This window comes from Triturus cristatus, chromosome 4_1 (assembly GCF_964204655.1).
Source record: "Triturus cristatus chromosome 4_1, aTriCri1.1, whole genome shotgun sequence".
NCBI lineage: Eukaryota > Metazoa > Chordata > Amphibia > Caudata > Salamandridae > Triturus > Triturus cristatus.
This window is the reverse complement of record NC_140585.1, coordinates 1174544640-1174616728: the sequence shown is the minus strand read 5'-3', so window position 1 is coordinate 1174616728 and position 72089 is coordinate 1174544640. Positions and strand designations below refer to the sequence as shown.

General features: G+C 44.3%; 1 protein-coding gene across 1 annotated transcript; it reads left to right on the top strand.

Moving 5' to 3' along the window:
* The first annotated feature begins 18066 nt into the window (after nucleotides 1-18066).
* LOC146856288 (keratin, type I cytoskeletal 19-like) lies at nucleotides 18067-60908 on the top strand. The gene is made up of 9 exons (XM_085650718.1): nucleotides 18067-18577; nucleotides 29826-29908; nucleotides 38949-39105; nucleotides 40099-40260; nucleotides 41959-42084; nucleotides 43978-44198; nucleotides 44441-44487; nucleotides 50555-50577; nucleotides 60670-60908. The coding sequence occupies exons 1-9, from the start codon at nucleotides 18143-18145 to the stop codon at nucleotides 60673-60675; spliced, it is 1260 nt and encodes a 419-aa protein (XP_085506844.1). The 5' UTR covers nucleotides 18067-18142; the 3' UTR covers nucleotides 60676-60908.
* The last annotated feature ends 11181 nt before the right edge of the window (nucleotides 60909-72089 follow it).

Below are 72089 nucleotides of genomic sequence, written 5' to 3'. Positions count from 1 at the left end.
GGAACGCTCTGGTGGACTTTAATGGTCAAGGTCTCTAAAAATTCATAAAAATAAGCTCTATTTTTATAAATTGTTGTAGTGTCTTCTTATTTGTGTGTGATTTTCATATTTTGTTGTTTGGTGCTGTTAAATGCTTTACACTAAGATCCTTTGCTAAGCCTTACTGCTTGTGGCCAAAGCTACCCAGGGTTGAGCTTAAGGCTGAATAAACAATACTGACTAGACCTAAGATGGTGTCTCGTCTCTGAGTGTATTCCACGATCAGGCCCCAGACCCTCACGTTTTCCTACTTTGTATGTGTGCTGTACAGTGCTGCACACATGCAAAGTCAGTAAAGAAATGTGTTTCTCCTTATAATGGCAGCTTGAAAGTGGTGTTATTGTTTGGAAAATGCTGTATACTTTGTTAGTAGATATGAATTAGCATCAAAAAGCATGGGTGAGTACGGGAAGGCCCATGTACCACCCCTCCAGCCCCTGAGACCATTTACTACAGAGGACATTAGAGACTAATTTTGTCAGTCATTTTAGTGATTTAGCTCATTTTTGAGAAGCAATGTTTTGAATCCATCCTCCCATGCAAGTGGCAGCGAGTACTCCTGAGTACAAAATGCACATCACAACGAGGCAGCATAAGATGATATTTTCTGAGTGTAAGCTGCATTCCCTTGTTGGGGAGGTGGTGAAGGAGGGATACGTCATTGAATTGTCAAAACCAAGAAAAAAAGAGCCTGCCAGAATTTGATAAACTATTACTGACCAGGTGAAAGTGGTCTTGAAATCCAGGTATGCTTGAGATTGTAAAAGAATGACCTTGTGTCCCAGTGTCATGGGTAGTGCTTGGCATTATACACTGGATGTGAACTAAATGATAAATAACAAAGCGGAGTACGTGAAGCATATAGAATGATATGTGGCCTAGAGGTGTGAGGTCAAATGCTGAAAGGAGAATAGACAAGTGAGTTAGCTGTTGTGTGTCCCAATCCCTTGTGAAAAGCAGGCAGTAGGAGCTGTAGGGCACTTTGCTATTTCGATGACCTTGTGTATGATGTCATGTGTAACCAGTGTTAATACATCCTAGTGCTTCTCACCACAGTGAGGCCTATGTGCATACACAACAATGTTAATATTTTAGCAGCCCCATACTACTGCTCGACGCTGATTAACATCTCTAGTCTCAGAAGACAGCACTCAAAAGGGTGGCCATGATCAGCAGCGTTCATCCACCCACGTCTTGCCACCCAATTGAACAGTCTAGAGGGTGGTGCATGATGCTTGAACCATCTTCTCAAACACCCAGGGGCTTTTTCAGTTCCCTCTACCCCATGCACCCCTCTTGTTGCTGCAGTGACTTGCACCTTCAGTGCCCCCACTTCTGCTGCATAGACCACCACCCTGAGCTCCCCTGCAGTTTTCCCATTGTCACTGTTCCCCATCCCCTGCTGTTGCCAAACTGGTGGCCTCTGTCACTGTCACAAACTTTGTGGGTTTAAGTGCCTTAGCCATTATAACTGGCCACTCTTTTGAGGCAGCTGGGATGGATATGAACGTTAAGCATTTCGTCCATCATTTATTCCTTTCGCTTCTCTCGCCCTGAGGGGGACGGGTATGCCCAGACGTGGGTCCCGTGCTCACTGCACCAATGGATTCAAGCTAGCCTGGTCCAGGGAGGATCTGGCTTGGCAGTTCAGGCTGGACTGTTCCCTAGAGGAACAGGGTTAAAACTGATTTGCATATGGCTGGTCCAAACTGTGGTGGTGTGGTGAGCAAAAGAACAATGGATGAAACCCATATCTTTGTGACTGGGGGTGAACGTTTGCATTTTTCAGCATTCCGTCCATCATTTGTTCCTTTGGATATGGCCGTTAGCCAGGAGATAAGCCTGTAGATCAACATGCCTCTGCTCCTGGAGTCACCAGCTGAATTTGAAGCTTGTCGCCTGGACTTGGAGACTGATTAGAAATAGGGAACTTTGCCTGGTGCTAAAAGTCATGCACTCTATGGGAAGCCTGGCCAGGGACTTGAAAGCATTTTAGAAGGAGGGAAGGTTGGAAGTTCTTTGAGGCAGTGCATTACGGCCTACAAGAGTCCTCGTGTGTCTGCAAAGGCCATTTCAGTACTCCTTGAGAGCCAGGATTCCTTCTGGGAACCAGGAGGCAAGCTCTGTCCTCCACCCTAGGACACAGCAGACGTGGACTCAAAAGCAAACCTCAGCAGCATGTTTCCAAAATGGAGGCTGACTTAACCAACAGACATGTGTGATGAGTATGACAGCAGCCATCGGCCACCCAAACCAGCAAGTGGTGCAGGAACAAATGGCCATGTGGGACCTCATACAGTAACCTGCCTAAAGGCAGCTGACTATAAAATTGTAGCAATGAAAAGGAGCTAGTAGCTTCTTTATTCAGGAAGATTAAGAATCCAGCTACAAAGTATCAAGACCCACAACAGAGTATCCTAGTCAGGCTGAAGGCAAAGCAAATAATGGCAGAGCATAAAAGGATTCTAGAAGATAGGATGACAGGAGGAGAGATAGAAAGAGTCAAAGGACAAAGTATAGAAATAGAAGAGAGTAAAAGAAGAAGAACATTACAAAAATCTTCACACCAGGCACACACACGCATTCCAAAGAGGCTCGAGATACAGATGGTTCCTGGGAACCAATTGCCTGCTCAGGACTGCGACCAAAACACAACCGCCGCGCCCACTCCACATTCCCACATCTCCCAGCAGGTCTCACCTACCAAGTGATGCAGGAGGTCTGCCAGTGCTGCATGCTTATTAGAGGCAGACCAGACCACTGCCAGAAAAAACTGACGTGTGACACTTATGCCTTATATCGGCACTTAGGAGCGTAAAGCAGGGATGGAAGGTGGGGTTGGGCAGTTAGGGATACTTTGTGTGTAGTGTTTTTTGTTGGTGTTGGATTTGTTGGGGATGAGAGAGGATAGGACAGTGTTTCCAGGGGACAGGGACTGTTGGGGTTCAGGGGCAAGGCAGGCGAGGACAGCTAATGAAGGGGTTCTTCCCTAAAATTATTTGAAACTGATGTTTGGTATGAAGTACACTTTACTGTACACGTGTAATAACTCCTTCTGATGCCAGCAGCATTGGCATCCGTGTGCTTTTGACTCTGTGCCACTTGTGCCTTCTCCACATCACTACTTGAGCCCTCATTGGCCTCCTCACCGTCACCGGCACAGGTGCGCATCACCTAACTGCGATATTACACTAAAGAAGTGTGGTGTTACCGAATATTATCTGGTGGCTATTTCAAGGTGCCAGATGTGCACTGAGGCATCGAAATCCCCCCTTCAGAAGCCACAATGCAGACATTATATTACGCTTCCAGGTGTGTGCTTGGCTGCAGATGTGTTCTGATAGTGCTGCTGGTTCCTGGTCCATGTTCACTGAGAGTGGGAAGAAAGGTAAGTTACCACAATAACACATGCAAAGGTTGCTGTCACATTGATGTATCCGATGGGACCTATCTAATGTCATGTTCCACATGACATATCCAAGGTTATATTTTCTCGACACTTTGATTACAAGTTAGCTGGATTTTGGATACCGGGTGGGCACAAATAACGTAGCTAGACATATCCCATCACCTAAATCCAGCTGTTATGATTTAATCGGTCTGGAACTTGGACTGTTTCACTGGGGCAACATCCACGTGTCGATCTCCATTCCGCCAGGGGTAACACGCCTTTTCCCTCCACACATTTAACACCCACAGAGAGACTGGAGAATAGCAGAGACGACTCGGGCCAGACACACACATTTCTGTATATTATTTGACAAGCAATAGCCTTTTTCATTAGGATAAAAAAACTGAAGTGGCCAGCCATAATCAGGGCCGTAGTAGAAAACCCTCTGAAAGTTAATCTAAAGTTCCATCAATAAATATGTGCAGACGCCATACAAAGCTTTTGAAGTTCAACACTGCAACAAAGGCCTTATTGTTTTTGGAGAACCCGTCCTGACCAGCCCTGCTGTGGAGCATGTGTAACAGGCTCGATAAACATTGCATCTGTGGACAGGGCCTGCTCTGCGCCTTGTGTACCAGGCACCTCTGAAGTGGGCATTTAAGATAAGAAGATAAGGTGATTTCTGTGTAAGGATTCAGTTAACAAGATGACCACAACTAGAATTCAAAATATAAAATCTGGACTGGATGAGGTACACGATCCTCCCGGGTGCCCACCATAAGGAACCGGTGGCACCCGGTGGCAATGTTGTTTCTGCCAGTATTAGAGATTGGACACTTTAGGAACGGGAGGAGCAGAGGCACATATGGACAGGCCATGCAGCGTTGCGGGTAAGGTATTCCCCTTTACGAACATTAAAAAAGCAGCTCTGACCTTCCTGCCACAAAGCGCCATGTGAACTATTTGCAGTTTTTTAAGTAAGCATACGCGTATGTAGGGCCTGATTGCGGCTTTTGGCGGAGCTATGGCGCTGCTGTGAAAACCCCGTGCCATGGATCCGCCAAAAATCGCCGCCGCCCAGCCACCAGATTACTACTTTTCAGCGGTCTGGCAGGTGGCCGCATGGTGGCTCCCCCTGGGGTGCCCTTTCAAAGGCGGCAGTGCCTTTGAAAAAGGCACTGCAATGGGAACGCCTCACAAGGTTCCTGCACGGCAAGGACCGAAAGTCCATGCCATGCAGGAACCAATGTACATGCACACAGGGAAGCACATATTATGCCCCCCTGTCTGCATCCATATGCGGTGTAGGTGTTTTAATGGCGAAGGAACTGCCATGAAAACCCTGGCAGAGAGGAAACTCGTAATATGCTTGGAGGGACCACGGCAGTCCTGCCAAACAAATTGCGGCATCTGATCACCATTCCAACACCAGGGAATGGCGGTTCCCTGGCAGAGCCAGCGGTCCCAAGGTGGTCCAACTGCCCTTGTCATAATCTGGCAGTCGGATTGCCACACCACTACAAGTCTGCTGGTCCTCGGGCAGCCAGACTCGTAATAGGGCCCTTAGTGTCTGGTGAAGCCGGGAGTGCTGCTTCGCCTATCCCAGCACCGGGAAGAAACTTGAGAGCTCTGTTCTTGAAGCCTTTAGGAGGGGTGGAGGTCTCCTCAGCTACAGAATGCTGATTGTGGCGATGAAGGCTGACTTCCAAATGCTGTGCTAATCTCATTGTGCGCATGTACTTTCCTTGGTAGTATTACTGTTCACTAAATGGTCCATTCGCAAACCACATTTGTAGTACATTTGCTAGGATTACAATAGCACTACTTGTGTACTTCAAAAGGATTTTCACTACCCTATTCATAGGCGTAAATGCCTACGCCTCCCCTATCTTTTCTGTGCAGAGGTCTCCGCCTGACCTACGTTTTTAATAATAAGTGCAGGATGTATGGGAAGAGTGGCTGGAAAATACGTAATACTTACAACTGAATGGGAAGAGATTAGGAGTGTTATGGAGGGGTTAAGGGATGGACATACACCCACCCACAAAAGAGTAAGCACATTCCTATTAACAAACTGTGTTTCTAAAATTACTACAGCCACAAAGGACCCAAAACAATAGTAAATGTACTCCAGCCCGGACCTGGAGTAAGTCCAGCACCACATAGGCCCATTCACAGGTATTCCAACACCCTCCCATAGAAAATAGTGGAGGCAGACACTCATGGGAAATGATGTTAGGTGCAGGGTATGTGGAGGATCAAATTAGGTTAGGCCAATTGGTGCTGCAGTGTTCCAAATTGTGTAACCGACATGCTTCACTAAGAGGACATAACAGAGGATTGTTTAGCCTGCGATCATGGTCAGAAGATCCAGTGGACCTCTTGTATTAGGTCTGTCCTGAATCATTGGACAGGTGTTCCTTGTTCAGTAAGCCTCAGGAAATTTGGAGTTAAGTTAAATCATGTGTAAAGCAGACCTATATAGATGCAAAGTTCAGGGGCAGAAGCATGAAGCAGTTGAAAGCCAATCCAACAAGGAATATAGAGCGAACAAGCCAACTCCTGCAATGGAACTGTGTCTAAACCTGGTAACCACCTCCTGGGAATGATCGATCCTTACCAAGTTTAAAATGGGCTCTATCCGCTGGCAATCAAGCTTCCCATTGAACCAATTTAAATCAGGATCAATCTATGTGTTAAAATTTCGTCGCAAAGCTTGATTCATTTTATATTTTTGTGAGTTTTAAAGATTGTTTGGAAAAATGTTTTAAAGTTCGATTTTCAAGAACAGCTTTAAAAGATGTAAATCTGCCTAATCTTTCTTCACATGATCTCATGGCCTGCTGTGTGTAACCGGGTTTTTCATTTTCTAAAATCAGCAATTGACTATCTTTAGTTGCAAATGTTCTAATCAACGGTTGTCTAATGGGCTGACTCAGTTTTTATAAATCTTAAAATTTTTAATCTTGAGTTTGATTAGTTTTTTCTGCTGTAGCCGTAATATTCGATAATATTTAATGTTTTATGTTTTTTATGTACTTTTACGATTATTAACTAATTACCAGATACTGTTTTTGATTGATGGATTGATGTTAAATTTAATAAAAAAAATGTAAATAAAATATATATAAATTTAATTTGAAGTAAAAAGGTATATCTAAATAAAGTATTTATTAAAAATATTTTAATACCCTTGTTAGATTGAAAAAAATGTAAATTAAGTTTATTAAACACAATTAATTAAACTACATGTTATTCATAGCTTTCAGCAGTTACTGTGACATAGTAAATAAACATTGTATTTTAGATGGGAATTTTTTTTGATTAAATATTTTTTTTAAAAATCAATTTAATTTATTATAGTTGAATTACTTAAATATTTATTTGTAAATTAATAGTACTGCAGCAGTTTTGAAAATGTTGTTCTACATTTAAAATTAATATTTAACATGAAATCAATTTTCTAAATATTTGTATGGTTTAATTGACTTCTTGTTTACTTTTCCGCATAGTTTCCACAGGGAAACTCGTCTGACTGTGGAGATGTACACCTAAGTGTGACATTTTCACTTTTTATCAAATTTTCATTCCTAAGTAGTGACTATCCAGAAGTAGCAAATGTACTACAAATTGTACAGGTGTCATGTGTAATCTTACCTTTGTGAATAGACCCCTGGATGTAGGTATGAATTTGAGAGATGAGTAGTGGCAAGAATTGTCTTTAAAGGCAGGTGTGGCTGGTACAGGTAAGCGTAGTGGGGCGGGAGCAGGGGGGAAGTCAACATACGATGGAATAGGGAAAATAAAACCATTTACATTGCGCTCGTCACCTCGCCAACTCAGCCCTGCGACGAGTGCAAGATAAGTGGGTTTATTTTTTTTAATTTTCCCTAGCCCGTCGTATGTTGACTTGCCTGCCCTGAAACCGGTCCCAGGATGCTTGTTTCCGGTCCAGGGAAGACATGGCTGGTAGTTCGGGCTGGACTGTTCCCATGAGGAGCAGGGCCAAGACTGATTTAAATATAGCTGAGTCTGAACTGGGGTGGTAAAGTGAGCTAAAGAATGATGATGGATCCAACCCAGATCTGTGACTGGGGGTGAGTGTTTGAAAAGTTTCAGCACCTAGTCCATCATCTCCTTGTGTTTGCGACTTCCCTGCCCTGCTATCATCCCACCCTACCGTCGCACTGCTCTTACCTGTACCGGACGTGCCTGTTCAAAGGTTTCCTCACACCACACCCCTAGACGGTATCTCTTTGTTCTCTGCCAGTTGCAGTAGAGCAGTAGATGAATGGAAGTGTTAAAGATATATGGAATCAGTTGTGGTCCTCAATATTTTGATCGAGTTCAGCCCTGGGGCTGGGCTTGCACAGCACCTGGAGCGCACATTCAAAACATGAGTTTTTCACGTGAGTGCTTACCTAGAACACCGGCTGTGGCTGGGTTGGTCAAAATTACAATGGCCTTCTAGGTAACAACTCTTTTCTCAGTATGTGCAAACCCTCCAAAGGATAGCACAAACTACAGAACTCCGAGTGACAACAGCAGGACGTTCGGGATGCTGATGTGGAATATCAACTAAGTGAGAATGGTGTCAGATCTCACATCTTCATTAACTCATCCGCCTAAACAGTCCTCTTAGTGAATTAAGAAATTCAGCACCTGCCAAATGCCACTCAAGTCTCAACTGTACATGTTCTGTGGGCAATGAAAGCTTGCACTAGTCTACCCTGCTGAATCAGTCTGCAGGGAATAGAAGATGGCATTTTCTGCCTACTGTAAGAGATGGGAGCTTGCTTTCCCACTGAAATGCTGTACATATTCACTAGGAAGCATTTCCTCCTGTCCCTCCTTGCCTTCCTTCGTCACAAATAAGGCCCCGCCTCCCCCTAGACCTACCCCCCATAAAAACCCCGCCTGTCCCTACCGCCATCTGTTCTTTTTTTGTCTTCCTAGGTGAGACTTACCTTGGGTTTTCCTCCCTGTGGCGGTGCCGGGGAGTCTTCAATCTGGTTCTCTGTGAAGGCGAGGCCCTCGGCAGCATTCTCTTGGCGATGCTTCCTCCCCTCATTCTCCTCACGGTCAAGGGGCTGAGCCATTGCTCAGGAAGCTAGGATGGTGTATGGCAGTCCTCCTGCAGCTGGGGCTGTGTTTCCGGGTCAGGGTTGCATGGCAGCCACTATGCCCGTATCTGCACACGTCATGGAGACCTGGTAGGACAGGTTTGTGCCCGGGTTTTTATTTCTGTTTGGTAAATGGTGTTTTTTTCTGGATTGGTGATATTTCCATGGAGGTTTTCTATCGGTTGATGGCAGGAATAGTTCTCGGCCATATAGTCTGTTGCTGGGGGGTGGGTTCTCCATTACTCAACAAACATGGGTCACAAGAGGTTATTCAGAGGAGCAACCTGATGTCATCTTCTTCCTCCTCTTCTTCTGATGGGTCTCCGGTTCCCCATAAGTGCCCTAGAAGCCAGGGCCTTGCAGGGGGTGACGTGCCTCTCAAGTCTAAAGAGGAGGTGCAAGGCATGATTGAGGCTGCTGTGGCTAGAGCTCTGCAGGCTCGTCCAGTGCCTTCTGGCCTGTCTAGGCCTCGTACATTTTATCCTGTGGGCCATTTATCCCCATCAGATTGTGAGGGTCCTTCGACCTCCTCTGGCAGAAAGTATGTCTCCAGGAAGGAGATGCGGGACGTTCTGGCTCATGTACGGGACAATTTGGGGCTCCCTCCGTTACAGCCAGGTGAGGACAGTGGGACTCTTTTTCCTCAGTACACTAAGCCCTCTCGGTTGGGCATGCCTTTTCAGGGCCTGGTGAAAGAGTTGGTGTTAAGGGAATGGCGTGAGGTGGACAAATTACAGGTCCCTTGCTTCCTCCAGAAACTTTACTTGTTGGAGGGGGTGGAGCCCTAGCCACACAATGTGAAGTTGGACTCTATCCTGGCCACGCTGATTGACAAAACAGCTATTCAACCTGAGGATTGTACCCCGACTGATGCTACAGATAAGAAGGTGGACTCTGGCCTTAAGAAGGCGTTTGCAGCCGAAAACTTAGCAGTGAGGGCTAGCCTTTCCTCTGCTTATTCTGCACAGTCATTGGTGCAGGATTTCGAGAAATTGTCGGTGGCCATTAAAGACGGCTCAGAATGCTCTGACCTTCTGGCTGCAATGGAGCCGTAGGCTAAGCTAATTACTGACATTTCCTCTGACGGTATTAAGGGGTCTGCTATGTCCACTGGGGCCTTGGTGGCGGCGAGACGTTTCCTACGGCTATGACACTGGAAGGCTGATTCAGGGGAAAAGACGGCTTTGTTGAAATAACCATTTGATGGCCAGGCTCTTTTTGGGAATCAGTTGCCAGCCATGATCTCTAAAGCTTTCAAAGATAGAAAGCATACCTTGCCTTATAAAGGGAATTCGGTTTCATCTGGTAAGCCTTGGAACAGGGCCTCTCAGTCATCCCCGAAGCATGAGTCTTGTCAGTCTTTCCGGAGAAGATTTCAGCCCTGTTTTTCTCCCAAACATGCTGCCTCCACGTCTAAGGGCTCTGCCAAGAAGGGTTCCTGACAACTACTGACTGGACAATTCACTGCTGGTAGGAGACTGGCTCAGGCATTTTCTTCTGAGGTGGCAACAGGACGTTTCGGATTGCTGGGTCCTGAGCACTGTGAATCATGGTTACGTAATAGACTTTTGGCAGGTTCCTCCAGATACAGGGTGATTCCTGTGCCTATCTCCGGTCCGTGCAGAGTGGATCTGCTGGAAGGGGTGTGCACTTTGCTTGCCAAAAAGGCCATCTGCTGGGTTCCAGTCGCAGACATCAGCACTGGGGCCTATTCCATTCTGTTCCTGGTGCAGAAGGTGTCCGGCAGTTTTCGACACGTTCTGGATCTCAAATGGGTCAACTCCTGGGCTCGTACTGTTCACTTCCGTATGTTGACCCTTCAGGCTATTATTTCTCTGGTTCAGCCGGGCGAGTTTTTGGTCTCCTTGGATCTAGAGGATGCCTATCTCCATGTCCCTGTTGCCGCCTCTTCTCAGAGGAAGACGCCCATTTTCAATTTTGTGTTCTTCCCTTTGTCCTCAAGTCCTCTCCCAGGGTCTTCACAAAGCTCTTGGCTCCTCTCATGGCTCTCCTTCATGCGGAAGTGATATTCATTTATCCTTATTTGGATGACCTCTTACTGCATGCAGCAGAAGAGTCTCTTTTGCTCGCTCAGGTCGGGATGGCCTTGGAGGTGAACTGGGGGAAATCTTCTTTGACCCCCTCCCAAGACCTGGTGTTCATCGGAGCTCATTTTCAGACTCTGGTCGGCCATGTTACTCTGTCCGTCCGGCTCCTGATCTCTCTTCAGCCACATGTTCTGGCCTTGTTGTCCCTAGTGGCTCCTCTGGCAGTGGAACGACTGAGGGTGCAGGGGCATTTGGCTTCTGTGGTGCTTCTGGTTCCCTGGGCTCATTTTCATCTTCTTCGCCTGGCCTACTGGATCATGTTGAATCGGTCTCTGGGGCCTCAGAGCCTGTTGTCTCCACTTCCTATGACTGTACAGATCCAGGAGGAGCTCTCCTGGTGGCCCGCTGACGTCATCTTCTGGCCAGGATTTCCTTGTCTACTCTGGCTCCGCTTTTGGTGACTTCGGATGCCAGCCAGTCCGGGTGGGGTGCATGGCTGGGGTCGGAACAAGTTCAGGGGTGCTGGTCCCTGCAGGACTCTGAGAGGTCTTTGAACTGGAGGCAGTTGCGGGCGATTTGGCTGGCCCTGGTTCACTTTCAGGACTCTCTCAGGGGTCATTGGGTGTTGGTTCAGACGGACAATCTGGTGGTGAAGTCCTATGTCAAGAGACAGGGGGGAACCAGGTCCAGGTCCTTGAACTTGAAAGCCAGCGACATATTCTGTGAGCATCGATCTGGGTGCTGAGTCTGCCTGCTCTCTACATTCGGAGGGTGGAAAATGTGTGGGACGATTGCTTGAGCAGGGACATTCCCTCATTGAAGGATTTCTCCCTCATTTCCAGTTTGTTTGACTGGTTGGTGGGTCGGTAGGGTCTCCCTGTGGTGGACCTGTTTGCAGACCCAGCAAATGCCAAGGTGGGCCTGTTTTGTTCTGGCGGGTGTCCCATGGCTCTGGGAGTTGCTAGCTTGACCTCTCCTTGACCTCGGGTTCTTCTGTATGCCTTCCCTTCTTTTCCGCTGCTCCGGGCCTTTCTGGTTTGGGTCCGGAGGGACCATGCTCAGGTGGTGGTGATTGCGCCCCGTTGGCCTCGGGCAAATTGGTTTACTCTCCTGGCCCGGTTATGCTGCGACCAGGATTGTGTCCTTCCTGTGGTTCCGTCTCCTTTGATGTTTTCTGCCCTTCCCCCGAGCACCTTGAAGAAGTTACATTGACGGCCTGGCGGTTGAGCAGCAGGGCTTAGCGTTTTTTGGGGGCTCCTGACCATTGGGATGTTACTTTGCAAGCTTCTCATAGGTCCTCCACTATTCTATCCTATGCTAGACATTGGAGGGCCTTTTCGGCCTGGTGTGCTGATACGGCGGTTGATTCCACGGTGGCTGTCCTCTTTCTGGTGATGCAGTTCCTACATGATGGGGCTCATCTGGGGTTGTCAGTAGCTTCTCTGCGGGTGCAGTGGGCAGCCATTTGGGCTTTTCGGGGCTCCTGGGGTAATTTAAGGAATGACGGGGATCTAATGCCTCATTTTTTAGAGGGGCTGTGAAATTTGTTTCCTTGCCCTTTTTCGGTCTTTTCCTTCTTGGAATTTGCAGCTGGTGGTGGATCTTCTGTCAGGTCCTCACTTTGAGCCCCTTGAGGGTCTTGAGTTAAAACTCCTGACTTTTAAAACTCGTTTTCTGGTGGCCATTACTTCAGCGGGGCGCTTGGGTGAATTGGGGGCTTTGTCCTGTAAGTATCCTTTCTGCAAGATCTTTTTCAGACAGGGCGGTTTTGTCCTGATCCTTCCTCGGCTGCAGAATCTCGTTTGCACTGGATGTGCAGCGTGCATTACTGTGGTACCTGCAGGTGGTGGACTCCTTCTGGAAGGGGCACACTTTATTTGTTAACTCTGGTCCTGCTAATAAGGGTGTTAAACCTTCCAATGCTACGCTGAGTCGTTGGATTCGGTCCACGGTCTTGATGGCTTACAAGCTTAAAGGGGTGGATCCTCCTGTGGGGGTTCAGGGGCGTTCTACTCTCAGTATGGCTGCTATGGTCACTGAGTTGCAGGGTACTTCTGTGGTGGAGATCTGTAGGGCTGCAAACTGGTCTTCCCCTTCTACGTTTTACCATCACTATCGGATTGTTGGTCTGGAACGTTTGGATAATGTTCCAGGCCACAGGGTCTTGTCCTCTCTGAGGGTCAAGGGATGTTGATCTGCTGTGGTTGGGGCACATTATTAATTTGTGTTCTTCATCACTCAGTTGTCCATATGTGTTTTCTTCTGCTTGCTAAGTCCTCATTTGTGTCGAAGGAAGGCGAGGGAGGGACCGGAGGTAATGCGTCCATTACTATTGATAAAATAATTACTCCAAGTCCTACTCCCTCACCTTCCTTCTAGAACCCTCCCGGTGCGGTACATCTGAGTGCTAGCTCTGCTTGTTCACGTACATGTGGAGGTGGGGTGGGAGAGTTTTTATGGGCTGGGGGTAGGTGTAGTGGGAGGTGGGGCCTCCTTTGTGATGAAGGAAGGCGAGGGATTAGGACTAGGAGTAATGCCATTATCAATAGTAATAGCAACACTTGTGCTGCTGCTGCCAGATTTGTATGTATCCTACACTGGGGAAATATTACACTGCTGTTACCCTAGCTGTACCTGCTCTCTGAACAAGGGAAGTTTGAACTGTGTTTACCCATGATGTACCTGTTCTATAAAGAAGGGGTGATTCCACTGCTGCAGCCTCAGTTTATGAAAAAAACCCAATGCATTTACATAACACATTCTCTGAACCAAGGACAATTTCAGAATACTTCAGGTGAGATACCAACACCTCTAGTCCTCAGTAAGGTGTCGAACCTGTATGGGGATTATGCAAATGCCGAAAAATGTTGATAGAAAAAAGAAGCAGGGTCAATTTTGAAACCGTCTTGTTTTTAATCATAAGGCAGAGGGACACTAGTAAAAACATTTTTAGCTCATGTACACACCATTTTAATATCTGTCGGAGAGTTTAGCAATGGGAGAACAAAAATGTTGGCAGGAGGAATGTAACCCCATCCTACCTAAGGAAAATAAAACTAGGACCGCTTGCACACACTCAATGTACTACTCTCAGATGCTCCTCAGTGCTAGAAGTGGCATCCGGTGATGAAGTATACCTTATCATCCAGTGAGAGTACTACATGATTGTATGGTAAATCCAAAAGAGGTGTCACTGTTTCTTTCAGGAGTTTTATACTTGTATTAATGACTATGGAGTTCGTATTACACCCTTTTAATTCCTTCCGCTCAGTCTTTAGTGTGTTAGTTACCTGTACATTTAAGAACATCTTGTGTTGTTCTCTTGCTACTGACACCTGCCCTTTACTTCTTTGTAATAGGCAGTGCTGTGCTGCTGCAGTCCATGCTGTGAAGTTGGGTATAAAACTTTCCACTACACAAATGACAACATGATTTGCATTACCAAAGTTTGTTTTAATGTATAATATGAAAGACAGGGTTACCCTCCCAAAATATGTGAGCAGAGTTTACTTTTGGTTTTAAGTGTAAAAAAAGCTTCTTTTTTTAATGGACTGAACGATTTATAGAACACATGATACATGTAGCTCCGTGTCACATACAACACCTTTGGCCAGTTCCGGAATTGTAGCCAGCAACACTTTGCATGTTGATTTTTCAAGTCTTTTGGGAGAAAGATCAAAGCAAAGCTAAAAGCGCCACAAAGCAATATGCTGTGGGATGAAGAGCCCAGAATGGTGATGGTATCACATCTGGTTGCACCTCTTGGTACACTAATGAAATGCAAAGTAACATTTTGTTCCTCGCTTTCTCCCCCTTTTTCTTGTAAACAGCCCAGCCCACTGGGTGAGAGAACAGAGATTCCTTTGAAACGCCAACGTGAACATCTCACTGCTAAGAGGCTACATTACCACTCCTTCGAAAAACCAACCAGTGCCTAAAAAGAGGTCATATACTGAACACTGTGGGTAGGAGCTGGACGTGTCTGAAGAGGCACAGAGAAAGAAAAAACAATATGCTTGCACCCCTCTTCTTGAGCCCACATTTGTCCTGGGGGTTGGTGTGATTTAGGTGGATCACCTGCACCCCCCTGTGATGTGCCCCCGCATGAACAGGTGCAGCAGGTGCTGCAGTGGTGGCCACCACAAAACTCCAGTGGGGGCAAGGTGGGTAGGGTGGGGGAGTAAGGACGATATAATAAATACCTGTCCTGCCGCTGAAGCTTCGATGCTCCTCTTCTCTCCTGATAGTGTCCCAGCAGTCCCTGGGACACCAGCATAGGCTCCTCACCCAATCCAGACACTGCTCTCATAGCATAGGAGCAGCACTAGGATTGGTCTGAGTGGCCTCATTTGCCGCTCAGACAGTGCCTTAGTGCCATAAGCATTTTTCCGAACCCGTTGTCCAACATAGCCAGTTTGGAGAAACCTAATTGCGCATGTTTTGCCGACCTAAGACAGTCGGCCAAACCAAGGTGCTTTTTACAGTGCACACTACCCCCTCCTCCCTCATGCCCCGCCCGGCCTCACCCAAGACTCCCTGGTACAGTCAGTCAGCAGGAAAAAAATTATATAATATTGTTAAATATAATTTTATTATCCGCTGAATAACTCAGTGGGGAGACACTCTTCCGCTATTACAGAGGAGACGCCCCCTGCTCTTGCTCCCTATGAGGACAGTCAGTGGATGAAATGGTTAAAAGATGGCTACAGGGGTGCAAGGATAATTGAGTAAATGAATTGATGGATGGATGAAAAAGTAACTGAATGGTGAAAGGATGGATGAATGAATGGAGGGAAGAGTGAAAGGAACTCTTATAGGTAGGGTCGGGCTTTGCTTCCATGGTGTCTACCACTGTACCACTCAGGTTGTATGACGTTATAACGCATTCCGTTGCAATGCATGCCTTTACCATGCATGAGTTACAACACGAATGCCATCACTACGCATATCCTTTACCACAAAAATGCCTTTAACACGCATACTTTTACAACGATTTTCGTTGTTAAACTATGCATGTTAATGGCATTTTCATGTTAAAGGATATCTCCGATCCCTACAAATTAACCCTGAAAATGTACCCTTAAACCTTACCCCTGCGCGACACCACCCCCTCATTCCCCCTTACCTCTCCACTCCAAGCACTTCCGATTTGCATTTTACGTCGTTAAGAGGAAGCGGAAGTGTCTTTCCGTTTCCTCTAAAGACGCAATTGCCTCCACATCTTTTTTCTTCTTTAACTGAAAATGACGGAAACCCAACAAGCCCCCTTTTATAAACCCACGCTTTTTTTTGGGGGGGGGGGGGAACCCCCAAGCCACCCCTTTTTTTTTTTACCTTTATCACACATGCCTTTACTACGTATCTCGCAGTAAAGGTATGCGTGGTAAAGGCTATTCGTGGTGATAAATATATAAACCTCGGCACTCTAGTTCAATTATTATATCAATTCATATAGTTATTTAGCACAAATCAATTCATAGTACCAGCAGGACATCAGTTCAGTTCTTGCTGTATCAATTTAATATGAATATATCACAGAATCTTAAATCACAAATTTAAAATTTAAAACACAGTAGCAGTGTGGTTGGGAATAGACAGCTTGGTGTGACAATCCTCCTTTTAAGCGATGAACCGGCAGCCGACACGTGTTTCCTTTCTTAGAAACTTTTTCAAGGCTTCAGTCTTGTTATATGGGCGACATACAGTATTTATGTAGAAATGTCCAAGTCTTTAGTGTGAAAATCTTCTTTTATCTAAGTGTGTTCTAGTTCTCTGTTAGAATAGAAGACCGCGTCACATGTTATTCGCATTAAGTCCACTGGTTATTTACTAGTTTTAGTCGTCACATGGTCTTGAGCTATGATATGTCCCTGTTGTATTTGAAACTGCCTCGCGGCGCAGTCTTTCCGAGTTTTGACATGCAGCGTTGTTAAACTATGCATGTTAATGGCATTTTCATGTTAAAGGATATCTCCGATCCCTACAAATGAACCCTAAAAATGTACCCTTAAAACTTATCCCTGCGTGACACCACCCCCTCATCTCTCCACTCTAAGCACTTCCGATTTGCATTTTACGTCGTTAAGAGGAAGTGGAAGTGTCTTTCCGTTTCCTCTAACGACGCCGATTGCCTCCACAACTTTTTTCTTCTTTTACTGAAAACGACGGAAACCCCCCAAGCCCCCTTTTTTAAACCCATGCATTTTTTTGGGGGGGGACCCCCTCAAGCCCCCCCTTTTTTTAAATCTTTATCACACATGCCTTTACTACGTATCTCATAGTAAAGGTATGCGTGGTAAAGGCTATTTGTGGGGACCACGCAGGTGTTGTAATGCATGCGTGGTTATGGGTATGCGTGGAAATGGCCGCGTTGTCGTGGCCGTTTCCCTACCAGTCACAGATGGGATGTTATCTTGTTCTGACTATTCACTTAGTCAGTAGAATTCCCAACCCCAAAGCCAGCAGAGCCAGGCTCTACCCCCTCCCTTCATTAACCCATTCACCCACCCCATCGCTCCATGCCCGCCTGCATCTCTCATCTCCACTGTGCTTCGCCTCACCACACTCTACCCTGCTGTATCTTTCATGACTCCCCGGGCCCCCATCAGGCACTGGTTTATACAGTTCACTTTTACAAACCTTCCACGCTCCCACCTCCCCACGCTGAGCGCTACGATCTTCCTGTTGCCCTTTCAAAATAACCACCCCTCAGTTTGACGTCAGCTCCTTTTTATTCCTCTCTACTGCCACTTTAGGGTCATCTCATGCTTTCCTTTTTTTTCCTTAGCAGTTTTATATAGCACTAACTCCACTCGAAGGTATTGGAGCGCTTTACATGAGGGAAAGGAACATTACACAAGGTCATGTTCCTTTTTATAGGCACGTCGAGGTGAAACGATTTGCTCCAGATCACAGGAAGTTGTGCTGACGCCGTGATTCGAACCTGGTTCACCCTTTCTTTCTACCTTTCCGTCCACATGTTGTCTGCCTCTCTTCCTCCCTACCCCTTACCACCTCTTCTCTTCCATTCCTTCGCTTCTTCTCTGATCAACCCCCCCCTTCCTGATTGACTTCGTTTCTTCCCTCGTCTTTCATCACCACCTGTGTCCTTTATCTGCTAATTGTTTTTGTATACTTGTTTTCTTTCTTTCTTATTCTTTACGTGCCCTTCTTTCTCTCAAACCCGCCTACCCTTTTCGTTCTCCGCTCCCTTTCTGCTTCTTCTCTCTTATTGCCCCTTCCCTCACCCCTTGACCTTGTCTTCACCTCGCGTGTACCTTCTGCGAGAGGCTCAGGCTGCACCCACGCATTCCTAGGAGCTGGCACACAAAGGTTTTCATCTGTACTATAACTTGCGTTGCTGACCCCGCCCATGTCCGTGACCAGCCAATGGGCTGGCGGCAGAGGAGGGGCCTGCTGCTAATAAATAGAGGCTGTCAGAAAAGTTGAGTACACTCCTGCTACCTCCTAAAACCACTACCTGCTGGCTAAAGTCCCAGAACGGTTCTAGGTTACACTCCCTTTGCTGAGCTAGACTTAAAATGTCCATCAAACGTACCACAGCTTTTACTAGCTCCAGTGCAGCAGGATCTGGTGGTGGGTCCCTGGGTATCCTGGGGAGAGACAGCACCTTGGGCTGGGACCACCAACGTCAAGCGGGTGCAGGCTCTGGGTTCAGAGGGGGATTCTCAAATGGAGTCGGAGATGGCTACGGAGGAGGGTTCACCTATGGTGGTGGATCCCACCATGGGGACCTCGGCAGCGGGTCTGGGAGATCCGGCCTGGTGGTCAACGAGAAACTGACCATGCAGGACCTGAATGACCGCCTGGCCTCGTACCTGAACAAGGTGAAGACGCTGGAGGAGACAAACCGAGCTCTAGAGGTGAAGATCCTCGAATACCATGGGGGGCCAGGCACGGTGAACGAGCGCAACTGGAAGGCCTATGAGGACATCATCGAACCCTTGAGAGAGAAGGTAAGACACATGCCTGGTGAATGAGGATAACCAATACCCGCCATATTTTCAAGAAGTCTAAATCCGTCTCATATTAGAATTGTACATTTTAACCAGGGACACTGGAATAATGCGATTTTGCGGCTGAGGCTTTTTTGGCAAAATTTTAGATTTGCCGCATTTGCCACATAATTGATAATTTGCTGTATAATCTGCAGATTTCAACAAAAAAATGTTTCTAGCGCAAACAGTTCAAAGGGTACTAAAATTAAAGCGACACATGTTGCTGTGCCGTGGAGGGCCCTTTGCAAAGGTTAACTGGCCACATTTCTGTTGCTTATTGCTATATTTGGGTGTTAAACTGGTAATAATGAGATGCAGTCAATGCCCATACAGTATTAACAAGGGTAGAAACGACAAAATAATGAAGTAGTACTAACACAAAATGTGCAGAATTATGCCACATAATTTGCCTTTTCCTGCCACACAATTTGGCCATCCACTGCAGCATAATTCCAGTGACCCTGATCTTAACCATCCCTATACAGTAAGATACATGTACACCTGTGAGCCCCCTGCACCCCTCAATCAATGCATATTTTCAGTATACTGCAGCTAAACTATCCTCATCACTTCTGACGACAGGTATTTCACTCCAGCACTGGATTGCTGAGATGAGTTCATTCCTCCATACATGTATATTTGGCTTCCCTTACACCCTGGAACACATGGACTGAGCCTGTCCATATACACCCTAACCCATGCATAAGATCAGGTTTTTGTATATAGCCCCCCTTTCATCCTATCATCCATGCACATGACCAGCTCTGTACGCTGAGCTCTTCCTACAAATCCAGATTTGTCAACTATATTAGAATTATGCAGACCAGTTCCCTATGCACCTGAGCCTATGGATCATGCCACCCCTGTACTCCAGGACTCTCGGTAGACATCAGAATCCATGCACATTATCCTGTACTTTGAGCTCTCGATAGTCTACGAATTAATGTGCTACATCACATTTCTACAGCATAAGTTGACCCCGCACCCCTGAATCTATGCGTAATATCATCATGCTACAGCAGAGCTCTACCTGACCCCGCATATGATACCAGCACTCCATAGACGAGCTCTGTCTGAACCTCTTAACCCATGTATTATACCAGCACCCACAGAATAAACTCACCTTGCACCCTTAAATCCAAGATTCACATCAGCACTTTACAGCTGAGCTTTCCCTATACAATCACCCTACTGCTCAGCTCTCCTTGCACCCCAGAATATATGTATCATATCAGCCCTGAATCCATTTATTATACCAGCACTCTACAGACGAGTTCTCCTTACACCCAGAACGTATGCATTATACCAGCAGTTTACATATGATCCCTCCCTATGCCCAAACTACATGTATTATACCAGCACTCTGCATATGACCCCTCTCTGGCCCCAAACTACATGTATTATGCCAGCACTCTACATATGAGCCCTCCCTTTGCCAAAACGACATGCATTATACCAGCACTGTGCATATGACCCCTCCCTGCCCCCCAAATACATGTATTATATAGCAGCACTCTACATATGAACCCTCCCTTTACCCAAAATACATGTATTATACCAGCACTCTGCATACGACCCCTCCCTGTACCCAAAATACATGTATTATACCAGCACTCTGCATACGACCCCTCCCTGTACCAGAAATACATGTATTATACCAGCACTCTACATGTGAGCTCTCCTTTTTCCAACATACATGTATTATACCAGCACTCTACATATGACCCCTCCCTTTACCCAAAATACATGTATTATACCAGCACTCTGCATACGACCCCTCCCTGTACCCAAAGTACATGTATTATACCAGCACTCCTCATATGACCCCTCCCTATACCCAAATTACAGGCATCATATCAGCACTCTAAACGTGACCCCTCCCTATACCCAAATACATGTATTATACCAGCACTCTACATACGACCTCCCCCTAAACCCAAAATACATGTGTTATACCAGCACTCTACATATGACCTCCCACTAAACCCAAAATACATTAGTTATACCAGCACTCTACCTGTCAGCTCTCCTTATACCCAACATACATGTATTATACCATCACTCTACACGTGAGCTTTCCCTCTACGCTCAGAATACACGTATAATACCAGCACTCTACAGGCGAACTCCCCATGCCCCGAGAAACCATGCGTTATTATACCACCAGCTCTCGTACGTCACAGAATCTGTCAGGAAGCCGCAGTTTTATTGGCCGCCTGAGAGGAGGAAGATGCCTTATGTCCCTGGCCCACCCTTCCGGGTTTCGGAGCCAACATCTCCCAAGGTGTGTGTGTGGCTATACAGATGGATGTAGGGCTTCCGCTCGATCAGCCCTGCTCCTGCCCTTCTGTATGATAGAGATCCTGACGTAGTGTATCTAGGGAGGGGATCGAGGGGGGATCTAGTGTCCAGGGCCTTTTCTACCATTAGGCAAGACTAGGCGGCCGCCTAGGGCGGCAAAAGGGGGGAGGGCGGCAAAAAACATGAGTTTGGGAATATCTAATGCATTAATTCATCTAGCCTGGATGACAGGGGGAGAGAGAGATGTTAGTAAAAGGGAGTGGGCGGCATTTTTCAATTCTCGCCTAGGGCGGCAAAACACCTAGAAACGGCCCTGCTAGTGTCTCTGTGTGTACATGTGTGTCTTAAAGCGTCTGTGGGTCATTTAAGCTAACATTCTGTGCCACTGTGGTTCAGTCTACCCTGTTTGCATCTTTGAATGTGTGTGGGTGTGGCTGTCTCTGGACACCTCACAGTGTGATTGCAAGTGTGTGCCTTCGTTGGTATTATTGTGTGGGTGAGTGTGAATGTGAGTGCATGTCTGTAGTGCGTGCTTTTATGCTTCTGTGTGTGTGTGTGCGCATGTCTCTTTGTGGAGTGTGTGGCTGTGTGCATGTGTGCACTGTGGCTGCATGTGTCTGTGTCTGTGCATGCACCTCTTTGTGTGGGTCTCCTTAATGGGCACTATTAAAGAGCCATGGGCCTTCATTATTACTAGTGTGATATGTACAGCTTTGATGCGTGCTCTACTCAGGCAGCATGGAATCAGGTATGGTATTAAACCCAGCTGAAATTCTAGTATGTTTTGCATCACACTTGGTATATACACTTTCAGATATGATGCCACGTTGTGTAATTCGAAGTCTGTTTGGGTAAAAATCCCATAGTGGGGGACAGCAAGCCAGAGGTGTCGCTAGACCTTTAGGTGATCTCTTCTCCTCTACATACTGGTTTGGTGCGGGGACACATCGTTTTGGTGTAACCAAGTGCTTTACAAATCGCATTATTATTATTATTTTTGATGCCCGGGGCGATCCCAGAGTTTGCCACCCAGGGACGGCCGGTGGAGGTTAGGGGGGGTCACAACAGAGCATGAGGAGAGGGGGTGGCGACAGACGATGACGAGCAGGGGGGAGGCAACAGACGAGGGAGAGAAAACGTACCTTGTGCTCACCGTCACCGGCGCTCCCAAAAAAGTGTAGCCAGGAACGGAGTGCCCCCCCTTTCCAGCTACACCACTGCAGCAAGAATACTGTACGCGAACAGAAAGCAATTGGCTGTTGTTCTCAGCACTCATATATTTTTTTGCCATATTTTAGAGCAAAATGTGTACTTGTGTCCAAAATGGGCTAATGCTAGATTTTCATATCATCTAATTTTTGGGAAATATTGCATAACTACACAAAAGCAAATTATGCACATTTTGCACACCCCTGGAGATGTCTTGTAACTTCCGGTTAATTTGTAAGTGGTATTAGTCCTGGAACTCCTGCCCCCTCCCTAACTTAACTGGACAGGTGTATCAACTCTGGCCCTCTAGACCTTATGAAATAAACACCGTCCCAGCTCTGATATTAATTGTCTAGAAACCACTTTGGTCCAGATGGCAAACAGACAAAAAAATCATTGGGAAAGCCAATAGGTCTGGCTTTGGCAGGCTACTGTAACAGTTATTGATATTTTATTTTTCAGTGTAATACATATCACAAAAAGACATGCTGACACCTAAACATCTCTGCCATGTATTTTCAATTGAATGATTTAAATACAAAAACATTCACTGATGTGATTTTGCTACTATTTTTAAAAACAATCCTTTCAGTTGTGCAATGCATTTTATTTCTAATAATTGTGAAATAGACAAGAAGGACTCATCAACTTCCAAACCCTCAAATTGCAGGTAGGTGCAATTTTACAATGCCATATAAGTACTTTATAATAGCAACTTTAAAAAGTAGACATTCAATAAATCACCATCTAACTGGTCACTCAAAGTGTGGATCAATATATTACCAGTTAATATAATCAATGAATAATATCCAAGCATTTGCAATGCAATGGGTCTCGCATATGTTAATGACAATGCCTTTTATATATGTGTTGGTTTTTAAAACATAATTAAAAGGCATTGTCATTTACAAGGCCAATAGCTCATACTCTAGCAAATGAGAGACCTATTGCGTTGCAAATGCTTGTTTAGACTTACACTCCTAAATTGAGCTGAAAAGCGCAAATGCTGCTGTTTGTGTACATCTGCATATCCCAAAAGAATATCTGTTGCCAAAAAGAATCCCTCCTCAGGATTGCTACCTTCATGTCATTGTGCTGTCAGTTGTGTGTTGCTGCTCCTATTTTCCAGCGTTATGGAAGTGCTACGTAAATATGTAAGGTTTCCTCCACTGGGGCGCCCCTGATGACTCGAAATTAACACTCTTCCAGATTGCACCTGTGTAAAGCACAGCGTCGGCCCCTTTGACACCTATTCTCAGCGCAGCCAAGAGAGATCAAATGTCTGCGTCTCTTGAGGCTTGGTTTATGGCGCCATCTAGTGGACTTTTTCTGAAGTATTATTGTCTCTTACAATGCAAAACAAGTCCTAAAATAAGCGCGCGGTGGGAGCGTGTGGGGCAGCGAGGAGACGCCATGCGCGTGCACATCGCCTGTCCGTGCGCGCACATGGTTTGTCTCCCTTTGCGCACCAAAGTGACAACAATAGTCTCGCCAAGGCGAAGCAGCGCATGCGCTGCATTCGCTAGGCGAGACCTAAAAATACATGTTGTACCCAGTTACTAACTAAGGAGAAAGGTGGACATGAGCCAACTACTAAGACACTCCCACAAAAGATTAAGCCACTTGCTATTCACAAAAGCTACGCCCACATCTACCCAATAGTTCTACTGACCAAACATTCTCAAACCTACTCCAGAAAAGCCCTAGCGTAAGTCACACATCACATATGGCCAATCATTAGAACTGCAAGGCACCTTCACAGAAATTAGCATAGTCAAGGGATAGGAAATGAAAGGAAAATATATTTATGTGGCAAAAAGTTATAATATGTAATTTTTGATGAATGTTAACATTTTAAATAAAATGTGACACAGGCACACAATAGTTTATATAGTCACAATTAGTAGAGGACCGCAAGGCATCATTTACAATCAACACACCTGATATTGCAAGGGGGATTAAACTACAAGGACTCTACCACACCCATAAACACATAAGAAGGCAAGTCACAACCAAAAACATTTTTCATCATGTCAGTGAATATTTTTGTCACCTTGTCCCTTGTTTTGTGGAACAATAACTCTAGGAGTAGACAGGGGATTTACAGGCAGAGGATCAATATATTTTGGATGTCCAGGGAAGCATTCCATGTTATGTAGCACTTCCCTTCAGATGCCAATTTTGACATGGTTGCGATCTGTGATAAGTTACTGATTTCACCTACAGCCAGCTCCCTGGCTATCTTTGTGTGTGTCAAAATACTGGCTGCACTACATGTCAGAGCCACTGGGCCATTCCAGGGGAACAGCAGGGAGACCATGGGCCTCTCTTAGTAAAGCCAGTCATGGTTCTGTGACAAGTATTGAGCTGCCTCACCAGCCGAGGGTACCAGTTTATCTCATTACCACAGTAACTGATCCCCTGCACCTGGTGCACACCAGCGGGTAGTGCACTGTCAGAATGTCTGCCCCGGAATTAGTACTAGGCACCCTCCTTTGTATGTCATCATGCAGCTGGAGCACCCAGCTCATTTTGGCAGATCAGTCCCTTTCCCTCAGAGTTTACCTAACGCCCAGGGGCCATATTACAGAAGTGCCCCGGGGGCACTTTGGCATTACGGAAGGGGCTGCAAGCTTGTGTAGCACCTTCTGTAATACTGATAGCACTGGTGCACACGTAGCACCAGTGCTATCAGTTTACGGGCGATTCCTCATTTGCCGGGGGGGGCGTGGCCCTATGCAAATGAGGGAATCTCTTTGCCTCTGCGCCTGTGCTGTATTACCGACATGGGCGTAGAAGCAATCCCACCTTCAGGAAGCGTAGTGAAAGCGTGCCACAAAAAGGTGGCAGACTTTCGATGTGCCGCCTAAAGGCAGTCCCTCTGGAGGGAGGAAAGGGTGACCATGGCCACCCAGACATCCCCTTGCTTGTGGTTTCAGTCACTCACTGCATTCGCCTGCAAGAGAATCTCCCTCCCTTTTGAAAGTACAGGCTGGTTGCAGCCTTCACTGTGAAACACGGAGCAGCTTTTAAACAGCTGCTCCATATTTCTCTTGAATGCACTGCCCTAAGGACAGCGTGAGTTTGCGACTGCCCTGAGTGCAGGGCATTCAACATAATATGGCATACATTTCCTGTTTGCATCTCGCGCACCTGCTTTGCGGCGCCCCTTGGTGCAAACAGGAAACGCGTGCTATATCTGTAAATGGGGCCCCCGGTTTTTGATTAGCCTTGAGGGCAACAATTGTGTGTTCAGACCGAGTGCACCACAACATGGTGCAGTGATCTCAGTACTGGAGACTTTGCACCAAGAAGTCACCAGTCTAACACCCTTCCAAATGCCAGAGCTACCACTTCTGGACACTTTTAGTCAGGCACCTAACCAACTATTATGCCTGCCACTAACCCCTTTATGTGCTCTACCTAAATGCTGCTTTTGTGGGAAGAAAATATGCACCACCCCCTGAGCACATCTCCATAATGGCAAGGGAAGTTCCCTTTTTTGTATACAGATTTTTCCCCATGAAAATGATGGCGCTCCCACGAGGGAGTCTGCCAGTGGTGCCATTGTATTGCACACAGGATCCTACTGTAGCTATCAGAGCAAGAGCAGGTCTCAAAATTGGATCGGAGGGCAGAAGGGGGCGAGGTAAGGGGTTGGCATCAGTCGGTGTAAGGCCAAAAGTCAGGGGAGCACTGTGGGTTTGTATAAGTCTCGGCTGAGTCACCTGGGTGTACCAGTGGTGGTGGTAGGGGTGCACCACAATCACCATTGCAGCTGATTTTCCTCACCTGGTCCTTCATCCCGAGTTGTGATGCTGACTATAACATTTGATTCCTCATCTGGTATCGCCAGAGAGTCCTGGGTGTTTGTAGATGCAAAGAAGCAAGCAAGCAGAAAGGACGTGGTCCTGGGAGAAAGTCTTCAGGAATTCAATGTGTTAACCGCCTCGTTTCCAGTGGGTTCAATCAGGTGTGTGGAAGGTGCTTTTCGGTACTCAGTAGTGTAGATATGGCACATTGGGCCCCATAGCAAGCACAGAGATTGAACTCCTGACTTATTACTGAAAAACACCAAACAATTAGGGTGAAGTGGAGCCCTCATACTCCGCTGCACCGGTGCCGCTGCACCTGCTGCACTATTGATCTCTACACCCCTTCCAGTATCTCTAGGTTCCAACAATAAATACGGTAGAAGATGTATGTGTGATCCCATTGTGGATATGTTGAGTCTGCTATAAATGTGCCACTGCCTCCCAGTGCACTCCTCTCCACACCTCCTCGGCCCCCACAGCAGAAATGTACAGACATGGCTGAGTGCCTCAGCTCCCGGAAAAGGCCAGAGCTGGTCATGCATGTCCCCCCTCATCCGAGCTGCAGAGGGATGTTGAAGCCATTTTAAAGATCGAGATGCTTCCTTAGGCGCCCACCCCAAGTAACCCCTGCAGCACACTGTCAGCGATTGGACCTGTTTCATTCATATCAGTGAGCGAGCAATGCCAAACGCTCTGTAAACACTGCGAGGAAACACAACAAAGAACAGGTCGACCATAGCCTGGCACCCTGACAGTGAACGCCTGGCCGCACAGGGCTCTCGCTAAACGTGGCCAAGATACACCCTTCAGATTCAGAGCCTGAAATGCAGGGATAGAGCAGGGGCGAAAGAACGCGGATGCAAAGTAGAGGGGAGAAGCGTGGGCGACGGGGGAGAGATACAAAAAACATTTCACTGATATTGATTTAATTGTGTAATGAAGTCTTCAATTCAATCCCTTATCTCTCCTTGGCTAAAAAACAGAAATCACATGTTAAATGTAGTCTGCTTCTCTTGTAAAGCGGACCAATTCCCTTTATCTAAGTTTAGGCTATATTAAAAAAATGCGAAAAAAGGCCAAGATGAAAAGAAATCATCCACAGGTCCTCTCGTCCGCCGCCCCCCCCCCCCCTCCCCCCGCAGTAGTTCTCTCCTCAGCTGACTAACACGAGCGTTTGCTCGGAGAGCAAGAGACAAGGACATGTAAAGGTTTAAAACATTGATTGTAACGGGCATTTTAAATTAATGTTGAAATCCACTTTGAACATAGCATTTTCAGTTAAACTGATCTCTTTTATAAGAGAGCAAGTCAGAATGAGATTACAGGAGGCCGAGACAGGCAGAGAGAGGGTCTGTTCACAGCCTCTGCATCTCGATCTCAGGGGCCCTTTCTGTCACTGATTTCTGAGTGAGGCATTCGCTGTGATCACTGCAGCAACACAAAACACGGACCCACCAGACAGCTGCAGATTTTGGGTCCTCGTCTTCTAGACCACTGCTGAACTGTACTGCATTGCATTACATTGGTGTTTGCATAGCGCTCTATTACCCCTTGCTAGGCTCAAAGCGCTTCATGGGTTGTTGAGTACGTAGCTACTACAATTGTATATTTTGTATAGCGCTTCCTGCTGGCAAGGTTGTGAAATACTCCGCTTTGCATCACCTTCCTGGGTGCCCTTCAAGTCTGTGGTTGAAAAGCGGCCCGGATGTAGCATGATACGTTTGTGAACTTTTGTATTGTTTTATTTGATTGTTTTTATAAAGCGTTCTTGTGATTAAAGGTAGCTAGAGTAAGCGAACTGTGACCCTTATTAAAATAAGGGTCACAGTTCAGTAGGAGTCAAACGCTTGGCGTAAGAGGGAGGTCTTCAGAAGTCTGCAGATGAAAGGATGCTGGCTTCAGGTGTGGGGGAGAGTTATAGAGGGAGGAGATTTGTTGGAGTAGAAACCTGACCCACTCTCTTTCAGTCTTTTAGTGGGGTTACATGCATGAGGTTTAAAGGCTTGAGATAAGCATGGTGAGTAAAATCTTCCTGCCCATAGGCTGGAAGGGATAAGCATGGTGAGTAAAATCTCCCTGTGCATAAGTGTGAAGTCATAAGCATGGTGAGTAAAATCTCCCTGTGCATAGACGTGAAGGGATAAGAATGGTGAGTAAAATCTCCCTGTGCATAGGCGTGAAGGGATAAGCATGGTGAAAAATATCTTCCTGTGCATAGGCGTGAAGGGATAAGCATGGTGAGTAAAATCTCCCTGTGCATAGGAGTGAAGGGATAAGCATGGTGAGTAAAATCTCCCTGTGCATAGGCGTGAAGGGATAAGCATGGTAAGTAAAATATCCCTGTGCATAGCAGTGAAGGGAAAAGAATGGTGAGTAAAATCTCCCTGTGCATAGGCCTGAAGGGATAAGCATGGTGAGTAAAATCTTCCTCCGCATAGGCCTGAAGGGATAAGCATGGTGAGTAAATTCTCCCTGTGCATAGGTGAAGGAATAAGCATAGTGAGTAAAATCTCCCTGTGCATAGGCGTGACGGGATAAGCAAGGTGAGTAAAATCTCCCTGTGCATAGGCGTGAAGGGATAAGCATGGTGAGTAAAATCTCCCTGTGCATAGGAGTGAAGGGATAAGCATGGTGAGTAAAATCTCCCTGTGCATAGGCGTGAAGGGATAAGCATGGTAAGTAAAATATCCCTGTGCATAGCAGTGAAGGGAAAAGAATGGTGAGTAAAATCTCCCTGTGCATAGGCGTGAAGGGATAAGCATGGTGAGCAAAATCTTCCTGCTCATAGGCGTGAAGGGCTGCAAGGACTGTAAGTATAGATGCACTGTGCATGAATGTGCTTACATCTTTAGATGCACTGTCTTGTCTTTAGATGGACATAGGCAGACACTACTGTTGATGAGTACCAATGTGTCCATAAGGTGGAGACTACCTCGCAGTGGACCATTGGCCCTCCGCTATGTGCAATCCACTTGGAATCAATAGAGCGGCTGACACACGGGGGGCACCAAAAGTGCTACGAACCCTGTAGTGACTTTATTCCATGACCTGGAGTCACTGCCAAGCCCCCAGGGATCACAGTCTCTAGTCAACCTAGGAGTGCATAGTCCACCAGATCTTGGTTCTTACAGAAGGTAGAGTCAGTTGCTCAATATTTCAGGGATGTGCCAAGTCTTCATGGCTTTTCTGAATGCAAGGTGATCGCTACTGTGCAAGCACTGTACACACACTTAGCATCAGTACAGTGCTTCCAACAAACCCATGGCAGCAGGTACACTTCATGTCTAATGTATAACTCCACTGAAGTTTGGGTGCCCTGCCATCCTAAAATGTGTCTCACATATGCTGACAGGATTTCCCCTAAGTGCCTGACTGGGATTCCTCTGTGACTTGCTTGCACACGGTGCCCACTTCTTTTTACCAATGCTCTACTGAGTGGGCATTGATTCAGGTTGGCACAGAGTGTCAAATTGTCCAAGTGGCTTTGTGACAGGGTTGTGAATGCTGACAAAATATCCCACGAGCTCCTGTCACTGACTGCAAAAAGTACCTTCTCCAAAGTCCATCAGGGTGGTAGTTTGGTGTGTGCTATTTTCTTATTCCTCAACCACTTCCTGTTAGGACATGGGTATCTAAGCCTGATTCATGAGAGCTGGATCTAGGCCATATTTAAGAAAATAAACATGAAATATATGTGAATAGAATTATTCTAACTTTGAACCATTGACATATTCATTGGTCACCCAGAAATTTACAATGCAATTTTCCTTATGGACCAACAAAGAACACATCTAAGTTAGCAGTGAGCATGTATGTGCTTCATACGTTCACCCCTCCCCCAATCTATAATATCCTCCCCTCTTTCTGTTGTTCTCTTTCAGATCAAGGATATGGTGATCAGCAATGCTCAAAGGACGGTGGCGCTGGACAACAGCCGCCTAACGGTCGACGATTTCAAGACCAAGTAAGAGCTCAGAGATCAGAGAAGGATTCAGAGAGAATTGATGGATGTGTGTGGCATCACTGACATAATATCAATCACAACAATATTGTGATGCAGAAATATTGTGTCAAAAATATCGATTACAAAAATATTTTTTCCCTATAGTTATGACTGTAAGTACAAAACTATCGAAAAAATATACTTTTGCACTAATATCATTAAAAAACATACACAAATATTGTTTTTTAATTATCTACTGGCGGTCGCCAGTAGATAGTTATAGTTAGGACCTATTTTCCATAGGAAAATCGCAACATTCTATTCCCAATAACTTTGGCGCCGATTGACAATGGGGGCGCTCCGGTCCGCTCCTATCTTGAAAGTTTCGGGGAGATTCGGCAAGGGGGGGCCGGGAAAAAAGGGGGGGTCCCAAAACGTGTTTTCCCCATGCAATTTCCCATAGGAAACTTTAGACACGGCTACAGCCCGAACTGCTGAACGGAATTACACCAAATTTGGCAAAGAGGTAGTTCTTGGTTCAGAAAGAACCCTTTTTGTTAAATGGTGTAAATCTGTTCAGCAGTTGCTGAGAAACTCAAAAGTAAAAACACATATATATCTATGACCGCGCAGGATCCGTGCACCCTCCCGATCACAAGCTTTATGCTATTGTCTGTCAACACTCCAAACCAGGAAGTGTTGCCAGCCATCTTGTGCTTCGGTAGAACCGAGGCACAAGAAAACAGAAAACACCCTGACCCCCTAGGCCTGCTCAGTGGGTCCCACAAGGACCCCCAAGCCCCCCCCCCCCCCCAATTCTTTTTTTTTTTAAATCGGCAAAATCCGCGCAGGGTGCACGGATCCAGCCGCGGACAAAAAAGAAGAAACGCGGGCTCCCGCGCTTCGTTAATAATTAGCCCCCGGGTGGGCCAAATCCCGGGGGCAATGTATGAATTGTGATGGTGGGCCCAACCCGGGGACTGCCACCCCCTGGGGATTTTTACAATTATGTGCGGGGGGCTCACAGCCCCCCTAGCCCCGGGGACCGCCACCTCCTGGGACTTTAAAAAGACATGGGTGGGGGGCTCAAAGGCCCCCCCAAGCCCCGGGGACCACCACCCCCGGGGCATTAATTTTAAACGTGGGGGGGTATCCAAGCCCCCCCACTGCCCCTGGGACCGCCACCTCCCCGGGGCACTAAGTATTTAAATTGGGGGATCTGTGATGGACCCCCAAGCCCTGGGGACCACCACCCCCTGGGTCTTTGTAAATGTGGAGCGGGGGGCTACGCGCCCCCCCCCTCCTGGAGCCCTTCATGGCCCTGGGGACCGCCACCCCCCAGGGCCAGCTCCTGCTTTGTCCCGGGGTGCCTACCCCCGGGACACTGCTGTTTGCTGTGGCAGGGCGGGAGCCTCTCGGCTTTTGCCCTCCCATAGCAAACTGCTCTGGTATTTGGAAGAGAGAGCAGAAAACCTGCTCTCTTTTCCAAAAATCAAAGACGATTGCTCTTCCACACAGGGAGCTGCATCTTAGCAGCTCCCCATGTGGAAAAGCAATGCCGGCTCCCGCAGGACGCGGGGAGCCAGCGGGACCGTGGGGGATTGGGGACCCCCCCACGGTCTCTCAAGTGGCCCGGGAGGGGGGCCACGCGGCCCCCCTCCCCATTTATTAAAAAAAAATTGTAAAAAAAAAAAGGAAAGGCCGGCCCCGGGGGATAGGGTCCCCAGGGCTATAAATGTCCGAAGGAGGGGGGCTATGCAGCCCCCCTCAAAAAAGTAATTAAAAAAAAAAAAATGGGCAGGCCCCGGGGGATGGGGTCCCCGGGGCCAATTATGGCCTCGGGAGGGGGGCCACGCGGCCCCCTTCCACATTTTTATTTTAAAAAAAGGGGCCAGGCCCTGGGGGATGGGGACCCCAGGGCAAACAAATTTGGAAAAGAAGGGGGGCCACACAGCCCCCCTTCTTAAAAAAAAATATTTAAAAAAGACCAACATCGCGCCAGAAGCCCTGCCCCCTCCCTGCAGCACTCTGCAAACGCGACTCCTGGTGCATTTGCAGATGGGAAACTAGTTCCACTTGCATACTGGGGGTACCTGGGGGCCAACTAGCACACCAGGAAACTCCAGTATGCGCCAGGGGGCTGTGTTGCAGAGAGGTCTTCTGAGGCAATGCCCCTTTTTACACCTCTCTGCAACGCAGCTCTGTGGCGCTTAATGGAGGTACCTGGTGGGCTACCTGGCCCCCAGGGACCCTCTGGATTGAAGAGGAATTAATTCCTCAACTTAAAACGCGCCACAAGGCGTGTTTGCACACATGTCACCTCAGGCCCTGCCCCCTCCCTTCACCACTGTGCAAACTCGCCTTGTGGCGTGTTGCAGAGTGTTGTAAAAAGGGGCGTGGCCTCCGAACACCTCTCTGCAACGCAGCTCTCTGGCGCATACTGGAGGTACCTGGTGGGCTAGTTGGCCCCCAAGGACCCTCAGGATTTTGAGATGTCATGAGTGATGTCACTGACCATGTCATGAGTGATGTATTATGTGACATCATCAGCAGTGCATTGCGGGTGCGCGAGTTATAGTTAGCTGAACTAACTATAACGGGGGAATTTCAATGGTTTTGTACGAGTGAAATATCCAGCTAACTATAACACCCCTGAAACCTATGTTTTTTTCAGTGAATATATATATAGTTAAAAATAGTAAATCCTAAATATTTTAATATAAAACAATAACATTAAGTAAATTAAAGAAATATAAATAACATTTGATCCAATATATATATACATATATACTCATATAAACATACACACATGAATATATATGTGTGTACATGTTTATATATACATAATTATTATATGACACTATTACAAAAGTATATTTTTCGTTATTTTTGGAGTTTCTTTCCACTTACTACTATAAAAATCATATATATATATATATATATATATATATATATATATATATATATATATACCATAAAAAAAGCAAATCAAATGCAAAAAATCGAATACATTACCAAATTAAATAAATATAAATAATATATATATTGTGTATATATAGATTTATACATAGAAACATAGTATAACATGACACAAATGAACAAATAGTAATATTATTGGCTCAGAACCCTATGTGGTCAGTGCAACCATTTACATTGGTGGAAGTACAATCGGCCATCTCAAGTATCCAGCCTAACAAAGCACTGGGACTCGATAAGATTCCAGGTGATTTATATAGAGAAGAACCGACAGTTTGGGGCCCATACCTATGGGTATTATTTAATGCAATATTGCAGGGGCTACCACTCCCAAGTACCTGGCTGGGGGCGGAGATAATTCCAATTCACAAGAAGGGCTCGCCGCTCCAACCTTCTAATTATAGGCCGATTAGCCTTATTGATGTGACCCAAAAAATTTACGCCAGGCTATTGTTACAACGATTACAGATTTGGTCCAGCAATAATAACATTCTGACGCCGCTCCAGGCGGGATTTAGGGCCAAAACATCAACAATTGACCAATTATTCCGGTTGCAAGTTCTTTACTGGAAGCATGTGGTCTTGGAAGGGGGCAGCTTATATCTTACATTCGTCGACCTTAAGTCCGCATTTGATATGGTGGACCGGAACCAGTTATGGACCATTTTACTAACAATGTGGGTTCCGCCATACTTATGCTATCAGTTTAAGATCCTACATGGAGGTACTTTTGCGAGAGTTTGTTTTGGCAGACAAGGTCAGCTAACTGGACCATTCCCGATTGAGAAAGGCATTAGGCAGGGCTGTGTGCTTGCCCCGACCTTGTTTTCTCTCTTTCTCAACGGGCTTATCGAAGATCTCTTAGCTATAAACGACATCGACTCCCCCAAATTGGGTGCCCGAAGATTTCCCGCTTTAATGTTTGCGGATGACACGCTGCTGCTCTCAAAATCCCCAATGGGGATGCAGCGGGTGTTGAACCAGTTCTCCAAATTCTGCATTAAAAGGAACCTGGCGGTCAATTCAAATAAGACTAAGTATATGGTTTTTAACGCCAATACTGTTAACTGCCCCCATCCAATGATGGAAGGCAGACCCCATGAAAGGGTCCCAACTTTCGAATATTTGGGTTTGACTTTGAATGATAAAATGGGGTGGGGTCCACAAGTGGCCAAGGCCAACCTAAGACTATCCCAAGCAGCTGGGGGCATCTTAAAAGTACAGAAGAATTGTACTACAAAATAATAAGTGCCCCCCTTGAAATCTTCAAAGTTCAAGCAAGGGCATCATCCCTATATGGGGCGGAACTTTGGGGACACACACCAGTAAGTAACCTATCAATAACTGAAAATAACTGCATAAGGCAATTATTGGATTTGCCAAAAAGTACTCCCTTGGCTCCGCTCAGATTAGATTTGAATATCTGCCCAATTGCAGACGCTTTTACTGTCCGGCCCTTACTTTATTGGAAGCGCCTGTGGAGCACTCCTGAGTTGGTGAATTACAAGGAGGAGCTCAAAGTAGTCATGGCTTCATTAGGATCTGGTAGGATCCCTTGGTTAACATTCGTAAGACAGTTACTTACATCAAGCGGGCTTGAAGAACTCTGGTTAAATCCCGAGGCTTCCTGCCCAGCTATTTCCAAGAAAACCATGACAAGTGTTGTAAAAGAATCTAATTTAAGGAATCTCTTTCGGTCAGTAAAAACTTCAAGCTTAACTGATATTTTTTTGGAAGTTAAGTCCTGCTATAGCTTTGAGCCTGAGATTGATGCAATACAACCCACTTTAGCAAAGAAGCTCTATTTGCAATTTAGATATGGCACTTTGCCTTTTTATCACAATATTGATAGGTGGAAAGGGGGCCTGGCACGTTCTTGCCCAGGTTGTCGAGTTGAGGAAGCAACTCCCGTACATGTTATCCTTTTCTGTCCAGTATATGCTTGCATTAGGAAGAAATGGTTAATTCAGCTGTGTAAAAACCTGGGTATAAGGCAATATTGTTTCTGCAGTGATTGTTTCTGCAGTAGCTAAATTCTTGCACTCAATGTGGACAATTCGAAGGAACTTGATAAACAATGCTGCTATACATTAGCATTAAGTTCAATGGATATCGAGAGAAAAGATCGCATTTTATCTTTTTATAATGATCATTGTTTAACAATTTTAGAATTCTGGATAGTATTTAAATGTAAAAAATTTTTAAGGATATGTCTAAACAATCATCTATATAATTGAGATCACATGTATGAATTGATTTGCCTGACCTATTGTACTGTTGTCTTATTTTTATGTGCTTTTATGGTAAATCTAACCGCAATAAAGCTTGATTGATGATGATGATGATGATGATGATGAATATTACATATATTTAAAAAATGTTAATAAAGGTATTAAAGTCTGGGGAGAATAGATATACTATTGCCACTCCAGTCTGTGTAACAATATGTAAAGTGTTCATTTATTTCCACTCAGGTGTGTGCAACAGTAGTGAAATGTTGGACTTAGGGGGGGATAAGATTTACTACTATCACTCCAGTGTGAGCAACATTAAGGAAAGGGTTAGACTTCGGAGGGGTTACTATTCCCACTCCAGTCTGTGCAACAGTAGGAACAGCATTGGACTTGGAGTATTAACATTTACTATTCCCAATCCAGTCTGTAAACAATAAGGAAAACGTTGGACTTTAGAGGGTTAAAATGTACTATTCCTAATCCAGTCTGTACAACAGAGGGGAAATGCTGGACTCTGGAGCAGTAACATTTACTACTCTCACACCAGTCCGTGCAACAGTATGAAAAATGTTGGACTTCAGAGTAATTACATTTACTATACCCACTCCAGTCTGTGCAACAGTAGGGAAAACCTTGGACTCTGGAGGAGTAACATTTACCATTCCCACTCCAGTCTGTGAAACAGTAGGGAAATCATTGGACTATTGGACTTTGGAGAGGTACCATTTACTATTTCCACTCCAGTCTGTGCAACAGTAGGGTAAGTGTTGGACTCCGAAGGGGTTAAATTTACTAGTCACACTCAAGTTTTTCCAACAGTAGGGAAAGTGTTGGACTTCCGAGGGGTGGCAATTCCTATTCCCACTCCAGTCTGTGCAATATTTGGCAAAGTAATCAACTTCAACACAACATATATGAAACATATATCAAATAATTTTTACCAAATATAAAACTCTTAATATGAACCTTATTAATTAACCCCCCAAAAATATATAAAAAGGAAAAACAAAATAAACAATTAACATGATTAGTAACCAAATTAATCATTAATTATCAATTTTAAAAAAATTGTAATTTACTTATTACTTAATTAACTTACCACACTATACTCCCACAAACCTAACAGCCCACACTTAAAATATAACCAAAATAAATAAATGTAACACAATTAACATAAGAAATAATCAATTAAATATTAATTAATACATTAATAATAATTGATAATGAATTAATAATTAACTTCCCACCCTATATTCCTATAAAGTCAATAACCCGCACCTAATATATAACTTAAAATATACAATTATTACACAATGCACATAATTTAAAAATCAATTACATAATTAATCATAAATTGTTAATTGTTACTCAATTAACTTTCCACCCCATAACCCTAGACACCCAGCAGCCCGCATCTAATATATAACTTAAAAAATGTAAATATTACACAAGAGACATATTTATGAACCAATTAAATACTTAATTGTTAATTAATTATTAATTATCTTCCCACCCTATACCCCTAAAACCCAACAGCCTGCACCTAATATGTAACCTAAAAATATAATTATTACACAATTTACATGTTTATTAATCAATTAAATAATTAATAATCCATTAATTGTTAATTAATTATCTTCCCACCCTATACTCCTACAAACCCAGCAGCACGCACATAATATATAACTTAAAAAGTATTGCACAATTTACATATTTTTTAATCAACTAAATAGATGATAATACATTAATAATTAATTAGTTAGAATTATTTAACTTCCCACCATACACCTTTACCAACCTAGCAACCCGCCACAACAATAGAGAGGAGTTGGCCTAACGAATAGGGCGGCCGACATCGAATTTGGGGACTTGGGTTCGAGTCTCGACAATGACGCTGAACATTCTGTGATTCTGGGTAAATCACTTAATCTCCCTGTGCCTAACAGAAATTAATGTGTCATCATGTAATTCAACTGGTGCTATGTAAGGCGCTCTGATACCCGATTCGGGTCAAGTTTGTGCTATATAAAACTCTGTAAAATAAAAAATAAATATATATATATAAATACCTATTAGCAATTAAATAAAAAACGTATAAATCACTTAACATTGCAAGCTACATTTCAAAATATTATTAAAAATTATACAAACAATAACATAAATAACGAGTATATGAACTAACACACCTAAATATAATTTAAAAACTATATTTTCACAACTGTATTATTAAAAATGATATTACCTGAAAAATCGATATTCTTGACAAGGATATTTCTGCATCATGATATTTTTGTATCACAATATTTGTTTCCTGATATTTCTGTAACTTGATGTTTCTAATCTCATATTTTGTCCAAAAACCATGTGTTTGATTACAGCAGACAGGGCAACCAAGGAGATGGGGTGATCATGGTGTTTAAATATGGAGGAAGAAGTGTGGTAACCATGATGGACTGGGATGGGGTGCAAGTAGAGTGAGCATGGTGGAGCAGGCTGCTTGTGGGAGACGTACTTGTAGAAGGAAGTGATTGGCTTGCTTCTGAGAGGTGTTTCATGGAAGGGTCGAAGATTATGGCATTTTAGGGTATCTCTAGAAACAGTTCAGTGACTAATTATTCTACCTCTTTCCCCTATTCTATCACATCCGAAACCTTCAGAAATCAAATTTACAAAATTAGTTTCTATCTCCAAGTCACATGTCGGTGCAGTTTAAGAGGGTTCACCCAAAATATTCCTCCCCACTGTTAGAGAGGAGAGTGAACGATTGTATAGTATTGCAATTCTTTGCTATCCCTCTGCATTCATAATTGCAAAATCTGTAATTGATTGGGTATATGCAGGGGCTCCACACTTGACTTACTCCAACTCATCCTATGCTCACTGTGTGATATCCACTCATCACAAGCTGACTGAGTTAAAGGTCCTCATATTGTGTGACACATGGTTACACCATGAAGTGGGCGAGTTTGCTGTATGGGATCAACATAAGGCCAAAGAAAATAAAGGGAATGTCATATAATTTTAACAGTGCCCGGTATTAAACTACTGAGAGGATGCCTGTAGGAAATAAAGGGTCTACTACATGATAAAATTAACAAAAACACATTGTAAGGTTAGGGGATCATGTATTATATTATGCAGGGAATCCCTGTGCAAAAAAAAAATGGAGCCCATTATTATAATGTCTATGGAGTTCCAGTATAAAATTGTGTGGCTCTCATAAGAATGAGATTATCCCCTTATGAGATTAAGGAACCCTTCTGTTTTAAGAATGGTTGAATCCTTGTATAAGATTATAGAATAGGCCTGGGCGGTAAATTCCGTTCCGCTCGCGGAATTTGCGGAATTTCGCGTTCCGCGAAGACCGCGAAATTGCTCAAAAGCCTGCTTTCCGCGATTTCGCAAAATTTTTGCTTGTTCGTGTTCTCAAAATGCGTGTTCGCGAGATATTTCTCCGCGAGCACGCAAAGAGAAATTGTGAACAGGAAAAAAGCATCGCGAACAAGCAATTCCGCGTGTTCGCGGAATTTCTGCGTGTTCGCGGAGATTTTTTACCGTTTCGCGGAGATTTGCGTAACGCAATTACGCAAATTCCGCCCACCCCTATTATAGAACTGCTTTACATATAAAATTGAAAGAATAATTTTTAAAATGAAAGGATATATCTACTATAAAATGTAGAGAATTATTACATAAGATTAAAACTACTCCCAAGGATACAAATCAAAAAGATAATCACATTTTCTTACCCCGAATGCATAAATTGCACCGTTATATTTCACATTAGATGCATGCTATATAATCCTAATCCCAGCCATCTGATTCAGTACTTAATCACCCCTTTCAATCAGGTATGAAATGGAACTCTCCCTACGGAAAACTGTTGAAAATGACATCAACGGGCTCAAAGAGCTGAAGCGCCAGGCAGAGCTGGACTATGAAATGCTGGAGCATGATGTTAAGAATCTAGAGGAGGAGATGGCTCATCTGAAGAAGTCTCATGAGGAAGTAAGAGATTGTCGGTGAAGGGAGTGTCATAAATCCTCACTAAATGCATGCATCATTTCTGCCTTCAGAACAAACAGAACTTACATACAAAGAAGTTACCATGATCATTCGGTCATCCACAGTACCCTTTTGATCACTTACCAAGTAATGAAGGGAAATTTGTATGTCCATTAGATTATATAACTCTTAAAATAGGACGGAGCTTCTTTCTACGTGCTCTTGATTTTCTGATGTAATGAATCCTCAAATCTTTTTGCATTATGTTTAAACAATTTATTGTATGAAATGTTTGAGTTAGAATGCACTAGTGAACTAAAGAATTGCCAGGCAAATTACCTTAATTCTTAAAAGTTTGTGTTAGCATAACTGTATAATTTACTTTCATTTCTTAATATTGAACCACTACATTGCATAATATGTAGCTTAACTTGCCACTCTTCATGATGTAAGTTAGCCTATGATCATCCAAATTGTCATCACAACAAAGGAATGTTTCCATGCCTTACTTCTATTGTTGATAGTTTCTTTGAAAATAGCTTGGTAAATGAATTAATTGATGTTAAATGCATTCTTTTTTATTGTAATTTCAAAGACTTCTTTTAATAATTAGGCATTAATAGTCAGCCACTCTCTTTGTCTAGTAGAGCTGTATTGTTAATCGCTATTGTTTTTAATGTCATTCTTGCAAACACATGCCTCAATATTGTCTGGTATTTAATATTTATATTTATCGCTATTGATTTAATCACTAAGAAGAATAGCCAGCTACTCACTAATATTCTCATTTACTGGAATTTTAAATTAAATAGCAAAAATAAAGTCTGCCCTCTAGTTTCACTATTAAAAATGTTCTTTCTCATTACATATTCCTATCTAATATTGCACCACACTCTAGGCTCTATTTTTTGTATTTCGGGATTTTAACCTTCTTCCTGCTCTTAACTGCGTTACCATGCTAACCCTCTTTGGATTATTCTCCTCTATCCCTTGTAGGAGTTAGCAGAAAGGCGGAACCAGATGGCTGGCACTGTGACTGTGGAGGTTGACTCCGCTCCTTCCGTGGATCTCAACCATATTCTCACAAACATGCGATTCGACTACGAGCAGATCATGAAGCGGAACAAGCAGGAGACGGAAGCCTGGTACCAAAATCAGGTAAAAAGCAGGACACAACTAGTACAGAGAGTCTTTGCAGTATTTAGCTATGTTAAACTTCTGGTTAGCCTTAGATTATATTCTTGTTTACTAGCCACTGGGCACACAATGCGCTAGATGAACTGTCCATTGCAGACATGTGTGAAATTGAGGGGTTCAGTTTGACAACTCAGGAAACAAATGGTCAACATTCTTTAATTGATGTCACCTACTGAAAGAATTTGAGGCATAGAACTACTCAGACTACCAGAAACAACTAATGGCTCAAAATCATTTCAGTTATGAACAGTTAGTATGCCCTCCAACAAAAAGCACATTAAACCTCTGTTTGAGAATCATAATGTAATTGCTATAAAAAAATCACCTTACATTTTTAAAGAAATAGTCAGGAACTGAAAATGCTTATACACAATTTTCTATCTGTAAACTGACACTTTCAAATGACATCTCTCACAGCAACATGAAAACATTAAAGATGGCTTCAGTGATGACATCCTCTTTGGAGGACAGATAGACTACCAGGCTTGCCTACTAGTATTCACTGGCACTGCTATGTGCACTCTCAGTCATGTATGGTATTATCCTCCGATGTAATGACATTCATGTAGTTTTGGGATACCATGTAGGATTTCACATTTGATTAAATCACCAAAGATCAACTGATAACATGACAAGTCTCTCCCTAAAATCATTGAAATAATATGGGATAGTGATTTCAAACAAGATTGCTTTAACTAACATAAAGTTAGTCCAATTTTAGTGTCAAACTTAAACAAGCAACACATTCTTCCAATAATAATTTCTCCTCAGTACACCTAATTCTAGTGGGCTTTAAGATAGAGGTCCCTGCTTACAGCTTGAGGGACAGTGCTCCATCCTTCAGTGCGGCGGGGGATATGGCCTACGCTATCCTGACTGACTATCGCCTTCCAAATTAAATTTAGAGATAACCGTCAGAACAGTGGTCATCTCTGTACATTGGATAGGACTGTCACAATGGAGGTTCCTTTCAATGTACAAAAGATTTAGTGGATAGCCACCGCTGGTTTTGATGGCCATCATCAAATGTTACAAATGTTTTAGTTTTCAGAAATAAGCTTCCATAGTGGGAGTTTCTTTAGGAAAAACATATAACTAATATCCCACTCACACCCACTCCCTGGGAGTTTTCTCCTGGCGGTGACGAACAGAAAAAACAACCCACTGCACTGTTCACATTAAATTGGGAGGTTGGTGTTATGTTCTTCCCTGACGGCCCTTAATCCATCAGGCTGTCGAAGGAAGCTTCCCGCAACAGAGCCAATGGGTGCTTAACATCTGCCCATCTCTGAATGAGGCTGGTGGGTGAAGGGTTTGGCAGAGAAGGTACTCCATCATGCTTGCGTCGGAGTACTCTGTCCACCAAACTCTAAATCTGGCCCAAAGACATACATTTCTTCAGATTCATGGTGTATCCTAGATTCGGAGCCTGCTCTGCAGAGCTGCTATTTTCTTTATATTGGTTATTTACTTAAATATATTCACTCAAGAATCACCCTTCACTGCAGAAACATGTCCAGATATACTCTTTATTACGGAATGGTAATTTATTCCAGAATTGTCTTAGTTCAAAGCAGTTATGCTGGTAGGAGGAACTGCCTACTGTATGCATTATTGCATGCTTTATCTGATGTGTTCTCTTTTCTGGCCCGTTTATAGGTGGAAGCACACAAAGTTGAGGTTACGCAGACTGTACACACTGTGCAGACATCAAAGTCAGAAACCAGAGAACTTCAACAAAAGTGCCAATCTCTGCGCTCAGAGCTAGACGCCTTGCACTCTGTGGTAAGGACATGTAGGAGACAGTGTGGTCTCACATCAGACATATATGACATCGGTTGGATGGAAAGTAGAATGCTCAGAAGCAGAGTGGTCCTTAGAGAGTTGAGGAATTAAAAAAAGGCTGAAGTATGTGTAAAAATGTTGAAGCTGTGAATGATTCAGCTTCATTTCGGGCTTGACAGGTGGATGGTTGAAACATCATCTGGTGGGGCATTAGTGTATTCTGGGTTTGACCGTTGCTTGTGTATGTTTTCATAGAGGGTTATCTACATCTTCTCTGTATGTCTGTGGGCATATTTACTATGTGATGATGTAAAATCCTCTGTGAAGCAGAGGCATTGGTGCCAATCCCTCCATAGGGTGCTGATGCCATCCCAGGTGTTTTTTTGGTACAGATGGGTCTTGTTGTCATACCGTCAAATGCAGTTGCCACTTTTGTTTGTGCTGATGTCACTTTTTAGGTCTCGCCTAGACAGCTCTTGCGCTGTCTCTTCGAGACATGCTGTATTCAGGTATGGACTTGAAGTTCTGCACATTTTCTGCCCATCTTTTCAATTGGCTCCTGTCACTGTTGTTTCTAAATGATTGCTTTTGATTCGTGAATAGGCTTAGTAGTCCCTCCTTTGTACCGCCTTTTCTCCATTTGTAACGTCCTATGAGGACTGGCCCTCTTACTTGTGTTGTTACTCGGTATATTTTATTTACAGTCTGTGAGCACTATTTTACCAATGACTCTCCTAGCTGCTTTTGCAGGCAAGAAAAGCTCTCCCAGCTTCACCCTGCACATGTAGCGAGGCACACCTTCATCTTTAACAATGGCGGATGCTCCTCTCTTTCCTCTGAAGTGGCTCGCCATACTCAATTTTTTCAATACTATATGCTTTTAGTAACCTGTGATTCACAGGCGGTGTGCTGCACTGCTTATGAAAAATGTACAATATTGAAAAAATTGTGTTTGGCGAGCTATGCCTTTCTTTTCTCTGCCACGAGCCGTGCCTTTTTTTTTTAAAAGGTTCTTGTCCTTTTATCTGGGGAGATGTTATTTTCAGTGGGGAGCATATTGCCACTTTCCTTGTGGGGATAGTGCTTTGTAACTTCTCAACCAGATCTCCACCTGGGGTAAGTTGAGTGATGAGGGATGAGAATGTGGTTTGGTATCTTCCTACTGGAATTCCTCGCTAGGTCATCTAGAGGCTACATTCACTGTCCCTTCCATCCCCTGCCGATTGTCTGGCTTGTCATCGGTAACCGCTGGGCCTTGGCCTTTGGATCTATGGATCTGACACCCGACATGAGCAATTTTGTATTATCTAGCGGTAGAGCTGCTGGCCTTAATTTCCCTATTAAAGGCTGTGGTTGAGAATAATGGTGTGCGAAAAAGCCTAATATTTTTAAATAAAATACAATATTCCTAATACATTTTTTGGAATACACTTTGGATACATAGAATGCTAAGTGAACATGTGAGCATACCACATATTCAAATGTCACTCGACGTATGGACAAGGGGCTGGTTTGATGAGAAAATATCTCCGGGAGAAAATTTTCAGCTCAAACCAGTATTACACTAGACATTGAATAATTTCCCACATTTGTTGTGTAATCCGTGCAAGGCAAAATTGTGCGAAATGCACAAATTACATAGGTGTTAAGGAATTTCGCACAGACCGAATTGAGAATCAGTGTGGCTCACTGTCTTTAATCTGTTTATACATCGCACGTGAGTTTGACTCCTTCTCTTTTGAAACATATTAACTTCGTCACGTGGTAATCGCCATTGCATTTTATTTCTCTTGCCTTTCAATTTTTGTTCAATGTTTCATATTTTCTGGCAATTTTTCGCAATACAAATCCATTAAACAAATATTTCTGAATCCTGTTCTTTCACGATGCCAGAAAGCCTCTCTGGAAGCCGCCGTTGGTGCCACTGAAGCCAGATACCAGGAGAAGCTGCATGGGATTGTGGTGCTGGCAGCCCATATGGAGGAAGAGCTTGCTGGTCTGCGGGGAGACATTATGCAGCAGTCCCAGGACTACAAGAACCTCTTCAACATCAAAGTGAAGCTGGAGGCCGAGATCGCCACCTACAGGCAACTCCTGGAGGGCAACGACATTGGGTAAATACCAGCATCACTTGGTTTCAGATCACACAGCAACGCCCAAGAGGGAACTAAGGAAAGGCTGGCTGGGCTGGGCTGGGTAGCGTCAGCTCCACTTCCTCCTCGCCTGAGGACTATAGAATTCTAGACACACGCATGCACAGTATATATGTTGGTAGAGTTATGACTTTACGTATAGAAGAAAACCAAATATAGTCTCAATTTCCAGATTATAATATGTTCTCTTTCTTCGCCTCTAGTGTGAAAGGGGGCAATCCCCCTCCCCCAGCAGTGAAAAAGGAGGGAGGTAAGAAATTAATATTTATTTATGAGTTTTTATTTAAAGTATGATCATTAGACCATGGCTGAATTTACCTGTTTGTTGCGAAGCAGAACCTAGTAACCTACAATCTTAGCTATGATGCCTTTATTTCTTTATTTTCTTGACCTGGGAAATGTGTTAAGAATCTTCTCTTTGGTGATGGACTGCAGCTGGGATGGGATGGAAGAAATTCTATGCATTATATCATATCTAAATTGATAGCGATACAAGGCACGTACATGTGGCAGAAAACATGGTAAAAGTGGTGAAAAATTGCATATCTGAGAATGGAATGCGGTAATATTACTACAGTAATAGCAAAACTGTTCTCATTATGGCCCTTTTACAAAGTAGTTCCCAATTCAGATGGGAAGAGAGGTTTGGGCCAAATCGGAAACTACAAGTAATGCAGTTGTAATGTTTTTCCGCTAATCCCCATGGTCTCAGACATTTCAGCAGCTTAAAGGTAGTGACATTCCAGGGTAGGACATATCTGAATGCTTTTTATGTCTCGCCTACGCAGCGCGCATGAGCTACTCTGGCGAGACTTTTGTAAGGAGCTTTTAAAATCTGACCACACGCTTGTGCGTGTGTTTTGTTTTTGGTTATGGGCTATTGGGCTTTGCATGCGTCTTTCCAAGAAAGACAGCATGCAATTGGGCAAAGGCGGGTGGATGTCCCGCCTTTGCTTCGCCCACGGCCTATTGCTTGGGGTTACCCGCACGGGCGACATCTGTTTTGAATTATCGTGCCCAGACGCAGGCGCAATAATTGAAAACAGATCGCTCGCTGTGGCGCGCGCACCACTCGCAGGCTTGTTGACCCCTTTGTTCACTGTAGGTTCCTCAGGGAGCATCGGAGACAGACCGCCAATCTCAACTCCAGTCAGAGGCCTTGTTGAGTACATGCATTTCCAACCCGAGCTTTGTTTCTACAGGTAACCCAAGGTGGTCTCCGGAACCTTGACGTCGGAGAGTGACTTTTGTCCCAGAAAAATAACCACTATATATCGTTCAGTCTTTTGCAGCACCTGTATATAACCATGTCGGAGCTGTGTGACATCCCTCTTTCCTCTATGCATTGGTTTCCTCCCTCCCCTTTAGATGCTGTCTTTAGAGCTTCCCGTAAGTAGCTGTCACTGCTGATCTATTTAAAGAGGTGTGATGCTTTAACCCTTTGGCCTTCCTGTATTTCTGGTATATGTTTTTCTAATTACCCACTGACCACATTCGTAAGTCCAGTAACTCTGCCCCCAAGATGGATAGTAGCACCCCTCCCTCAATGTGTTCAGTACAGTATGTCTTTCTTGAGGGACTCGTTACGTTAGTAAGTATTACAAGGAATGAATAAACCGTTTTAGCCATTTGTGCTACATAGATGGTACAAACTGAAATCAAATGTTTTGTAGGTGAGCACCTTGCCAACTCGCGACTGGACATTGAAAGCTGGGTTGTCGGTTCCAAAAGGATTGCTTACAACTTAATGACTGAAAGTGTAGAAGCGCTGCACGTGTAATACATTATTACAGATAAGCTAGGGAATAGTGCAACAAAGTTAACCGGATAAATGCACAGTATTCCGTCGCGATAATGAAACACTGGAGTTCATGCTTAAAATATCAAGTCAGCATTTTACACTCGGGCAGTGCTGTTGGAATGACTTTTTCTTAACTCGTTTCTTACCGCTGTCAGCTATCGATAAATTCCGATATTAATGACACTAAACGTCTAAACCGTTGGAACTCTGCCACAAGCGGCATTCTAGGAGTTCATTGAATTTCACCACCACGTGTCTCAGATTGAAGGTTATTTCCCATTAATTATATGCTGAAGAGATATATATGTACATAGTAAGTACATTAATGTAACAATTTTTTAAACATTTTAAGAAATAGACGTGCTTGACCACAAGCCAGGCAACTCAAATTGAAGTTTTGAGGGTTGAAAGTATCACACCAGTTTGTTAATGTGAGGTTGTATAGTTTAAGTTATGAAATGGGCAACCACTTTTGCCAAAGTACTGTTGTGACCCTATCGAATATGTGCTATAGCTATGATAAAATCATAGTGACCTTGTGATTTGATTTGTACATTCAATTGGCATTGAACTCCCACCCACTAAGGCGCGGCATAGCGCTCAGCCTAACATTTCTAGCTTACTTTGGTATTCCTGACCAAAATAGTTATCTTGTATAGCATTGATGCCACTAGCTTTGATTCAGACTTACAGGAGAACGTGATAGACACATTTTCCCTTCAGTTATGCTTTACTGCAGCCTGGGTCTCTTTACGTTGCTCTTCTTCTTTTAACTCTCTAAACTTAATCCAGTTAGGACTGTGAGCAAATTCAGCATCTAGTTAAGATTGTGCGCAAATTCAGCATCTAGGTAAGATTGACAGTTTTGTCTTTTGTGCAGTGGAATGGTGCCTAGTTTATATTTAAATTGGTGCAGGATAATATTCTTCCCTTTCAGAATTTAGGAGGGTGGAATCGGTTAGGTGTTTGCTTTTGTACACCCTGCTCCCAGATAATGGCAGGCGGAAACATCAAGGGAGTTGCACGCTCTAAGAGTTTGCACTGCTGCTGGATAATAACTTTGTGTTTTGCAATGACTTTGCAATTAGACAGTGGCAGACACATAAGGAAAAGTGTTTTGGGCAGTTATGGGAAAGGAAAGAATTGCATTTTAGACATAGCTGATGGGTGTATTATAGCTGTGGAAGGAAGTCTTCAGGTTTCTTTAAATGGAGGATTTGATCTTATGACCATGAACTGGTGTGATGCCCCCGAAGGTGCTGCCAGCTGTGGTTTTTCTGCAGTCACAAGGTTACTATCTAACAGTGGTATAGATGCTCAATAGCTCATAATCCTAGCAATTTAGCATCCTTGGTCAGGTATTGTACGGTTTTCTGTGGATATCTTTAATTGCGACAAATGTGAGGAGTGCTATGGAAAAATAATACAGCTGTTTTGCTGTGCTTTGTTCATGACATAGCTTGATGTTCCACCAATCGCCTTTGTGTTTTACGATGCATGCGCATGCTGTCTTGAAGAGTTCAGAGTATAGCCAATAGGTCTCGCCTTTGGGACCTTATAAGTGTTTAGCCATGCAACACTTGATGTTGTTGCACCAAGGATATTGTGCTGGATAACTAAACACTTATAAGGTCCCAAAGGCAAAACCTATTGGCTCTGCCAATGCTTGTTAGAAATACTGTGTGTGAGGAAATGGCTTTTTGCAAGTTCACCTCCACTTTTTGACTATTAGGTATTGCTGTAATGACTCAGTGATGCACCGGACCCTACTAACCAGGCCTCAGTGCATGTGCTCTGACCCTCAAAAGTGTATGTTTAATTGGCTTATACCCAATTTCCACAGGGTAACCCACTTATAAGTCCCAGGGCCTGTAAATTAAAGTGTCCCTTGTGGACTGCAACACTCACTGTCCCACCACAAGTGTGACAAAAGAAAGCATGTCTCACAGCCTGCCACTACAGACTGGTAGAGTAGTTTTAAGCTACTAACTCGACATTGAAGTTTAAAGTGATGACAAAGCCTAAGTCTTCCTTTTTAATATAAATAAGTCACTTCTTATGCAGGGGTGCAGCATATTAGAAAGTAGGACATGTGTTTTTACATGTTCTACCCCCACATTGTCATTTTTGGTGTTAAAAGGCTAGTAGCCCGGTTGGGGATTACAGAATTTCACGCTAGCAACTCAGCGGTGCTAACTTCTGAATGGGACTAATAAAGGGGCATATCATCAAGGACGGCATTAAAATTATCGCCAGTTTAGAGGCATAAAACTGCCGCTAAAGCGGCGATAATGAGCTTGATAATATGCCGCAGAGAATTCCAATAGAAGACCATGTTGACACCAGAACATGGGCTCCTATTGGAATTCGCAAGGGCATATTATCAAGCCCATTATCGCCGCTTTAGCAGCAGTTTTCTGCCGCTAAACCGGCGATAATTTTTAACGCCGTCCTTGATAATATGCCCCCAAGTTGGTACTTCAAAGAATCAAATGAATCGTTACTTTAAATCCGATCTGTTGCCCCAGTTTGATTTCTGCCCTCCTGGGAAGAGGTGTGAACGGCTTTTAGGAAGGAACTCAAAGGATCTGCCAAGGCAGGAGCTGTGAACTCCCATCAGCAGGAAGGCGGCCAAGCAAGGTGTGAGCCCAAAAAGTGAGCATTGAAAGGGAAGCTGCCTTTGAAGGGTAAATATTGATTACACAGAGGAGGAGCTGCTCTTTTTGTTTTTACAGACAGGCTGGCATCTTGGGCAGAGAGGGAGAGGCCTTTGACAAACTGTTTTTCCAAGGGGAGCGAAGCCTCCAAGTAGCCACACCCCTGGGACGGGCTAGGGAGATCCACACACCAAGAAAAGGTTTCTGCCATTTTGTGGGTGGGCAGAATATCGCATTCTGGCATAGCTAGCTGCCACACTTGACAGGAAGTTGTCATTAGGTGGGAGAAGTCCAATTAGCCCATAGGCTAGAATCCCTGCATCCCCGAGGGCAAGTTCTGGTCATAAAAGTGGCACCCCTGGCACCGAGACCTCAGATCATGTCTCCACTGGAGAGAGGACCATAGAGGGACTGTCCTGCTGTTCTCTGGACCATGCAAAGAGAGGCTGCACCATAGACCTGACTGCACCTGCTGATCATTGGGCTAGAACAGAGAGGACTGTGCCTATGGTGTCCTGATCAAGGAGAGGTGGTCCCCGAGCCCCAGACAGAAGAAGTGACTCCAAGAGTCAGCTGGGTAACTTCCTGTTACAGCTATAGGGCCATGAAAGCTGAAGAAGCCTGCCTTGGCGAGTTGATAGCCAAAATTGCCTGACCGCTGCTGATCGCTGAAGTGCAACCTGTGAGATCAAGTCTTGACACTCAAAAGTTGCACCTGAGCCTTCTGTATACGGGAGAGTCAATGGAGTGCAGTTTGATTGCCCAAGTCAGACACTAGCCTCATTTAAAGGGAACTCTGGTTTTGCTGTAACCAGTAGAAACTGTTTTTTTGGCTGGACTTCAATCAGACTTCGAGGGACATCGACCACTGTGACCAATGTTACCCCACCATGTTTGTGGACTGAGTGGTGGCCCCAGGAAGACCCCCATCACCAGATCAGCATCCTCAGCATCTTCAGCATCCTGCATCCCTTGCATCAGGACTACACCATTCATGTCTATAGCGGTTCCCTTGTTGAGCCTTGAACTGGACTGGAGACTGCTTTGACTGCAAGGCAACTGTCCTGAAAAGCCTCATTGCCTCCTGTGACCCACTCCCTGCTGGAGATGGTCACCCAGAGTAGACTGGAGTAGTCATACACAACTTTACAAAAGTTTTCCAAGTAACCACTAACCGTGGTTTGTTGCCAATGCTTGTTTGCGATTTTAATGAAAAGCAGTGATTTATTATTTATTTATTAATGTATATCTATGGAACCCTCTGGTGGATTCTATTCATTTTGGTGTCTAGAAATTCATGAAAACAAGTGCTATTTTTGTGAATTGGTGGAGGTTTTTCCTTGTTCAACTGTTTTGGTACTTCAAAATACTTTGCACTTTTTCCCTTGACATAGCCTAACTGTTCAAAGCCACAGCTACTCAGGGTTGAGAAAAGGGTTTGAAAATTAGCCTGATATGACCCAAGACAGGTTTGTGAGTTTGTAATAAACTGCTTTCCTCACACTGTGAAACTTGGGTGCAGTAACTCCGGTTCCCACATTAGCGGCTGCTCAGAACCAACTCAGAATACTGTAATGTTCCTGCATACTGAAATTATTGCTACCTGTGGCCTTTGCATTTTGGGTGGGGAAATATCATAGCACTGAGTGGTGTACATGTTGGTACATCATACATTTACAGATTTTCTTGTTATTGCATGTCATTCCAATGACAACACAATGGATTTGTTTGAAAAGTATGTATTGCAATGATAGTACCAAGTTCTTGCCACAGAGATCTGGGCTTTCCCAGGTGTGAATATGAGAATGTGTCACAATACAATGGTTGTTAGATTTAATGTGTTCAATTGTTTCTTTCAGATATCACAGACCAGGACTTAGTGGTGAGTATTGGACTAAGTTACAGAGACTCTTAGGACTCATGTAGGCTCTCTCTTGCAGGAGGCACCAAGCTCTCCAGGGCTTACTCTTCTCTGCACAATTTCCTCCTCTTATAAAGGAGAATACTGTGTCGTGTTGGCTTGGAACACTGGACACCTGAAGGCAAACCAGTTAGAGAAAGGGCACGAGTGGCATGATTAAGCAACTAAAGTCTCTCTTTTAAAGCTAGTCACTGTTCCTTCAACAAGGAAATCCAAGAATTAAATAAACACCAAGGTCACACTCTCCAGTCACTCAATGGAGAGTTTTTTGGAACAGGGAAAAAATAAAACATTTAGGTTTATGGTTTACTGATAAATTTAAGGAAACCGTAAAATTTAATTTGGATTTTGCTAAGAGGAAAATTGATTGGCCTGTATGCAGGATGATGGCTTTCAAACTTGAAAAGGGAGAGGTCTGGGATTAAGTGGACCCTCATCACCTTGTTTTTATACAAGGCACTGCGATTAGAAGGCAGCATGAGTGCCCCTAAGTGATGATCATTCCAGATTGAAGCTGTAGCCCAAAGGTGGCACAGCTCAATGTTGCTTTCACTGTATACACAGAGTCTGTAATGACTGTGTCTGTTGGTATTATTATTATTATTATTATTATTATTATTATTATTATTATTATTATTATTAGTATTAGTAGTAGTAGTAGTAATAGTAATAATGGTAATAATAGTCATGGTAGTATTTAGAGGGTGTACCCATTTTTATAATTATTAGTAGGAACAATAATAAAAGGGATAAAGTACCCCCTGCCGTACAAGGATAATGCACGTCACAGAGGAGATCCATAACCATATAGAGGAACGAGGCCGAAGGCCAAATTCCTTTATACGATTTTTGATCTCTGAGGTGACTTGCAATATCCTTATAATGTACAGCATGGAGTATTTTATCTCATATAATACATAGACATACCATCATCTTTCTCACAAACCACTTAAAACCATGGTGCATAGCTCTTTTGTTTGAAAGAGACAACATATTGGCAAACATTAAGAATAAAAATAGAAACTCAAGTGAAAAATTAAAAACATGAAAAACAGGTTAGATATTTGTTGAAAAAAGATAATAGAAACAGTTTAATACAATTCAGTTTAAAAATAAGTTACAGTAGTTCTGAATGTGCAGCAACATCCATAAAGATTCTAACTTTTCCACAAAAATCTATGGAGTGCCACAAATAAAGATCTTCTTTCTGCTAGTCACTCTGTGCAAGAAAAAGAAAGCAGAAGAAAGAAAAGCCATGTTTCTTGTTTGTTGCTTTAAACAGCTGCTCCGTGACCCGACCTGCCTTTCGCCTCGGCTGCTGGTTCTGGCTGCAGGCATAGTGATGTTAAAACTCTGCAATATTTCTTTATGGTCGGCAAATAGTTGCATTTTAATTCATCAATTATAAAGACATTAAAGACAATACAGGGATTGCAGATTTGCATGTATTATATATGGGATAAAGTACACCTTGCCATACATTATAATGATAATGCAGGTCACAGAGGAGTTCCATGACCTTATAGAAGAACAAGACCAAAGTCAGAATTCATTTATGAGGTTATGGAACTCTGAGGTGACTTGAAATATCCTTGTCATGTTCAGCAAAGGGAACTTTATACCTTATAATACATCCTCATACCATCATGCTTCCCACAAACCACTTAAATTCATGATGCGTAGCTCTTTCATATGTAAGCGAGAGCATGTTTGCAAACATGAAGAATAAAAATAGAATCTCTAGTGCATATTTAAATAGATCAAACAACTGTTTGTTAAAATGACATTAAAATCAGTTTAATACAAGTCAGTTTTCTTTTCTATGAAAAAGCATAGTAGCACGGAATGTGTAGAAACATGCGGACAAATTCAAACTTTTATATAATTGCCTAAGCATTGAAGAAAATACACATGTTGCCAGGAATATCTCCTATCTCCTTGTCACTTGTAAAGTCATGTTTATGCTCTGTGATCTGACTCGCCTTTACCCTCAGCTGCCGGCTATGGCAGCAGGCATTGTGACTTCAGTGCTCAACTGTAATAAATTATTGCAACTGAGTTCTGACCTCATTTTTTTATAATAGGCAACTGGGTCACAGGTTGCTGATTATAAAGAAATTAGAGATATGTTTTTATACACAAATTGCAGAATCCCTCGGATTACACTAATGATAATAATGTTGATCCTGCCCTGTTTTATAGCGGTCAAACACTAGATTGCCTTTGGGTACTTAACAATAGGTGTTATGAATGCCATTCATGTATAATAGCTAGGTGGATGTAAGGCTGAGTTCACTACAAAGGCACTTCCTTTGCTGGATATTGTGAGAACCAATTGATGGGCATACCATGAAATTAGAAGGGCAAACATTTAGTTATGAACCTCAGGGCACACCTTAGTTTCTTGTTATTTATTTATTATGAAGCAAGGCATTCTTGCAGGCCTGTAACCAGGGCCAGTGGAATTATGCGATTCTGCGGATGCAGCATTTTCTGAATAGTAATGGATTTGCTGCATTTGCCATATAAATTCATGATCTGCTGCATAACCTGCGGATTTTAACAAAAACATTTTATTTCCATCTCAAATATTTCACAAGTTGATAAAAACATGGCAACATGTGTTCTAGCGCAGTGGAGGGCCCTTCACGCATGTTGACTAGTCCTCTTCAGTTTCTTATTTATATATTTAGGGGCAAATTCTCAAGGATCTATTGCCGAGTTAGCTGCACTTTAACGCAGCCAAAGTCGTGATAAACTTATCGCCCTATTCACAAGCTGGTGCTAACAGCCCATATCACCAGTTTACCTACGATAGCATCCGCAAAAAACATCGCCACAGATGACCCGGCAACTATTGCTAATGAGATGCAGAGTAGACGTACCCGAGCCAAAAGCCGCGACAACACCACTCTGCAACATTCTCAATGAACAGCCAGATTGGCAATCAGATCTCAAAACATGCGATAAGGCGCGTTAGCAGCAGGAAAGTAACACCTGCTCTAACCTGGTGCAAAGTCGGACGACAACCGGCACCAGAAAATGGAACCCAGCCACAGCCACACCTACACATGAAGACCAACAGATGCCATGGAGCCACTGAACATGCAGCTCGGAGCAACAACAGGGCCACAACACCCACCTCCACCACCCTTAAGACCGCCCCCCGGACCGCCTCCATTCCCCCAGACCACCCTCGCCACCCCCCATGGACCACCACAGAGGCAGCGCAGACAAAGACAGCGGACCCTCAGGAAACGCACCAGCCTCACAGACCTAACACCAAACAATGTCATTGGCCACTACAGGCTCAAAAGGACAACCATCCTACGCATCCTGACCATCATTGCCCACAGGCTGATGGTACCAACACAGCGGACACCCAACATCCTACCTCAGACAAAGCTGCTGGCTGTGCTGCACCAGTTGGCCTCTGGTACCTCCCAACCAACAACCGCCTGCGTCGGAGGAGTCTCATAGACAGCCCTATCCAAGTTCCTCACACCTGTCCTGGATGCCATAATCAGCTTGGTACCCCATTACCTGTACATTCCCCCCAATGCGCAGGAACAGCTGTAGACCAAGCAAGGACTATACGCCATAGCTGGATTCCCACATGTGTTGGGGGCAAGCCATAGCACTCATGTCCTACTCGTGCCCCCTGCCGACACTGCACACAAACACCGCAACTGAGAGCACACGCATTCCATCAATGTGCAGGCAATAGTGGACCACCGGGGACTCTTCACCCATGTTGTCGCCAATTAACCAGGCAAAGTGCATGATTCCTTTATCTTCCGACAGTCCATCATCAATCAGCGCCTCCAGGATGGCACCCATGGGAATGCACTGCTCGCTGGGAAGTACCAAATGAACACACCACACATCTCAACTCCACAATCATGCAACTCACAACTCTGGCAATGCACATGTTACAAAATCACATACAACACGCCAAACAACATGCCCACCCACCAGACACAACAGCACAACTTACTGTGGCAACCTGGGCTAGCCATGCACATGAGCCTTCAACGGCATGGCACCTCAGCCACACAACAGCGGAATGTGGGGAGAGGTGGGAACCAAGCATGTGCGAAGGAGGCAAGTGACCCATGAATGAGAAGTTACACAATGCCAAGTGTGGCGGAGATGTGCTGGACAGACTGCAGTATGCATACCACAGTCATATCGATGTCTACATGCACTGCTGGTGTTTGGAGTGTAGTGGACAGTGGATGGAACAATGTCATCCCAGCCAGTGGGGAAGATTGCAGAAATGTAGCTTGTGACGTTCCCCCTGTAAGAGTGTGCGGAGTGGGTTGGCCCGGCGTATGCAAGGCCAGCGTAGGGGTGTGAATAAAAAGCATGTAACCCTGGGCGTTGTTCTCTTCTGGAATGCCCAAAGTGTCTGTCAGGGTGGCACCTCCCACCCTGCCACGAGGCCGACGCCGTTGCCGTGAGCGGTGTTGCCTGAGATCCTGTGTGCCTGCTGCACCCCGGGCCGCTGGTCCCCGAACCCATCTTGCCCGCCCCTGCGCAGCCAGGCCTCAATGCTCACCTGCCGACACCGACCTGTGTCAAAGAGGGCCCACCACGTGCCGGTGCAAGCTCCAAGCCCGAGGCCCGCAACATTGGCAGTCTCCTCAGACCATCACGGCCTCAGCGACACAGGCCCGCTGTACTCCTTTCTTGTTGACGTACACTACCGCTGCTTCCAGCCTACACTGCGGTCAAGTAGGTCACACATTTGGAACTGAGTCTTGATTATACAATGGCCGAGTGCACATATCAATGCAGAGTTTAAATCTCTATACTCCCTTCGATGTGGTGACACCAAGTCTGTGCATAGCATCCCAACCACACGTGTCTGTAGGCCCTTAATGGCTACGTTTCCGGCCTACACTGCGGTACAGCAGGCCTCACGCCAATCCAATCCAGTCCGTACCAGGCAGGACACGGCATCGTCGCTGGCTGAAAACCCGCTCAACTCTGGTGCTTCTACCTCCATCAACCACAAGTCATCCCCATATGCCATTTCAACGTTGTGTGTTAGAGTTCAAGGAGGAGCTTGCTGAACAGCGGTTGGCCCGCGCTGACCGCTGCCTCCGGCCTACACAGCAGTTTAAGTAGGTCACACATGTGGAACTGAGTCTTGATTATGCAATGGTAGAGTACACACTTTATGGTAGAATTTGTGTCACTGTACTCCCTTCGATGTGGTGCCACCAACTCTGTGCCTAGCATCCGAATGACACCTGTCTTTGGTCCCTTGCTGACTGCTGCCTTCGGCCTACACTGAGGTCTAGTAGGTCACACACTTGGAACTGAGTCTTGATTTGGGTATGGCAGAGTTAATATCATTGCACGCAAGGAGAGGAATAAGAGGAAGATGTGGATCGAACACTGCCAACAACTGCTCTGGTGTCATTAACTCTGTGCATCGCGAGCCAACGACACGTGGCTGTGGGCCCCTGCTGACCGCTGCCTCGGGCCTACACTGAAGTCAAGTAGGTCACACATTGGGAACTCAGTCTTGATTTATTTATGGCAGATTTGATATCATTGTACTGGCCTCGTTGCACACTGCATCCCCATTCAGTTCCGGTGCCACTAAGTCTGTTCCCGGACATCCATGGACACTTTCTGGTTGAACTTTGGTGGCGACTGAGTCTATGGACCGGGATTTGTCTTCATCATCATGTTGGTGATACTGACTTTGTGGCAAAAACAAGGCTGTAGCATTCCACTCCTCCATTTGCCACTTCCAGCCGGCTTCTGCCCTCTGCATCATGCCCTGGAGGACATCTTCCACTGTCCCCCGCAACCTTCCGCTACATTCACCTTCGACATCGACGAGGACCCACTCAGCTTGTGTGGCCCTATCTCACTGCACTGCAAGTCACCGTCCCGTGGCGGTGTGCCTGTGCCGGCCGCAGTGCATCCAGGGCCACTAACTCTGTGTAGCTCAAGTCATGGACCCTGTCTGATAGAATATTGGATGGCCTCTGGCTCGACGGAATGGGGGTCGCCATGTGTCTGTGGCCCTTTGCTGTCTGCTGCCTCTGGCCTCAAGTGCAGTCCACCTGGGCTCACACATCAAATCGAGTCCTGACCTGCCCGGATGTCGCATCACCGCAGGATGCACACGCCACCACCGTTAGGAACAACTCCAAACAACAGGTGCCAGAGTCGGAGGTGTCTTACTGCCAGACTATCAGAGTTGCTCACACCTGTCGTGGGTGCCATCATCAGCTTGATACCCTGCTCAGCTCTTTAGGTGCCACTAACTCAATGCAGCACAACTCATGGACCATTCTGGTTGCATATTGGGTGAACACTGTACTTTCTCTGGCTACCACCATGATGCATCACAGTTGTTTATGTTCTGCTGGTGTTTTCTGTTTCCACTTTAATTGTGATCACTGTTCAAGTTGTTGCCGGCACCAGCGACTCCATGAGGGCTGGCTTACACTTACCCCACACACATTCAGCACAGGCGTCACTGTACATGTGACCCTGGCAATAAAGGTGTCCAGCGCACTTGCCCGTAGCCAGTTCAACAAACTATCTGAGTGTGTCTGTGTGCTCATGATGTATGCATTAGGGCCCCAGGCCCTACAACATTACCTTGCGCCGTGTACAGCAGACGCAGCCATGTCACCGCAGGCAGCGGGTGAGACCTTGCACCTGTAGCTTTGTCGTCCCCCACTCAATACATAAGAGGAGTGAACTGGGCCGGCGTACGCCAGTCCAGTGTGGGGGTGTGGATGATTGTCCCATGGCTTTGTATGTAGTTCAGTACTGGAAATGTGCAAAGGCATGTGTCTCTGTCACAGTGTGGGTCTCCGCTGGGGAGTGTAGGTGGTCCCTGATGGGACTTAGACACCCACGTATGTGATCTAGCTCGGCTTCCATGAGGTAGAACCCCACCCGCACCTGTTCGGCCACCCCCTTCTGGCAGTCTGACACCTGGCCTTGGAATGTGATGTGTGCTTCGGTGGGCTGCTGGGAGCCAGCCGTGGTGGGGGATGCATCCAGCTGTGTGGTCTGTGCAGGGGGTGGGGTATCCTCGATGCAGCTGGGCTTCCCTGCTCCTGGAGGTGGATTGCCTAAGATGTCCATGAATTGTTGTAAGGCATCAGTGTCGGAAGTGTGGAGGTCCTCTTCAGCAACACTGTAGAGTTGTTTGGTCTGCTCTGCTGGAGGTGTTGTTTGTCCCTCTGCAATGTGGAGGGGAGATTCTTGTTGACATTGTGTTGGCATGTATGTTGACGCATTGTTCAAGTTTACATACAGACTGTATGACAATGTACACTGTGACTGTTTGGGAGGAGTGGACTATTTGATGCGGGACAGTGGACATTTGGACTACATGACGTAGGTGAGGTTGTACACATAAATTTTCATCTCACAGTTTCCTGCTATGACAGATGTGATTGGCCATTTCTACGCACAAGTAGACCAACTTGTGTCCTCTGTTCTGCAGCGTAAGTGTTGCACTGTGTACCACATTGTCGTCCATGTGGATGTGCTGTCATTGCTATGTGTGTGTGCTGCATTGTGGGAGAGTCGCCACCGCAGCTGTGATTTGCTGCCCCTTATCCCTTGGAGGTGGTGTACCTTTGGCTTTTGTGCTTTTAAGGTGGTGTGATGATTTGGTCATTTGTGCTCTTGGATGGTTTTTGTAATCATGTGCATTGTTTGTCTGCAGATGTATTGTTGACGTCAGTGGTTGTTTGTGCACATGGATGTGTCAGAGTGTGACCTGCTCCTTTACGGATGTAGTCCACACTCAGCCACCTCAATGTCATGGTGTGCACTATGTCATGTTGATTGCACTCCTGCCATGCGGCTCGTCATGTAGTGTCACTTGTATTGTCGGTGTGGCTCACAAATATGCATTTTTGCTGTGTTTGGGACGGGTGCATGTGTGTGTTGTGGAATTGGTATTGTGTGGGGTGGGACCCCTTTGGGCACATGGTGGATGGGGGCCTACTTGATCTTTGTTGGTGTGCTGCTGTTTGCAACGGGTAACAGAGACATGACCCAGGGTCATTGTGGGTTGTGCATGTGTGCCATTGTGCCCGTCACCCCCGTCCCCCCAGTCCCTGTCCGTTACTCACCCTGTTGATGTTGTGTCAGGTCATGTCCAGCAGTGTCCGGATTCCCAACTCCTTGCACCGTCTCTACACTGATGACTGTGGCCACCATTTGCTCCAGCTCCTCCTGTGGCACAGGACTCCCAACTTCAGTCGCCGTTGCTGCTTTCCTGTTGGCAGCGGGTGTCTGCTGGGTTTGGCTTTTCACATCATGCCTGCGCATCTTGGCCTCCTCAACACTCTGACTGCATTCATGGTGGAATGCCATTTTTCCGTCTGTGTTGCCAATGACATGGTGGAGGTGACGGAGAGTTGTTGGTGTTCTGTCGCCTCCATGACGACGATCAGGTTCTCATGCGGACTGAACCGCGTCTTCCTCTTCCTCTTCTTCTTGTCCTTCCCCGACCCCGAGGTTCCTTGCTGGTGGTCTGTGGGGCTTTTGGGGTTCGCGTTGGCCTGGGCACTCGGTCCGGGTGCATCCATGTTGCTAGGCAGTTTGTTTTGTTTTTGGTGTGTTTTTCTTGTGCTGCTTTTATAGTGCATTTTCCTGCATGACGCGTGGGAATAGCAGGCCTGTCGCTGGTTATTGCTGATTTTTGTATATCGCGATTGGCCTCATCGCAACTTTTTTCGTGTTGGTGTTTCGCATTTTTGCAGCGTTGCATTGATTTTAGCGCAGTCATCGTGGGACTATCGCATGGTGCCGCCGGGTTGAGAATACGACGTTAACACAGTGTTATTTTCCCGTGATAGACTGTGATATGCAAAGTTGTGTTAAACTAATTTTGCGATGATTATCACACGTTCTTGAGAATAGCCCCCTTAGTTGTTAAACTGGTACTAATGAGGTGAAATCTATGTCCAAACAGTGGGCCAGATTTCGTTTTTTGCTGATGGAGTTGTCACCATTGGCCTGCCAGGGGACTTTACTTCCGCCAGGCCATGACTACCCCACCGACAAATGTATAAATGACTGCCTGGCAGGCAGTAATTTATAAGGGAATTGGCAGGAACTGCCATCACAGTTGTTCCTGTCAATGTATTTTACTTTCTATCTGACACACCCCTGTAATAAACAGTAATCTTTTTTTCTTTTCAAAAAGAAAATCCTGAAACCCGATTTTCTTTTTGAAAAGAAAAAGTAATGCTTATCGTGCCATGGGTGGCTTCTCCCATGGCGGGGAGCATTAAAATGTTTAGGAACAGAAAAAAATTACTACATGTCTGCCATTCTAAATTGGGCCGGCAGACATGTAGTTATTTCTCACTGTTGCGGCGGAGTATCCTTACTGCCAGGAATTAAATCTGGCCCAGTGTTACTATATATAAAAATGTCAAAATAATGAAGTAACACTATCACAAAATGTGACATCTTACACCACATATTTGTCTTTTCTTGCCACATCGTTTAATCAACCCTGCTACATAATGTTGTCCTCCCCTACTGTATAATTCCAGTTAATCTGTCTATAAGACCTAGAAGCTACAGAAACTATAGGTAGTATCATTGCATGATCCAAGGTTTAAATTGGCATTAAATTGTGGGGAAGGCACTTGGCCCAGAAAATCAGGGAAAATAATAATGAGAATGTCTTTTTACTGCCACTACAGTCTAATAACCCCTCAGCCTTATTAGCCTATCATTTTCCCACCGACGGTCCTGGCAGCCGCGGCCTGTGCAGGTAAGAGCGGTGGGCCAGTTTTGGGGGGGATTTCGACAGACGATGACAAGGGAACATTAATCATTAATTTAATTTTCCCTTGTCACCATCCGTCCCACCGGTCTTACATGCATGGCCCGCGGCTGCATCCTGGACCTATCTACATGAGACCAGCGACATCAGAGTTCAGGTTTTCATGGAGACAAGATATCAGAGAGCAGTGAAAGTTTAGGTTCGAACTTTCTTAAAGACGTTGCTCCTAACTATGTTTCTTTTTTTCTTTTCCTCAGAGTTAAAGAACGTTGGTGGACGCTTCATGCCCCTGTGGGCAGTGCACATCCAGGACGTACGTGCGCCTTCCTTCCTTGCATTCTGTCATAGGAGAACGGATTTGTTATCGCTCTATACATTTCCTTTGTGTCCCCTCCGCCTGCTGTGTGCTCCCCAGCACTGTCTGCCCCTTTCTGGTTTTGGGGGGAAATCCATGCTTACTTACTTTATATATTTTAATAAAGAATGTTTTTGTTCAGCTGTTGTTTCTTAGTCCTTGAAAACAGAAGCTAGAAGATACCTTGGCAAACTCAGTAGGCCTAGCTTGTAATTGATTTTGCTTGTATTAATTGTCCGAACTGTAAATATAGTACACAACATATTGGCATAAAGACAGAACCCGTATTTTGGGAATCCATTTTGCCCGATTTTCAGCCCTTACGGTTAAATAACATTTTGTCTCCCTCCTCTGTTCAGCCTCTCCTCTCAAGCAGCTCCACCTAGACACATGGATTAGTCATCTAAAGTGGCATCTGTAAACAAATAACACACCTGGAAACTGTTTTCTTGGTGGGTGACCCGTCTTATCTTAGGGTGCCTTTTGGTATTTCATGATGTGCTTAGTTGTTTTATTTTATGGTGTGTCATAATATGCTATATTAGGGAGTGGTGGGTCATGCTATGCTATTCTGTGTATGTTAGGGGCGTATTAATTTATGTCATACTGTGCTGTGGAATTGTGTGTTGTGTTATGTTGCTATATTGTGTGCTATATTGTGTTATGTTAGGTGTACAGTGATGTGTCATGCTGTGCTATCTTACGCTGTGTTGAGTTACGTTGTCTCATTCTCTGGTATAATGTTTTATTTTAGAGTGTGTTATGTTTAATTGTACTATGCTTTGGAGTGTTTTTATGGCGTGTTGTGTTGTATTTTTTTTGCCCAGTACTATTTTGTGTTATTTTATGGTGTGTTGTGTTATGATATGTCATACTGTGCTATGGTGTGTTATGTTATCTTGTGTCATGTAGTGCTATATTGCACTATGTTAGGGTGTGTTATGTTGTGTTGCTATGTGCCATACTGTTTTATGTTAGGATGAAATATGTTTCATATGCTGTGCTATGCTGATTTATGTTAGGAAGTGTTATGTGGCGCTCAGCTGTGTTAGGCTGAATTATATTAAGCTCAGGGTGCTATGTTGTGTCATAGACCACTATACTAGGACTTCTTATGGTGTCCTATGTTATATTCTGTCATACTATGCTGTGCTGTGTAATGTTAGTGTTGTGTTGTGTCTGTGTAATGTTATTGTTGTGTCTTGTTGTGCTATATCAAGGTGTACTATCTAGTGTCATGTACGGCTACGCGTAAGTTACGATGTGTTATGGTGTGTCATGTTCTGCTGTGTTAGGTTATGATTTGCTGTGTTACGTATTCTTTATTTTATAGTGTGTTATGTTTTATGAAGCTGTGTTTGTGTAGCATATTGTTTTATATTGTTTCATGCTCTGCTATGCTGTGCCGTGTTAGGGTGTATCATGCTGTGATGCACTTTGCTTTGGTGTTCAATGCTAGGCAATATTATGTTTTGTTTTGCCGTGGTATGATATGGTGTTTTGTACTATATATCTTGTTGTGGCATTCTATGCTGTGTTATGTGAAGGTGTATTAAATTATGCCATGCTGTCTTATGTTGCTATACTGTACTGTGTTTTATTGTGCCATGCAATACTATGCTGTGTTATTTCAATGCTCTGCCAAGCTGTTCTATGCTGTTTCTGTTCTGGTGTGAAGTGTTATATTTTGTTGTGTAGCACTATGCTGTGTTATGCAATGGTGTGTTGTCTTATATTTTGTCATGTTCATCTATACTGTATTGGGTTAAGGTGTGTCATTTAGAGTTATTAGGTTAAGGTGTGTAATTTAGAGTTATGTTTTACAATGTTAGTGCGTGTGATGTTCTGTCATACTGTGCTATGCTAGGTTTGTAGGGTGTGCTATTTCATATTTTCATATTGTGTCGTGCTGTGGTATGTTAGGGCGTGTTATGTTTTGTCATGCTGTGCTGTGTTTTGTTATGTGCATAATTCTGTGCTATATCGTGGTATGTTAGGGTGTATTATGTTGTCTGTGCTTTTGTGTGCAATATTAGGGTACATTGTATTTTGTTGTGCATTGCTATGCTATGGTGTTTTGTATTATATATTTTGTTGTGGAATACTATGTATGTTGGGGTGTATTATATTATGTTCTGCTTTGCTGTGCTATGCTGTCACACAGTACTGTGTTATGCTGTGCCATGCTTTAGTAAGCTGCTTGTCATGCTATGCCATGTTTAGGCGTGTTGTGGTGTGCTATGGTGTGCTATGCTGTATTATGCTATGCTGTGTTATGCTAAAGTGTGTTGCTGTTAGACCTGAACCCTTGAGGTAGCGTTTCCCTGGCTTTCTGCTTTTTCATCCCGGGTTTGCTGATCCTCTTGTGGCACACGTCAGCTGCAGACACCGATTTTCCACGGCGTGTGCACGAGAGGTTGCAAAGGTATAACCGCTTTCCTTCTTCCGCTGGTCTGGACCTGTGTGCTGCCAGCCCTGACATAGGGAGTAGGGCTGGGCCCATGTGCCGGCGCTCTGCTTTTGATGGTCCTCCTTTTCAATCATTCCACCGGTATCCAGTGTGGAATTCAGGATTTTTTTCAGCATCCCTAGAGGTTGTAGATTCCGTTGTTCGGTTGGCCTGACTTTGGTCTGAGACACATTCTGTGTATCCGTCGTTCATTCTGTCCTGAAGAGGCCTATAAACCCAAGGCCGAAACGCATCAACACATCACTTATGAAGTCTCTGGAAGGCTTGGATTACATAATGTATTAAATACACTGTATGTAGCTCTATTATCATGGATTTTTACTCTGCATATACATACAGACCCCAGAGACTATCAGTTGGAGCAATTGTGAAGGAATTTCATTCACAGCCCCTAACAAGTATACGTGTGGAAGATAGGAGTGTTTTGTATAGGGATATCATTTCATTTTGGATTACTTTATTTGTAATGTTCTGCACTATTTTGTAAAGTTTTTGTCTATAGAAGGAATTGAATGTTTTATGTATCACACCTTACAGTAGCTCTCTTTCGATATGGATAAAATGTGAATACTTGGAGGGATTCAATAAAAGAAGAATCTCGGATTCTTCGAGTTGTATCTATGATTAATTTATGTAATCATTAGATTGAGTAATGTTTGAATCTTTCCTGCTTCTCAGTCATATTTTTTTCAGTATATGATTGGCCCATGAGAAGTAGGGGTATTAGGGCTTCCCCCGTTTTTCTTTCTCCGATCCTCTTGTGGTGGTCATAGGGATTAGGGCCCTTTCGCTCTGTAGGTTCAGTGTGGAAGTCCACACTCACCCTCCCTACACCCGTTTGGAAGGGTTGCTTATCTGGTGCACGTGTGCACTGCTAGTATTTCCAAATATATGACCAGCCTGCCATTGCAGACTGGTGTGTGTGTTGCACCATTAGTATTTTGAGATATGTGGCCAGCCTGCCACTGCAGACTGGTGTGCATGTGCACTGCTGATATTTCCAAATGTGTGTCCCCACCTGACATTGCAGACTGGGGTGCTTGTTGCACCGATGGCGTGCCTAAACCTGTGTCCAGCTCCCCACAGCAGGCTGGTGGGCGCACCAGCACCGATTGTGCCTCTGAATATGTGTTAAGCCTGCCGTTGCAGGCAGGTACTATGGGCTGCAACAATGGATTGGAGTGGTGCAGCCTCATCATGTTTCCAATCATTGGATTCACAGTGACAATCCCTTTCCACTGGTGGCTTTGTCAGGATTCATATAGAAATCCCACTGCTAAAAGGTGGACATTCATTTGCTCTTAAACTCTCTTTGTGTGCCTTTGTGCTTGGCTGCAGTCCACACGGGAGGTTGGGGAGCACATTTGGGCATTCCACAGCGACAACATTAAAACACTGGGCATGCAATGGAAACGAGAGACCTCTGCCAATTGCAGGCCTAGATTGATAGATTGAAGGGAGATGTTTTGACATTTGGTTTCTGGAGCCAGATCATGGCCCCACTAAAGATTAGGATGTGCATTCCATGGCCTCATGGCAGACAGGACTGAAATTTAGGGGAGACACCTGTTGTGCAAAGAGAGACCATTTTAACTACCCCTAACTTCAAAGAGACACTGTAGTATAACTATGGGTGCAACACTTCAGCAAAGGGGAGATATGGTTGTGTGAACATGGGACCGGAGAACTGGGAACTACATGGTGTATACTGCCAGAGGAATCTGTTGTGCACATGGAGGATTACTGCTATTGAAAGGGACCACGTGCCCTTCATGAATAGTGGCTGGCCTGGGCCAGCTACCTACTGCTGTGTGGCACCCCGAAGTGTGCTCTCCAAGGGCTTGTCATGCTTGCCCCTGTTCTTTGGAGGTCTCAGTGACATCAAAGATCTCCAACGAGGGACCCACACCTGTGGCACCTGGAGAGCGGTGCCCTCTCAAGTGTCCACATCGCCTGCTGGAATGTAACTGGTAGCACTGTGTGGGAGTTGAACTAAGAAAAGTGCCTGGAGACCTGATCCCCTTTTGCGAAGTTCCAAAGTCTTGCCCGCATCAAAGGTGTGTGGCCCTCGCATTGTGGGGACCTTGGCATGCATTAGCGTCTTGTTGGTGGTGGGCAGATTCACCGGTTGTAGGATCCAAAGTGACTCGCTTTTTTCAAGCATGCTGCATCTCTCTTGTGCGACATGCTGACTGCATGCTCATTGCATGTAGTGTCCGATTCACAGGTTGCAACCCTCGGAGGTGGAGGCTGGAACACGGCTGGGCCTAGTACTGCTAGAAATAATTCCCAATGTGATTTATGCCAAGAAGTACATAATGTTAATGTTATGTTGATTACTATGTGTGTGTTGAATATAAACATTATTTACATAATCACATGTGAACCTCTGTTGTGACGCTCCCGTTATTTATCATGAGTGAGTGCTTTGCTAATGCTTTACACATTGCCTCTGTGGTAAGCCTGACTGCTCAGTGGCAAGCTATCCAAGGGTGAGCGCAAGTTATACAGTGTGTGTAATCACCTGCCCCTGACATGAGTGGTAGTTTCTTCCTGGCTGGGGGATTGCCTCACACACACAAAACAGGAGGTAGGGTATAAAGAGGCCTCAATCAAATGGCAATTGTTGGTAATTTCAAGAAAGCACACATGTTTTGTGAAAACTGCCCTCACCCACAACAAGTTGTGGCATGCTTCATCATCGGGCTGCTACTGACGCCTCTGCGCCTACCAACGCTAGAGGCGGAGCAATAGGGAGGGGTAAACAGTACAACAATGATACAAACAAACAAAAAGGCAGGATCCTTTAGTGCAGAAAAGGTGAGTTTAAAAACTGACCCAGGGATGTCTCTATAATAATTTTATTCCTGTATTCCCCAGTCAGATTAAAAAGGTATATATGTGAAGAAACTATATACCAAATGGATGATGGTGGAGTGAGTTAATTTAAGTGCTCACCACCCCTCCATGCTGCATAACAGTCGACATGTTTCTGCCGATCGAAAATTAAATCTTCGGCATTCCTCAGGACAAATTGGATCCTTATGCCCTTTTCCAAACCCCCGTAAATCCCCACTATTGTGGGTTATACTCCACCTATCAGTCTGGAGTTCCTTGTGTAACTTACTAATACAAAAAAATGTGAAAATAAAACCTCTCATTTATCACAACAAAACTTTATCACGTGTGCTTCTTGGACAAACAACAGCAATTGGCAACCACCTATTTGGTGTGGCCGAAATTTTAGTCTATGTGGAGCTCAATTCACCATCATAATTCAATCAGGCAAGCAATGGCCCATCCAGTGGTGTATTCAAGACACACTATTATGTGCTTAGTACCCACAACAATATCTGAATGTATTTATTACATCACTCACACGGAGTAACGCGTCGCACCACATGCCAGAGACATACTCCAACACCCACACATGTAAGTAAAAGTTATTTTGGGGTTATTACCCCCATCATAATAGGAGGTATTTCCAACAAATACGTGTAAGCTCAGTACCATATCCAGCCTGTCAATATGCTTACCAGAGTTTATTAAGCACGTTGCTCGACAAGGCACTGGAGTAGAGAGCGACCCTCTGTAGTCACACACTGCAGAGGGGGAAGCAAAAACCACAAGTGTGTTTAATGTTAAAGATCGTCAGTCGAGTCCAACGTGGTCCCTCTATACGGTCTAGCTTATGGACCCGTATATGTCACATAATTGCACTTTGTTTCCTATTATCCTCGTTGTATTAGCTATGGAAGTTGTACTCTGTCCTCCTCAATCACAGCCTCTTTAGAAAACCATGGAGGCTCTCGTGAACTTCTGCTTAATGCGTATGTACCCCCTGTTGTAAAGAGGGAGCCGGAGATACCTTGCTACACTCAGGCTTCTCTTTGCATGCTGCCGGATCAAGTGCTCTAAGTTCTTCCCCTCGATAGCTATAAACTCGATCTGGCTCACTTCACTCACTCTCTCAGCAAATACCCCTTACTTCGTCAAGAGTGGTGCGCCGCCTACGGACTCCGTCTCTCCTGGTACCGCGAAGATGGTCTCACTGGCAATTCCTACGGTATATCACTTCCGCTATCATAACACGTAATGCGTGCTGATGACGGTGTGCGTGACACGTGATCGGGCGTCAAGGCTCGTTCACACTTCTATGCTAGACTGCTAACCTTACTAGTACACTCTCAATTTAGTAGAAGTTAGGAGGCCATTATGTCTACAAACGTAATGATACAGAGTCTCGGCATGATGTTACATACAACTTATTACGAGTGGGCTCAGAAATTGTTATATGTCTATGATGTAAACTTTAAATGTTAGAGGATACCTTAGTGTGTGTCTCTACCCATATTAACAAGAAGTTAACGTAGACAAACAGAAAAAACGTCCTTTCGTCTCCTTTATTATAGGTATGCCCATTGATCCTCTTATTTGTTCCTGATACTATAAGACATTAAACTCCAGGGACTCCTCAAATTCACCAGGTGACTGTTGCCCACTGTACTGGATCATTTTCTTCCTAGAGCTGACCACGGTATGTCATCGTTGAGTCCAGTTTCATGACTTCTAGTACGATATACCCACTTCTGCTCTCGCCAGAAAAGGAACTTTGAAGGATCCCTCACAGAAGATGTAATATTGGGTTTATCTAATACTGTCCACAATATGGCCTGTGTTGTATGTCCTTTCTCTGCATAGTGTAAAGTGAGGCGTGTGTTGGTCCTGGCGCACCTGATATTACTCCTATGCTCCATAATCCTTACTTTAACCTGGGGGATTGCCTCACCCAGCCAGAAAGTGCCAGTTCCAATAGTTGCCTTCTGTTGTGCTAAGTAAATACACGAAAAAACAAACAGTGGCCCTCTTTTGGAAGCCATACATCAATTCCCATCTGACTACTTAATTCACAAACATCCATACCTATAGGAAACATAAATGGACAATGTTCCTATCTTTGAAATGCTGTGGGTTTGAACTAGAGATGCAAGATGCAATAACATCTGCTGCAACATAACTACATAAATTATACATACCAAAACTACAATAAGAAACACAACAACAACCAAAATAGAAGAACAACACTCAAAACAGAAAAGATAAACCAATACACAACCACACAAGGCAAAAGCACATGCACAAACACCATAACAGCACAACAAAACACACCAACACTCAAAACATAACTACACACAAAACACAACAATACTGCAACATTCATAAGACAAATAGCAACTCAAGAACTACATAAAAAAATAATACAATAACATAACAAGTGCATGACACAATGCAACACAGGAAACAACAACAAAACCACATTAACAGGAAAACACTACCAAAATGTCAACAAACAACAATAATGAAACATAATAAAATAATAACTGTTGAAAAACATCAAAATCATAATCCAACAATAACACAAAATGCATAACCTCTTGAATAACACAACAATAGCACTGCAACACCACAGCACTACAACACAACCACACTAATAAAACACAGCACCATAATACATATAAAAACTGGGGCTATGCCTATTGTCTGCACATCAATAAATAACCTTCAATTGTTTCTAAAGTAAGAGTCAGTGTATTGGTTTAACATGTGCAGCAGCTAATTATCAGGAGAGACAATTTGGTAGTCCAATTGTGGTGCTCACTTGGTGACAGCACCCAGCCACCCAGGGTGCATCTTTTCCATACTATATCAACAGTCAGAGACAATTTTCCCAATAACACTGAATCATACACTTGTAATTCAATGGATTCCTTGATTCGAAGAAGGTAAATAGTGGTTTGTTGGTTCAGCCTGGTATCTCCATTCATTGTCGTATATACATTGTGGTGTGGACAAATGGATTAGACAAGCAGTCGACACATGTTTTGTCCTCAGGACTTCTTCAAGGCAGTAGTCCGTTTCTCAACGTGAGCAAGATGTAGTTAGTAATAGACAAAGTCTCAAAACGATAGTACGCTAAGTGCAGGAGAACTGTATCTGATGTAATTAATCGAACAAAACAAACCACAAAGGGGCTCTTCTGTCCCATGGCCCCATGATGGGCCACGTAATGCGTGTTTAGAGAAAGTGTTCTGGTAATCCTATCGCCCCAATGAATTCAAAAGTACAGCCGGGTCATAATAAGTCAATGCATTGCAACAAAGACTCCTTACGCGTGGTACTCCAAAGGTGTTATTGGGGCAACACAGCACCATAACAGCATCATACCAACAAAACAAAATGCAATTGTGTTTTGTGCTTGTGATTTGTTAGGTTGTGTTGTGTTTTTGTGGTATGTTGGTTTGTATTGTTACTATGTTGTGGATTTTTTTTTAATGTGATGATATATTGGGGTTCCTTTGTTTTGTTGTGTTGTATTTTGTTGGTGTGCTATTGTGTTGTGTTGTGGCTTTTGCTGGTAGTTCTTAAGCATTTTTGAAAATCATGATAAATCAAGACCTCCATTTTATAAAACACTATCATGAATTTGCAACCATTTGTGGATGTTTAGGGTGGAGAAGAATTAGCAATGTGTATGCATGTCTATTCAGTAAAAAGTTAATATTGTGATCTGTGTTTGTTTTTGATGTCATGAATCAGGCCCTGGCACAACTGTGGTATGTTTTTTTGTGTACTGTGGAGACCTGTGACATTACCCATTCTATTACCCATGATATTACCCACTACTGGCATAACTCTGGTCCTGGATTGTGAGAGTAATTCTAGGCATAATTATACAAATTTCTGACCAAATATAGCTATTCATGGCATGTTCATGCCCACCAAAACAGCAATGCTTGACATGGCTTAATAGTAGCAGTTATGGGCGTACCTGTTGATGCCCTTTGCATGGTTGGCTCACTTGCTCAATTCTGCATCCTGCTGGTATTGGTATGATAGTGACACATCTTTATGTACTGTGAGCATTGTTGACACAATGTTACCTAGACCTGGTGCTATGCTTGCACTGGCATACAATTGGTAATTTTTTAAATTTTAATACTATTATAATTTTTGTTGCGGCCTTATCTTTTTTGATTGGTGCACCTATCAGCACTCATCCATACACTTACTCATTCATCTAGGCAGACTTCCACATACTTCCTAATTCAACCAACGAGCACTGGTCTCACCTATTAATTTTCAGTTCATTTAATCACGTATCTCTACATGCATTCGTCCATCAAAGTGTGTACTCATTCTCATATTCACCAGTTTATCTATTTAAACACGGACTTGTCATTCAATGAAGAAGTCTTTTCACTAGTGTACGTAGTTTCCTTTCACGTAGTTATGCAGAATTGTAGCAAAATTTCACGCAATTATGCGACATGTAAATTTGTCATTCATCGCTCTATTTTAGTATGAAATATGTCCTTGTGTCAATTTCTGATGTGAGCACATATGTCACACTAAAAAAATACGAAAGCACCACGAACAACAGCCGCTCACCTTATGTTGTTCCTGTGTGTTTGTGGTAAATATTTAGTGTGAATGGTGTGAAATTATCCATATGATCCCGGCGCAATTTAAATTTTGCCCAGGACATGATTCCACACTTTCATTATTTCTGAGAGCTGAGATCTGACAATACGGAAGAGACAGTTAAATAAATCAGTGAAATACTGTTGTAGGGGAGGGATGGATGCAATATTAGGGAGGCAATAAAGTTACAAATACAGCAGGAAGAGCGACGGTAGACATAAGAGAGACATTTCAATTCAACAAGAGCATAAAAACAACAAACGGGATTGTGGAAGAAACAGTTTAATATATCAGTGGGTGGAAAGATAAAGTAGAGAAGGGATAGATGGGACTTAAGGGAGATATTTTAAAACCCCTGGGTCATAAATACTGCAAATGCTGTATTGCAGGAAAGGAGACACCATAGACATTTAAATACATCAAGTATTCAGTTTTGCTGGGACAGTTTTCAGACAGAGGGTGCTGTCATCAATGATACATCACTGAACTCCTAAGAATTCTGAAAAATCCAGGCATCACACAAAAAACAAGTGTCACTTAGAGCTCTGGGTGCAGCAGATAAGCAGCCAAACTGCTCTATATTAGAACCGGATCACGCTCTAAACGCAACCACGTGCCCAAACTGCAAGTTATCCCTCACGGAGTTACCGATCAGACGGTTCATGAACAGAGAGCACAAGACAAAAGTAGGCAATCATAAAGGCAAGATTTTTAAATGCTCCTTAATAAACGCAAGATCCCTTGTCAAGCACAAACATGAACATGCGCTTCATGTCGACACCTACAAGATAGATATAACATTTATCACAGAAACATGGGCGGATGAAAATTCAGGCCCAGACCTGATTGAAGCCACACCTTTGGGATATAAAATGGTGCACCTTGACAGAAAGTTTAAAAAGAGGTGGGGGTTTAGCCTTCATCATTAGAGAGACTTAATGACAATAATGTATACCCCAGGCATGAATGCCGTTAATTGCGAAAACATCTCCTTCCAAATTGAATTAACTAAAAATGATTCACTAAATGGCACTTTGTTGTATCGCCCCCTGGGAGTCATTTCTTTCCAACCTAGGCACTATAATAGAGCACAGTGTTACTAGCTCGGATTACCTGGTACTGGGCGACTTTCATTTCCACCTAGAAAATAGAAAGGACAACAATACCATCCAACTGTTAGAGCTCATGGAGACTTTGGGACTGGACCAAGAAATTGAGGGCCCCTCTCACACAGAGGGTCACACATCGGACGGGATTTTCACAAACAATACATATCTGACAGTAACAAATACTCTTCCTCTTTTATGGACAGACCATAAGGCTGTATTTTTCTCTATCAGTCCATCACAACTACAAAAAGCAGCTTTGGT

Coding starts and splice junctions, on each gene's coding strand:
- LOC146856288 (XM_085650718.1), top strand. CDS start 18,143: ATGTCCATCAAACGTACCACAGCTTTTACTAGCTCCAGTGCAGCAGGA. Junction 39,106..40,098: donor TGAAGAAGTCTCATGAGGAA/GTAAGAGATTGT, acceptor TATCCCTTGTAG/GAGTTAGCAGAAAGGCGGAA. Junction 42,085..43,977: donor TAGACGCCTTGCACTCTGTG/GTAAGGACATGT, acceptor TCACGATGCCAG/AAAGCCTCTCTGGAAGCCGC.